Raw genomic sequence first — 60,948 nt, 5'->3', positions numbered from 1 at the left:
ACAAGGATGTTGCATATGGTCATATATAAGTGGTGTAATTTTCCAGCAGGTGGCAGTAATATACAGCATAAAACCTCTAAATATTCAACTTATATTTCTTGAAATGGGTCGGTATGGGTCTGCTTTGATCCATGCACTTGTTCCTCCTTTGAGCTGCCGGTTTGAGTTGACTGCTTTAGAACACAGTGTCCACCTACTGTCTACTGTTCATAGATGTTTTTCTCAGACACTTCTGACTACACTTTCGTTGGCCATATGAGAACATGCGAGGGCATGGAAGGTCAGCCTTGCCACTCCTGTAGGTGAAATTTGAATTAGATAAAACTATTTCTGGCTTTAGTTTTAAGCACATATAAAGGTCCAGAACCGTTATCCATTTCTGGTTTGATTAGCTAACTGTAAAGTGCTTAGCAAGGACTATATAAATTCAGCTCATTCTAATCATTATTTTTACTCCAGTGATTTAAGCCCATAATAAAGTCTCTTATATGTAAAATTGTCACGTACGAATTTTGGAGTATATGCACAAAACTCTGTGAAATACTTAAGCACATCAAGATTACTGTGAGCATGAATAATGAATTTATAAGATACAGTTGACCGCATGTTGACACCACTCCACATTAATGTGCTTATACACGCATCTCAACAACGCGGGGCAGGATCTGTAGGGGTCGCCGCGGTCCAGAACCACTCAGTAGCTGGAATGTGCAGCTCCCAAACTCTGTATCGTCCTGGACTCTGTCACAGTGTTCACAGACAGTCAGTCACTGGAGGAGCTGCAGACTCATGTATTTGTATGACCAACGCTCAGTATTTTGGTCCTGCTAATTCCTTCCTTTTGTAATCACAAGGTTTTGGATTACTCAAGTGTTCTTTTCATTATTTCGCCTTGTGAGGCCTTGTGCTGTAATGTCCTCGGCGAATGTTAATATCAGAACAGTTTAGATTTGTTCCCTGGCAGACCCTAAAAAGGCGATGCAGTCCCTGTTTTCACACTGCTCAAAGTGCCAAGGACGGATAGTAGTTGTGGCACTCTGTACTCTGATGTCTGGACCAGACTAGTGTGTCTGACAGCTTTTCTCCAAAGAAATTATAAAAAGGAAGAGAATGACCTTGGAGGCCATGATTTGTCAAAGCAACAGTCAAAGCCCATTAATAAATTCATGGAATGGGTATAGGACTTTAGGTTCTAATGGAGAAATATCATTTAAATACACAGTTATCCCTAGCTGAAAAAAGATTAGGTTTGGCTGAATCAAGTTGTGCTAACAAACATAATTCTAAAATGGCAAAAAAATGACTCTATGGAAACCCTGAATCTGCCCAAACCCAGAATATATAATATCCTGCTGTTAATGTCAACAATGCTGTAACATGGGACATAATGCTCAATCCCTGTTTTCCCAACACATACAGCACAATAATCATGGGATGTTGACCTTTTCCTGGATGTCATATTAAAACATGAAAGTGGCAGGCTGTCTGTTCACTACAGGTACCTGCAGTATTGCAAACATGGACACACCAGTCAACATGTATTGACATAAATGGATTAGTTGTCAGGAACGGGGATCGGGACACAAACGCGGACCACCGGGTAAACGGAACCAAGCGTTTAATAATAATCAGCGGGCAGTTCGTCGTGCAGGGACAGGCAGGGTTCAAAAACACGGGGAAGCAGTCCGGGGGCAGATCCAGGATCGGAAGTCGGGGCGGGCAGAGTCGGTAACCAAGCGGGCGAAAAGTGTTGGACGGGTTCCAGTCGGCAGGCGAAGGACGAGGTCGGGAGACAGGCAGGATTCGGCAAACAGCAATCAGACTCGGGGAAACTAAAGCGGGGACGAGACAGGAAGAACTCACTGAAACGAACTAGCAATCAGACAGGGACACGCAGGGGAGATATAGGGCAGAAGTAACGAGGCGATGGGATGCAGGTGAGCAGGCAGGCAGCGGGGCGGGGCTGTAACACAGGGGAAACACAGGTAAGGGGAAAAAAAACGAAAACACTGCGACTAAGGGGGCGGAGCCCTGACAGTAGTATTATTTCTTTGTCTGACCCTGACTGGGTCAGTGAGTACAACTCCCCTGTTTTCCCTTCCTTTTACACAAACCCCACACAGCCCTTTTCTCAACAAACACTCCTTTGTCTTACGACAGGACCTGCTGGGTACTGTGGGAGTTTCTATCGTGCTGGAGCTGAGACCTTTTCCCCAGCCTGGGCGCCTAAAGCTTTCTTCCTGTTGAGTCCCAGCTTGTGCTGATTTCTGTCTATTCTCCGGCATACGCTGCAATTTGTTGTGCAGGGCACAGCATCAAATGAGGTATGATTGATTTTGTTTTGCCGGTTTGCAGCATGATGTTGCTAGGTCTGGCTCAGACTGCACTCACTGCGAGGGCCCATTAAGGCAGTGGTACAGAAAGAACTCACGACGGCAAACCGTTGGGAAACAAGACACTCGAAAAGTACTCCAAAGTACTCTGTGTTCTACTTCACCTTTTACCTGTTCAGCAAGGAAACACATCACTTAGGAAAGTAAGAACATTTTCATTGTGTCGTTCCGAAGTGACATCTACTCTGTATGGGTAAGGACAAGGAGAAGTACACATAATTTAGTGCTGGTGGTCAGCTGTATTGTCCTCCACTCTGCACTGAACTAAATTGATGTGTGGGGATTCCTGTTGTAGAAAAAAGATCCTTTTATTGGTCCTTTTACATTGGGACAGAAAAAGAAAAATGCACTTGAAACAGACAACACAATGTCTATAGTTCTTTCACTCTTTGCAGCTCCTTGATTTTGCAGTTTTGTGGAAAAACTGCAAATGCTTCTGACCATCAATGTAGGGATTGCCATACAGCTGCAAGAGGAAAAAGGGGGGAAAAGTTCATCATTATCATGTGACAAGTAAATGACAACTGCTTTGCTGTGGAACAGAAAGCGGGCACTCGGACCACCTGCGTCTGCTTACAGGTGCAGAAGGTCCTGCAGTTTTTCCTCAAAAGCATGAAAGCAGGGTTTGCTTTCTCCTGTGGATTAATCTTTATATTGGCAAGGGAAATATAAAGCAACCACAAGGTGTATCTGGTGGTTGTATGTGACTTCATTAAGTCATGCCTGTCGTAGGGACGTGCATTTCGAGCATGCACTGGTGAACCTCCTCACCCTCACCACCTGCAGCTCACAGAGAACCGCTTGTGAGTGGATCAAACATGCAGCGTTTGGTCTCTCCGGTCAAAGCATATTCCACAGTAATGTACAGATTGTTATCTACTATCTTTGTGTTTCATGCTGAACACTTATGTTGCATGTATTGTTTTTGTATAATTGCACACATCGTTTCACTTACTGTGTAGTTACTTTCTGTAGCAGGTACAAGAGAACAATATCTTTTACCTGACACAGGTCAGTGATTTGGGCTGTTCACAGTTTAGGGATGTGAAAAATGGACACAGGTTTGGGGTTCATATCCCACTGCTCTTTGTTTGTATCCCTGTGTATGTAATTTAACCCGAATTTCTTGAGTCAACATTCAGCCATACAAATGGATGATTTGAGCCATGAAAGTCACTTCAGTTAAGGACACCAACTGGTTAAATTAATAATTAAGTAATGCCACTGCTGCAAAAACAGTTCTTGAAATTTACAGCTGAATTCTCACTTCGCATGTTCCATTTGCAAGTGCTGCCCTTCCCAAATTTAAAGGGATTGTAGCTAGAATGGGACTTCAAACAGCTTCAAAGGAGAAGGGAGAGAGAGATTTTTTCCCCTTAATGAGGCTGATTTTCTGTTTCACTTGAAAGGGCCGATGTGTGAGATGTAAATGTGGAAATCAGGGGAAAATCCTGTGGCAGCACATACAGTATCCTCCACTAAATGCAGACGGATAGGAAACAATAAAAGTTCAATGTGCTATTGCTATGATTTGGGATATTGAAAGTGTGAAATTGGAATATGACATTATTTTGAATAGGCAACTTGTTAACTCAGAAGGACCTGTGTATATATATTGAGTTGGACTCCTGATTTGAACACCTCTATGTTGTGTATTTGATAGTTCAGGTGAATAGTATTTAGAACAGGAACCGGAGCCAGGAAACAGCTTTCTTTGTGTTACTGCACAATATGTGCTCTGTATTTCATCGTTTCTTTGTCTTTTTCAGATGCTCAGACACAGGTTTAAGACTTTCATGTGAGGCTTAAAATCACAAAAAAGGTTTAGCCATAAAGGCTTTTATCCCAGTGAAGACCTACACAACACCTCCATGGCAGTTGTGAAGATAAATTCATCTGAATAAGGAGACCTCTCTCTCTGCATGAAAAAAATGTTATGGCCCTGATTTGAAGCTTCATATATTCTCAGCTCTATTTTAGATGCGGCTGTAGTACAGGTTTCCTAGGCTGTGATTCTTCTATAAGAATATACAGACACTGCCATACATTATAACACACATGTATATAAATATATGTTGAAGTAGCTCCAAAAAAAAAGTAGCACGTCGTTGCCTTAACGACTTTTAGATTTTTTTTACTTGGAATTTATTTGTGACAGACTTTAATCTTATTTCCAGAAGCAAACTCACCCGATTGTCAGTTCAAAGTGCCAGCTTAGGTTGAAGAGGCATCTGTGCTTACAGAAGGACAAATCACTACCCGAACTGCGGTACCCACAATACAGAGGGAAGGCACAGAGCTTAGTCACGTTCTCTCTCTCTCTGTCACTCTCTCTCTCTCTCTCTCTCTCTCTCTCTCTCAAACACTCTAATCAAACAGCCTTCTTGTGCCGTTGCTTATTTTGAGACTCGGATAGATGTCTGGCGGTGCCTCATGTTTTTTAATGCCGGGCGTCTTCCATCGAGCGCGGGATCTGAGAGGCTCATTTGTATTCTGGGGAGGCGCCCCCCGCGTGTCCCGAGCAGCAGTGCTCCTGGTGGATGTGGAACTGCAGCGCTCAGGCAGTCTGCGCGGCAGCTGAGAGCGCAATAACCTAACCTCGTCTGAACCCCCCCCCAGACGCCCCCGGCTCCGCCGCCATTGTCCCCTTCAACACACCAGTGACGAAACCGTGCTAAAAGTTTAACTAACGCACATCTGCCACCTCCTGATAAAAGTGTCCTGCTCTTTAATGCCTGTGTTGCATTGTGCCTGCAAGCAATGCCACAGTAGGATGAAGGAAAAAAAAGAAGAGATGTGCTCTTTATTGGATAGCCAAACACAAATTAAAATGGGAAGCTAGTGTACCTCTCATGTCCAGTTTTTAGGTCACAGGAGTGTGTGCATACCTAATACAAACCAGAATTTTTAGAGCAAATATATATCAGCAGAGCTTATCATGGACACCATGATAAGAACAAAGAATAATTTCAGCTCAAAAAATGTTCAAACAGAGCTACATATATTGCATTGCACTGATTTTCACTTCAGCACTCCTGTGAGAGTCTACAGGATGTTGTGGAGAGGTGAGTTTAATATACAAATGGTCATTCCAAAAAGGGGAAAAGCATTAAGAAAATTGTTTTAAAAATGCAACAAAATAATGTTTCCAAATGATTTCAAGCATACTTATATAGGGGTCAACCCTCTACTGTGTTCCCCCACAGTGAGAGCAAAATCAAGTTTTTCAAGTTTTAGTCTTTTTAAGAATGCTGATCCATGATTAGATATGAGCTTCAAAGATCATTCAAGTTCATTTCAAAGATGAACTTGTAATGTACAGTGTGTATGTCTTTTTCCATGTACTTGAATATTTTGTAGTTGTAAACAGTTAATTATCATTTAACAAACAGAGCCTTGAATGATTACACCAATCACACTGAGTGAACTGGAAGGTACCAATACAGGGGAGATGTCAGTACTCATTGTCTTGGTGAAGATCCTAAGGGATAGAGATATTGTCTGTGTTACCACAATGTACATTAAAATCACTCTGGAGGATTGGAGTGGTGTGTTTTCTTATGTTTTGTCCTGTACCTATAACAGCTTTAAGGACATACTTGTGATTCTTTAATGTGTTTGCATGAAAGGAAGGCACCGTGAGAAGATCTGAGTGCCAAGTTGAAGATACGCTCCGGACAGAAGCAGAAGAGGAATTTATTGAGCTGAGGCAAGGGTATAAAGTTTAATTTGATTCATCCTCAGACGTCTACCACTACGAAGAGTGGAAGCTTGCTAAGAGGCAAATAAAGGCATGAGTTTAACTCAACAGAAACATCTGGTGACTTGGTGTGCGTCATTAGTTATGATAAGTTTTTACTAACCAAACGCAGCACCTCAGGGACCAGTGGGCACACAATTCCAGTTCGCCAACATCAAAACCACAATGTGTGTCAACCCCCAACCCTCCCACTTCTGCAGTTGTCCATTCATGTGTCAGGTTCCCTCACTTGTGGATTTCAAGATTTGTAGTATGTGCACAAGGCTTTAGCTGAACACTGGTCACATCTAATGAAAGAGCCGTGAACATTCGAGCTTTGCAGGACTCAGTTCACCCTGCTCTTCAGCAAACCTCAAAGTCACCTCTACAGAGCTGCTCTCTAAGACAGCAAATCCCAGGGAAGTGTTTAAGATGCACCCGGCATACGATGCAGGCTTGCAGGTGTCATCGGCTGTGCTTCAAGCAAAAACTGATACCGCGCCACCAGCTGTGCACCCTGTGGAGGGATGTCTTTTCGGCTGGCCTTTGTGGATGGCCCCTGCAGATGGGGGCACTAAAAGCTTTCTATTCAGAACACACGTCAGCATCGGCGGTCAGAAAAGGTCACTAGCAGTCAGCGCCAGCTAACGGGCAGTGGAAATACATTTGGATTCAAAAAATGTGTATGTTGGCTATTTATAAACAGCTAAGCACCAATAGACAGCTGAGGATATTCAGTTGTAAAAGTATCAATGGCCAACATAACTGCTTCTGTTGATGAAGTCTGCCATTTTTACTTTCAGATGAAAAAGCCCAATGGAACCTTGGCTAAAAAAAAACCTCCTGGAAAGCATACACGGGGTTGTACACAGGCCCTCGGGAATACGTTATGAAAGTGACCATCCCGAAGCACTTTCAGAACGGAAGGCTCCTTAAGATGGCTGCCTTCTGTTTCTGCAATAGTGGAAGACGGCCATTGACCAGTCTATACACTGTATGTGCCACCAGTCATTTTCCATGGGGTTTATTTTCAAAAATCTTTCAAACAATTTTAGATGTCATATGCTAAGCAACATATGTTAAAGACCATTTTTCAGATCAGCCCGTCTGATATTCCTGGAATTCTTTAAGTAGAGTTAATATTATCTTCATGACAATAGTTCATGCTAATAAGAATGTATGCGTTCTAGAACCTTAAAGACTAACTGGATATCTAATATGAAACATAAATAGGACCCCGTTTCAACATAGCCAACTCTGCACCACCCCACAGGACAACATTAGATTAATACCTGAGACCATTGCATGGCAAGCACTGAGAGATATGGCCTTAGACTGGAGGAGCATGCAGGGGTGACTTATTTACGGCCTATGTTTGAGTGCTGAGCTTTTAATGTTTGAATGCCAAATAATTGGGAGAATTAGTTTCCATAAATAAATCCTTGATTGATTGATGATGATTAGTGTTGATCTACCCCTATGCATTGCACTTACGTGGGAGATCCTCCCCACATTACACCACAAACGAAATAAATGGTCTGTTAGCGCCGGCTCATGATAGACAGTGATGGATAGTATTTAATTTCTTTGGCGAACGGTGCATCCACAATATTAATCCCAGAGAAACTACACCCACAGAATTGTATTATATTGTAGGTAATTAAAGCCCCTTGGTAACTTGTGTCAGTTAATAAGGTTCACGGTATCTCTTCCAGCTCTCTAGCATGATATTCAGAGCTATTTTAACCCAGGTCACCACCCAAAACATAGGAAAACCAACCTCAATAGCAGCACCGTAACAAAAATAGGATTGTGGGACAGATATTTATAAAACTTACCTCACCACTCTACTCAAAGCATTGTGTGGCATGTTTTCTGAAGAAAGTGCACCAGCTGGAAAGTTAGTGGGTGCACAGGCGCACTGAAAATTTTGGCTGAATGCCCAGATATTTACAGCAGTACAGGGTGCAGTGCTCAAAGATAGCTTCAGTGTTGTCAGGACTTCATTTGGCAGGTGATTGGACAAACCAGGTCAAGATCGCAGCTGTTTGAAGGTGTTTTCCCTCTCTCCTCTTTTTTTTTTTAGCCGCACTCCTCACTACAGATGCATGTGCCCTTGTAATTTAATGTGTGGAAGTTGTTGCATTGCCTCACATTTCATTTTCTCAAGGTCTAAAATTGTTGAAGGTGTAATTATTTAATTTACAATTTTATGAAACCTTATAGTGGTTAAAAACAGAGTTTAGAGCTGTTTTTAAAAAAAAAAAAAAAAAAAAAACAGTAGCTCCTGAGTTGTCACGGCCATTACATGAAATAGTGGGACAAATGAGGAACCAGTTGAAATGCATTGCGTCAACTCATATCGAGACTAAATTCAGAAATGTAACTAAGGAAACAGAACACAGGTTCCGATGTACATCATATGGTGGACAAACACTGTCAGCCATGAAATTTGCTGGATTTTTGCCCGGAGCAAGTGTTACGTAGAGGTGCATTCAAGGTCACTCTTAAAATTATTTTTGGGTTATTTTCTTATACAGTGGACCTCCACTTATTCCAGTACACTTATTCCAGAACTTAACACATCAACTGCTTCTTCTTAAGGGTGTGATTATATATAAACCCACACTGGTGTTATTTCTGGGAGCTCTGTATAATTCCTTTGAAATGGGTAATAAGTACAAACACATACCTTACCAAATACCTTCACACTTTCCTCACCTCTTCTAGTACCCTGGGACACTGGTGAAAGCCACCAAAGATACCAATGTCAGATAAATTGCGTTTACAATGACAATAAACAAAATAGTATTAATATGCTCAGATCATGCTCAGAATCACAAGACTTCTAGCAGCCTCAGATCAAATAACACCAAACGTCACTGCGACGCAGGCGTCACCTGAGGCGTGCCAAATGTGGCGGTCTGACCGCCCTCACCCGGTATGCTTGTGCAATGGAGGAAGTGAATCAGCTCTGTGTCCAACCTCTGGCAAGGGGGCATGAGCTCCTTTTGGAGAATTCCACAGCCCCCAGTCACATGGTATGACTCAGGAGTGGAAGTGTTGGGAAACCAGGCTCTGCTGGCTCTCAGGCAATTTGCACCTCACTGCAAGAGCAGCCCAGGTGTGACGACCAAAGGGAACCGGGGGGAAACCGGCAGGCTGGAGAGGAAGTGTTCCAGTCACATGACCACAACCTCACTGCCTGAGAATGAACATACGAATATATTAATATCTGTTAATGTATGTTCATCCTGAGGAAGCGACTAAACAGATATATTAATCTGCTATATTAATATCTGTACAGAATACATTCATTACATTGCAGCAACTTGTCAGGGGTATTAATCTGATATATCAATATCTGTTTAATAATTGTTCGTTATCAGGCAACAAGGTTTTAGTCAGCTCTGTCCACCTGGTTGCCTTCAGTCCTAAACAGGTATAGGTTAAACCTGTTCAGCAGTACCCTAGCTTTGTAAGTGGGTCTGGATAGGACTGTCTGCCAAGTAACTGATGTAAATGTAAATTTAAATATTACAAATGCTAACTGGCTAAATCTTATGCTAAATCTTGCAAGCTAAATCATAAAACAAATCAAGATTTCATGTGCTAGGGAAAGTAATTGAAATAATATATCCTTCCATTATATTATATGTCAATAACTGTATGCTGCACACAAGAGATTTGATCTGTTTTTTTATCATTTGTTTTATTACTTACATTCATAAACAACCATACTAAATGACAGACATTTCTGTGTCTGCCCTTCATCTAGTTCTCTGCCAAGTTACCATAGATACCATTACGGGGGTCAGCTGCCTGAAGCAATTTTAGTACCTGGAGCTTTCTCTCCAGTACACACTCATTTCTGTTCAAATTAAAACCCACATATCCATGACCTGCTCAACCTCCCGAGTTTGAGACACAGCTCCAGGCCTCTGTCTGTCTGCGCTCCCAGGCCGATGTAATTATCTGTGACTTTTCAGCACAGTAATTTATGCAATTTTGGCTTCTTTCGGGTGACAGTGATGTGTTATACTGAATGAATTCAGAACTTTCTGATTGTAATATTTGCTCCCATTCAGTTCTCTTGGCAAAATTGTTCAAGCCTCGTACAAGCCTAGTGGCCAGGCTGCTGTGTAACAGGCTTGAATTAATCGGGAGATGTGCAAGCCTATAATTCCATGTGTGAATGTGATCATGTAGCTGTCCAGGTTCAAAATTGAATTGGCATGAAAAATGCCAATTTTCAACAATTTTCAACAATTTTCAAAATTGTCTAAAAGGTTCTGTGCGGTAGTGGAAGTGTAAGTCTCTACAAGCAGGTCCAGTACCTGTGCTAATTGACATTTGACCATGGCTGCACAAGCTTTACGAGAGGACCTACGAGATGCATTTCACAAGGAAAGAGGATTTAGGGACCAAACTCACCTCTTTCCCCAAGATGATGGCAGGCTTATTGGGCACTATCACATTCCCAGACGCACCTTGATAAGCCTGTGTGATCAATTTGGTATCAGTTTATCAGTTATTTATCAGTGGAAGATTCATTCTTAAGAGCTATGCAGCTCTTCATACTTATAGAAGTGTGATCACTTGTATAAATATCACCCCCTACTTTTCTTTTTGAAGAAAATTTGTAGGACTAAATGTAGGATGGAATCCAAGTGCAGCCCATAAATGAGGCCTGAGGTGTAGTGTGTAAAGTTTTAAGTTTTCTGAACAACCCCCCGACCAGCTCTGACTGATGATTATTAGTGGCTACCAGCCATTCTTCACAGAACAAGGTACACAAGGACACATGGGACTCATAGTCCTTACCTGGATCCGGTCTCAGTCGAAATACAAAATATAGAAGAAGGCAATAGCATGCTTTTTTCTCTCTCTCTCTCAACAAGATGACGACACATGGTCTGATTCCCAGACTTCAAAACCTATGGGGCACACCAGCCCTGACTTCTCCAGTTTCACAGTAGCTCAGTCATTATGCATGTCAAGTTAACTGACAGTACATGGCAGTAAGATCTGTACAATCTCTACCAGGCTTAAGAGTCTGCATGTGGAATCAGGGGGGCATGGCTTTTTCCAACATCCCTTTAGGACTAACCGGAATGGCAGACTGTGCTGATTTTCTGAACCTATCTTGTCCCCTGTTGTTGGGTCAGTCTGTTTTGGTCTTTACCTACTGCATGGACCTATTTATTGGAGCAGACCCCTACCCTGGGATCACAAGGGATATTTCACATTTGGTCTTCAAGCCTTGCCTATCATCCTCTGATGTGTCACACAGGTGCAAACTATGACTGGAGAATTTTGATAGGTTTGATGTTGGTTAAAAGCTATCTATTTTCTGTGCTACAGATAAGTGATGGGCATGTATTGCCACATTGAACTGCAGTTCCAAACATGCAAATGTGACACGTAGAATTGCATTATTCATAGCATTGTCATCGCTCTACTTTCTGATTGAGAAAATCAGCTCACTGAGGGCAGATCAAGCGTTTATTCGAAAAATGAGCCCACCAAGCTGCCCAAAATAGAGAAAATGCAGCCAAAATCACACTCTACCCATGCTCTGCTCCTTCTGGGCCGGAACATTACAATCCATGTGTAGCCATGACACTAATGCTAAATGCTAGGAACTGCCGCGCAGTAGTGAGCGATGATGTGATTAAGACATTAAAGTATCTTTTTATCATTTTTTGAATGCCATAGAAACATTTAAAATATACTGGTGAAGCACTGTAGCCACCATCTACTTTTTTCAAACTGAAACCTGGGTCCTAAAAGGTTGTATGGTTGTTGTAGTTTTGCTAGTAGAAACATACAGATGGCACAGATATGTAGTGTAATCATTTTTTGCTGATCTGGCACAAATCTCTTATTGGTCATTGAAGTTTTCAACTATCTGTGCACAGAAATAGACACATTTGTTTTTGTTGTGGTGTGCAGTTTGTAGTGTTGGGTGTGGAGCTACTGTGCCATGTGTGGAGTCAGATTAGATAACCCTGGGACGCACCCAAGGACATATCTCGTTCCACTTCGGTCACTTTCCATACAAACATCTGCCTCTCCTCTCTGTGTGATAAAGGCTTATAGCCAAGTATTACCCACTACTGCTTTCACTGCTCCACCTACCTCTCTATCTGTCTGTCTCATCCTCTCTCTCTCTCTCTTTCTGCCTCACCATGTCTTACTCTCATTCGCCTCTCTTGTTCTCTCTCACCTCATGCTTGCTCTCTCATTCCTCTCTGTATCTCCCTTTCTCTCTTTCTTCTTTCTCTCTGTCTCCCCCCTCTGTCTATCCTTTTTCTCTGTCTCACTCTCTCCTTCTTTATCTCTATCTCACTCCCTGTCTATCCCCTCTCTCTCTGTATCTCCCTCTCCCCTCTCCCCCGCAGCCCCCCTCCCTCTCGCTCACGTTTCCCCCTCTCTCTCCTTCTTCTCCATCGTCTTTGTTATCTCCTCCATGCACGACGCTCCCGCACAGATGCTGCCTCTCCCGTCACACTTGCACACATGTGAATGGGCCGGCGCCGGGGAGGAGAGCCATCAGATAGAGGCACCGTCTGCTGGAGCGTTACCACGGCGAGCCTCAGCCTCCCACACCCCCCCCTGCCCGGAGGGGGGGGCGGATCGCTCACTTGAGTCGTGCCTGCTGCGGCAGGCGGGGGGGGGGGGGGGGGGGGGGGGCGGTGGGTGCCAGGTGCCGGGGGAGGCACGATCCACAGGGGCTGAATCTCAGCTCAAGATTAAACCGTGTCATCTGTTCCAAATTTTGCATTCACCGCTAGATTAATAAGTGTAGAGTAACCTGGTGAATCCTATCGAAATCGTTCTTAATCCCCAGATGGATTAGTAGAGAGAGGGAAGCTTAGTGAATAATGTACCCATATATGATGCATTAATTTCTGATTTTAGCCTTATTTTTCCGAGGAAGAATAGTAAAACTGCAGCCAATTTGGGGTATTGATTTAGCAGCATTTTTAGAGGGGGAGAGGGTTTTATATAAAAAGTGCACATCTAGGCAGATTATTCAGAAAAAAAAATCTGGGAACAACTGCTCAGGCTTCTCTGTACAGAAAGTCCCTGCACTGTGGTCTGCTTTGTTCTGGTTTTACTTTAGAATGAAGTGCAGGCTGCAGCAACACAATCAATATTTTAAAGCTCAGTTTACAGGGCAAAGAAAAAAAAATCGCATCTGACTTCCTACCGATCTGAAATCATGTTTGAAATGCATGTCAGTCATTTCTCCATCACAGTCTTAATGATTAATATTATTAATCTTTCAGAACTCAGTGGCTCACATGTAGACGTGTCATGCTGCCTGAGACGACCTCTGGTTTGAGCAGGATTGGACTTTTGTAATGTCAAGCAGCTTGAATGAATGTTAGAATGTTAACATTCTTAATTCATGCTATTTTTACTTTGCAAACAAGCCCAGAAGGATCTTTCAATAGAAATATGGTAATATAATATAATGTAAAGGCATCATTAGCAAAGATTAGATCAAGATTAGATCATTGTTCATACAGAAGTAAAGGAAGACACAAAAATAAAATGAACATTTCTGTTGTTTCTGTGGCTCAATGACTGTTACTGTACCTGTTAAGTGCTCTTTTTAGGTGTTCTCACTCTCGCTGTCTTTTGTCTTTTGAAACTCTGTTATCTAATCACATCTCACTAATCTTCACAGATTACATTCAGTCATCCTCCAAGCTCAAAGCATTTGCAATATATCCATTCATCTACACAACAGCTGAAGATATAAACCAGAGAGGGATTTTTGTGTATTTGGGAAAGTTTACTTGGTAAAGTTTAACGTCGTAATATTACATGTTAGTGATGATGAATGTGAAAATGAGTGGCCTCCTATTCCAATCTTAAAGGGTGATCTAGAGGAGAACCCAGATGCGCTGTCTCTTCACACTACAGCCGATATGCAGCTGATGATGCAGTAGCAGCATTTGACTGGTTGAAAATGTGTACAGATTGATTTAACTTGCTTGTGATGTGTGAACAAAGTGATCCACCCAGCTAGACCTCTTTTGCATATCCCCATTTATATGCAATAACATGGTAAAGCAACCGCTTGTGATTCTTAACAGCTGACTGTTTGTATACCTCCATTAATGATGACACATCCTCTTGACTTCACTGTTCTGGTGTTCCAAAGACCAGATGTTCCGACTTCTAAGCATATGGTGATTAATTGAATATCAGTTAAATATGATATATGACAGCGATTCAACCAGGTTGTCATCTGTAGGTGGCCAGGTCCTGCATGTTTTTCCAAAGATGAAAAAAGTATGGAAGGAATGTAACACAAAATGTAATTAATTTCAATCATTTTGAAAGTACTTATGTTGTCCTTTTCTTTTAAATCTATTTTTCAGGAGCACAACTATGTAATTACAGGCTCAGTGGGTGGAGTATCGTGGAGAGGAATTGTGGCATATTTAGTTACTGGAGGATATGTGCTGTATGGGGACAACTGGTGATGCAGTACGGAACTATTCTAACGCCCATTGCATACATAAAATGCTTAAAATCACAAGGGACCATATTGTGAGTGAGCCTGACATGCTTCAAGCAGGCTACTGCAGCAGTCACTTCAGGACTCTGCCACAATTTTGGAACCACCAGTGACCCCACTGGTCACTGATGCTGGAATGTGCCGATATAAAGCACTTACCATACCATTCCAGGGCATATCAAGACCCCAAATGTTTCCATCAAGGCACTTGATTTATTCTTTCAACTTACAGTACTTCTGTTGCTTGCAGATGTAGCTTTTTAGCAGGAAGAGAAACCTGCGCATGAACAAGAACTGATGAACATTTTTAAGACTACTCGATATTCAATTACAGCACACGAGATACTTGAAAGAGAAATCACCCTTGCTCATAGAACCTGACACTCTATGAGATCTAAGGTTTTCAGCGTGAATGTGCTGAGTTCTGTCATAAATCTGGTAAAAATGTAGTGAGCACGCGAGGACAATTGCATTAAATATAAATAACTAAATGCAGGCTAATAAAGAGTGTGCTTGGCAAACGGAGCTGGCATTTTAGCACAACGGGACTGGTACCCACTGGGCTACAGCTATACCTTAAGCTTTACCCCCCTTTCCCAGGAAGAATCACTACCCTTACTGCATGGATCCATGCTCCCGCTCAAACCTCTCAGCTCCACGTCACTGTTTCAAGCTGCTTGCAGAGGTTGGAGAAGCCCTCAATGTGCATTTACTGGTCCTCAGGTGAAGTGGAGTTACGTAACAGGAGAGCGATTGTCCTACTGGGCTGGCTGGTGCTGCACGCCCGCCATATAGACCGTGCTCCAGCCCACTCTGCGTGTGCTGGCCCTTTAGTAACCGGCTCCAGCCTGCCCTCCTCCATCGGGGAACCTGCCTCTTCCCCTCCTCCACTCGGTGGCTCTGTTCGTTCGCACTCATCTTCCGCCTGTGAGCCGGGGGGTGGAGGGGGGGTGGAGGGGGGGGTGACTCAAGCTCCGGCCAGCGGGATGTCGAGCCACACAATGCCCTTGCCAAGCGGGCGGTCCTGGGTTCGGCCGTGAGCACCTCCTGCTCTCCTTGCTGCGCTCCAGCGAAGCCGGCCCCTTTGGCTCGGACTCATCACGATGCCCGAGGGTTACGAGCAGCTGAGAGAGTGGGAGGGGTGGGCGTTCTCTCCCTTCAGAGACTACACAAGGATACGAGGTCTCTGAAACTGAGCTGTCCTTCAGCTCTTAATCTTTCATCCCCATTGGCACTGTGGTGAGCACGGGCAGAGGGGGATGGGAAACTGCTTGGCGGTGCTGGTGTTGAGGTGAACAACATCACAGCCCCTGTGCTGTCGGGCTCCTGCAGATTTCTCTTTCATTTTTCGCACTGTCTCTTAAAAAATGAGCACTTTAGTTGTGTGGTCTAACACATAGCAGGAGACAGGCAGAAGGTTAAATTCTTCTTCAAGTGGCAAGTACAAGTTTCAGAATAATGAATGTAGCATATTGAGGACTATACTATAAATTTCCAAAAGAATCGTGGGAATCTTTATAAGTTAAAAAGATGAAAGCAAAGGGAGTGGCAGGTTAGAATATTTTGGCGGAAGATAAGAGAACTCATCGAATATTTCAAAAGAACTTGGCTCGCATCAATTTTTGGGGGGCACTGTAACAAGAACTTTTTTTTTTTTAAATCACAGGCTTCCTGACAGAAATACTTTTAAAACACCTTGAGGATGCTGAGGAATCTCACTGAAAAGAGAGGCTTATCAAGGCACCCTGATATCTGTGAGCTTTATTCATTTTACATTATTTATTTACTTTTTAGACACCTTTACCCAGGGTGGCTCCTTTACCTTCCATATTCTCAATTTCTAAATCTGGATTTAAACTGAGGCAATTTGGGTTCAGTGCTGTGCTTGTGTGTATAGCAGCAGTTTGAAACCCAGCTTCTTAACTACAAGGCCACATTGCTGGCTTCCTTTGAATCATCACAGGGAGACCTAACATCCAGGAACGCTACTCTGATTATGGCTGCACTATGTCAGTCTTCTTCTTTTGATGGAACAAACATTTATTGGATTTCTTTTGTTTTTAAAAAGAGAACACAGGTATTCTCATCCCAATATTCTCAAAAAGAGAAAGAAACAACAACTGTAAAACATGATTACATGATACATTGTACAAAAACAAACAATAACAGACATATGTCACTGCACTCATACACTAGGTGTATGGTCGAACAAGAAATGACCAGCAGCACAATTCATAACAGGTTTTTGACCCTGGCTATTGCTGAATCCCAAGATTTCAATGTAGAAACACTATTCCTATGGATTCTGGCCATAGAGCTGGTATGAGTACTAGAATGTCCACCTAATACATTACCCCATCTCTCAACTCACGATAAAAATCAGTTTTGTTATACTTATCAGGGGAAGTCAAATATTAATAAATAAAGAACGAGTGTAACACATGATAGGGAGAGATCCTGACCCAGCAGATGGTCCTGTACCAGATGATGAGAGAAGATTGCTGAGGTCCAGGGCCAGAAGGGCTCACGCCTGCCTGTGAGCCAAGATGGCCACCCTTAAAGGATAGGTTTACAGTAATCAGTGTTATTCATCATTTCCTTCAGTTCAATCAAAAACAGTATAAGTCAAACAGTGACATTGTTCGAACAATGTCAAGATAAAGTGGAGCACTTCACGTGCAATTAAGCAGTTGCTCGTCGAGAGCAATTTGTTCGTATTTGAATTTCAAGCTATTTCTTTTCCATGCGAAACAAATGGTCCTTCTGTCGTTCAGAGATCCTATAAATGACCCATTGTTGTTTGTTCATGACCAAATAAAGAACAGAATGTACCAAACCGAAATGTGCTACTTTCTTGGAAAATGTACCATCGCACCGCATCGTAAAAATATCTCCTTTTAAATGTACAGCCGGCATAAAGCAAGCGGATAATGTGCTTAGCGGTAGAAGTGTTAGAGAGAGCCTAGAGGGTGTCTTTCATTGATTACGTAATGTGCATCCTCGAATGCTTTTCTAAACGCTGACAACGAACTGTATAGATGTCTGACATCACAACAAAGAGGGATGTGCTTGCCTTGGGGAGGGGAGGGGGGACCAGAGGAGACAACGCTCAGCTGCAGCGTTAATGGGCTAAGAGCCCGGGTGCTGCTGGGAAGAGGGGCGAGGGGTGCGGAAGCGGGCCAGGGAAATGGGGGCGCAGGTGAGCGGTAAGCGGGGATGGGGAGGACCTCTTCGCCGGATTGGAGAGGAAGTGGTGGGCGTGCGGGGGCGGACGAAATGTAGGGTTATTATGCAGTTAGCGGCGCAGCCTTTCTCTGACTGTGCCCTTACGGTTTCCGCGTCCGCGCAGTGGTGAAACCATTCCTGTAAAACAAGCATCGTTCTCTTCCTCTGTCTCTCTCTCATGCCCAATTCATCTCTCTGAGGCCAAAGGTGTACCAGTATAACATTCTATTTCTGGGCAAACACTGGCTCTGCATCAGACTTCAGGTTTTGGTGGCACACAAGCAGTTCACTACAAGAACATGCTGTTAGAGAACACAAATAAAAAGAGAGCTACCATTGTAATGTTCAATTGGTAATCACGTATTTTTGACTCAAGAGGCCCCAGAGAGTCTAGACGTTTTGTGCCTGTGGAATCTGTAACAAATGCACACCTTTTGTCAATGTGATTGTTGCTCACTTTGACTTTTTGTGTGTGTCATCATTGTGTCATGATGAGTTTTTGAGGATTCATCAGATGAGGCAATATTACATCGTGGCTCTGAGCTGACCAGGGTTTGTCTGGCCCTGGGCCTTCTGGTCTGGGCCTTCTGATCCGGCGTGTTCTCTTCTTTCAGCAGCACAGATTTGCAGTTAGAAGCTGTACTCTTGCCCAGAGGATCATGGATTCAAATCAATGGAGCTCTCTGTTGTTGTAACCCGGAGAAATGCGCGCAGTCGGAATTCCAATTAAAATCCAGCTGTGCACTTGAGTAATGTGAGCAATATAACTTGCCCTGCAATGCAAGTCAATAAAGTTACACCCACTTCTATGTTGCAGATCTCTAAACTGTCCATTGTGCACTACAAAACCATGCCTACTGCTCATAATTATCACCTTCCCCTTTTTACTACCATTTCCTTTTTACTATCATTATTACTATCATTTATGCACTTGTACTTTTGACTTTTTTTTACAAAAGAGGAAGGAAATGGGAAGGATTATATGCATGTATATGTATACGTACTGTATGTGGCTTTTTATGTACAGTCAACTGTTGATAATGATGATAATGGCTCCTCAGAACATCAAACGCAGCACTTAACACTATGCACTAAACAGAGCTATGCACATAACAGGAGTAAGCAGAGTCAGTTGCATTAAAGCGGGACACGCTTCACGCTTTGCATTAAAATAGGGTTATGTAATTACTGAGATTCAGCTGTCTCAAAAGACCACTGACTGGCTGTTATTCCTCTTGGGTCACTGTGGATTTGTTGTTTAGAGAATATAGTGGGGCTCACACATTCAAGACAGGCTTAGGTGTGACACAGAGCATGATTTGGAGAACAGATAGGCCCTGTTTTTCGCCACTCTATAATAAATGCCTTACCACCATGTTCTCATTCAACATGTCTGGTTACACTCTTGTCTATGCTTTTTGAAAATACTGTTGTATGTGTTCTTTTTACCCTGCATGGTTCAGAAAGCACCCACGTAAAGAACATTTCGAGTGCCACATAATGCCTCAGATCAGCAGTTATCATTATCGGGGGCTATTCCATATTGGTTTGCATGCTGTTATTTCTTATATGCTGGAGTCCTAATCTGTCACCTGTTTCAGAATGCAATATTTCATTTGTTGAAACGGCTCCACAAGACAACATACCTTTTCTCACGTATGACAACTGTAACTCAGGCAGAGAGGGCTCTGAAACTCCTGAGAAGCCAGTTGTAATGCGCGCCACCACATGGTGCCGCAATCAAAATGTTAGCTGACAGTTTGATTGGAGTGAGTCACACTTTCCAAAAACATTCCCAAAGTCTAAACTCTAAAATGTCATTCAGCATTAAGTAGATGGGCAGAGGGGGGTTGGCGGGGGAGGTCTGTAGCATTTGAGAATTTGACACTCATCTTCCTGACTGTGGGAGGAATAACAGGACAAACAAGACAGGACCAGAGCATTCACAATATGTTTTAATCTACACAATTCTATTTTCATCTGCAATAAGAAAACCCTGGTTTTATGGGTTTGTATTACAGACTGTATGATCTATCACAGACCTGATAACATCTCAGGTTCGCTGTTTAAACAAAAGGATTCTGATGGCACCTTGAGTGCTGTAATTGGGTCTTGTGAGTGCTGTAATTTCAACACAGAGTAAACAGATGTCACTTGACTCGAGCCTCGGTTCTCGTGTCTAAATACTGATATGCATAACAAACCACAACATGTTACATAAGCCACTGACATACCACTGTAATTACTTTGGTGGTACATCAGTCTCGATCGGTGGTTCTTTTGGGGTTGAGGAATTCAGTGGAATTCACTTATCTCTACCCACATAGATTGCACACAGTTGTTAGTATTACATCCTGATGAGGTAAGTTATAAAATCACGTACATTAAACCCCTGCGGCTCTCAGCAGTGCTCAAAGGAAGTTCCACTTCATACAAAATGTTATGGTAAGCACTGGACAAATGAAATTAACTAACACTTACAAAAGAGAAAACTATAGTTACTATGTAAATCATACCATTAAATTATCCTCAGCCCGCATTTTACAAGTAATGGTTGAATCTCTGTGAATGCTCGGAGTAAATGCTATTATGTTTGAATTGCTTTGAAGACCTGAAAGGAACTCTTACAGACATAAATAAACTCTTGAAGGACAATAAAAGAGTACATGCATGCAGGTAAAAAACAATATATGACATGAGAGAGCAGCAGATAAGTGCTGTTTGAACTAATGGCAGCACAAATGGGGCTGCAATGTGAAGTGAAGGGAAACTTTCATCATAGTGTGTTTGTTCTTTCACAGATAAAAAATAAAGATTTCCACAGAAGAAAGGCTGAATAATTAAACAGTACTGTACGTAGATGTCCCTTGGCTACAGCTGTTAAACTGCCCAAGCCACCCTGTTTTGACCATTCCTCCTGCCACAGTATTTTCCAGCCGCCGCCATGGAGATGTCGCACCGTACCTCCAACTGGCAACGGCTCACGGCTCCCCGTGCCAGAAATCTCTGGAGTACCGCTCCAAAGTTTGTGTACTGAAACTCCCAGCTGATTTCCAGGACTTAGTTGGTGCTGCTGTCCTGCTGGAGGAAGAACGTGGAGACCAAATGATTGGGTCTGAACAAACAGCATTGTTTTAATCACACTGTTGAGGACAATCACCAGCAGTCGAGGCAATGCATATGAAGACAATGACACCAGTGGGAGGAATAAGGTCAGATAAGCACTGCTTGTAGTAACATGGATACACATGTGTGCAAAAGAAACGACTGTGAAGAGATCAAGTTGAAAGACCCCCTAACGTTAGGGATTAATTGTTCAGTACTACTATTAAAAATATTAAAAAATGAAAAACTATAAAAATAAATTTAAAAAAACTCTGTTTTTCACCTGTTTCTTATCCTGAAAGGTACACTCCATGTCATGTTTTCCAAGCCAGTAAAGACAGAACTGGGGAAATATACTTTAATTTTATTAAGTAAAAATATGACATATTTTCAAACATCATGCCAAACAGAATAACACCACATATTTCATGTTTTTTTCCATGTTAAATTGTTTTAGAATCATTTGGTGTGGTTAAGGATGTTGTATTGTATTCAGATGGCATTGTATGGGCAGTAACCATAGTGAATCGAGGGGACTGTCAGTACTGCTCTCATTAAAACTTTAGAATATTTTAATAGCATTACTTTGAGGCACATGCAGAGGACTTTCAGTATTGTGAACAACATCTGCCACTTTCTGTCAGGAGCTTTTTGACATTTTCCAGGAAAATGAATTGGTTGAACCACTTGAAAAACTTTGGAGAGCTGTGTGAACATCAAAGTAATGACATTTTCCTAATTTACCTGCAAAGACTCATTGAGACTCCATTTCACATTGAAACAAAATGAAATTCATTCCTAAAACAATAACCACAAGTGCACTAGTAATTCATGATTTGGATGGTATGTTTGGCACTCAACTTTCACCATAAATCAAAATGAGCCCGCTTCATTTTAAAGAACTTAGTGTCCAAAGCTTATATTGAATGACATTGTCCCTCCACAATAATTTGAGTAATTACTACGGATCACCAACAGATGGCACACAGCCAATGGATGCATTTGTACTGATAAATGATCTCTCATACCATGACCCAACACAGGAATGTGGCTGTCTGATCGCCAGAACATTTGCTTCAAAACATCAAATTTTGAGGATACATAAAATACAGGCTGAAGACACGTTTTACCCCAGACAGACAACAACAGGGGTATCCCACGGTTAACAGCAATGTGGAGAACTGGGGAGTGAGAGGTGAAGAGGAATCAGAGCATTGCCTTCTCTGGAACAAAACCACAGTTACCAATGCCACAAGAAAAGGGCAGCCATGCCTCTCCTTAGGGGACCCTTTAACAAGGCCACAGTGTACTGCTAGCGAGCTCAGTCCCAGCAGTGTCACTCTGTCTGACAGGCACGATTGCTGCGCTATCATTAAGCAGGCTGAGAACGGAACATGTCAATCAACACAGTGTTCTGCACGTGAGCTACCCCACACTCCAGTCATCGGCACGGCCCACACAACCCAGAAACTCCTATTTTAAGGAGAGATGATTAACCATCATTACTGTGATCATTTCCACAGCATGCCATGATTTTATTAGTGCCATTTAGTTCTTCCTGTGAGCAAGAATAAGAGCTGTGGCACATTTGTACTTGTAAAATGTCACCTCTCCAATGATTCATATTCTAGATGTCTTGTATTTCAAATTGTGGAATCACAGGGATCTCTCTGACTGTGTTAGAATATGCCATACCAAATTTGTCTCTATTTCCTCTTTCTTTGGAAAATCCTTGTCTACAACTCTCATCTCATTGGTTGCACCGTGGAACAGGAAGTATAGCCTTGTATGTCCTCTACAGACCCAATAGCGGGCTGCATCACATATCGTAGGTCTTCCTACTTCCTACCTTCCTCTGAGCCATTAATAAATATGAGAATTTCCAACATGTAGGAGGTAAGAGTTTAAGTTTATGCAGGAAATGAATGAATCAATCATTCAGATACATCATCTTACAATTTGAAGTTAGCCAATCAAATCGAACTATTTATATATTGTATATATGATCAATGTATATGAACTGTGTGTGTGTGTGTGTGTGTGTGTGTATATATATATATATATATATATATATATATAGATTATTATTATTATTGTTATTATTATTATTATTCACAGGAGTACCTGCTTGCTGACTTTTTGCTAAGTACACGAGAGGATATGACTTTGAAGCCGTTCAGTAATTCCATATGTAGTTGTTCGTGAACAGTAGATAGCATTACACATGTCGTGACTTTTTTTTCTAGAAGATTCCCAGTGGTAAATCATAGCTTCGCATCTGCTTGCGAAACACGAAAAAGGCGAACTCGGAAAGTCTGGGAGGACACGACACAAGCCAATAAAATACGGATCTCCAGAATTAAATTGTGTTAGAATGACCAATTAATGAGCCATTCAACTAAAACGCCGCAAAGCCCAAACAGCGACTGACAAAGCCTCGAACCAATACGCAGTCAGGCTTGTGTTTAACGGTCCAATCATAAAGCAACATTTTAAAACAGTAACTCCAAACACAAGGAGGTGGAGACTGACAAGGAAGAAGGTAAATGCGCCAATGGGCGTAGAGGGCTGCGGAGTGACACGGTATCCCCTGCCTGCGTATGAGGGGGCGGTCGCGGGGATGCACTGTGTGGGCGGAGTTCACGGGATACAGTAGGTTGACAGCCGGAGCGGAGCTGACAGTCAGCAAAGCGGTACGCGTACACGGTAAGGTCCTAGGGTTTTATATAAAATTCGGCTGCACACACAGATTTGCTTAACTTTGCAACATGGTTTTGATTTGGACTCAGTTTGGTTTAAAACACAAAAACCTTAAGTGTAAGGTTCGTGTTATACACAGAAATGACAGCTGGATACTGGGGGTAAGATTTAAAACTACTTTTTCCCATGTGGTTTCTTTTACAGTTTATCACTTATAATTCCATTTGTATGAATGCATTTAGCCTTGTATTTTGTTACCTCCAGTTTTGTATGTCATTATCCTCATTTCACCATGTCTCACAAGAGAGTTTCAACGAACTTTTATAGCCGGCTGCATCATTCCGACGGCATTTCACGTTTGGACAAGTGAAGCAAAGTTGAAACGTTTGTGTTCAGGCTGTAGGGTCTCTGATATTACTGTATCTTCTTCTTCCTCGAAAATCGTATGCCATTATAGACCTACATGTGCAGTTATAATTCTACTACCTTTGTGACTTGTGGATTTTTTTTTATCCGCATGATTCTGTATTACCGCGTTTTATTGTGAAGTCCAACTTTAACGCTAGATTGTAAGTGTAAAGTAAGTACCGCGAATCACTACCCGGGTTGGTTTAATTACACCTTTACGTACTTTTTGTTTTCAGAATTATAATCATCATTTTCGTTAAAGAAAATAAGCATATATCTAGATCCAAAAATATTAATATTGTAGATTGCGGATGCGTGTGGACTGTGTTTTTTAAATTAAATTACCCGTTTATTTGGTTAAATATGAAGTCAATTTAGGTGCCTCGGATTTGAGTTTGCTTTATTCCCGGTAATCCGGGGTTCTGATAAACTAGGGAAACACTGACGTCAGCCTAATGTAATGTCATGGACTATTACAGACTGTGACAGCGTTGTAGCAAAATGTTTAAAAGGACACTGTGAGACGATTGGGAGCCGTAAGGTTAGGGTTAAAGGTATGTGGGTCCTCCACCAGTTCTGCATGTCTATTGTCTCCCTTAGGAGTCCCCTAAGGTGGGAGTGCATCGATAGCCTTGTCTCATTCTTTTTCTTTTACTGCTACTGTAGCTGTTCTTCACAATGTCTAGACTTACACGAGATGCCGCATTTGTGCCGTTCGTTAATATTTTGTCCGCTGACTTCTCCAAGCGATGTTGGTGCTTCTTTATCATTTCACTGATTTATTTCATATACCTCATTGGTTTAGTTCGCAGTTTGTCTGCTTTATGGTCTGTTACATCCCGAATACTGCGGTTTACAATCAGTTTGAAGAGGGGTTTCTTTGTTTCATACATTGCCATGTAGGCTACTTACACGTAGCTACAGATGTTAGTGAAATGGCAGTCATAGTATTTTAACGAACTAGCAAATATGAAAAATACATTTGCTTTTGGCAAGCCTTTATTTCCAACAGCATGGTACACTGAATGATCGTTTTCAGTCAATTTATTTGTTCTCAATGAGTATCTTGCGTCTTTTGCCAGAGAGCTTTCATGAAACGATTCGGATTGGCATCCTTTTATTCTAGTAAAGAACCATTCGGCACATAGCCGTATATTATTACTATATAAAGTTGTTGTAGCCTAGTATATGCTGTTGGAATATCAAAGGAATGCTTAAAACGCCGGCTATGCAGGGGTATGAAGCCAAATTGTACCGCCTTTCTTGAACGTGTTCATCAGCTGTCGTACTTCATTGTGTTTTGTGGTAGGAGTGCGTGAGGTAGTATGTAGCCGAAGCGCTATAAACCCGGCGTCTGACAGTAATGAATAAGTTCCTTTGAGAGACAAAAGTACCAGGTGCTTAAACCCTTCCTTGTACTCTGCAGTACGAATTCACTGGCATCGCTGTCAGCGTGTTCAAAAGTGAAATACTCCGTATGAACGCCCACACAATTAGTTGCAGTCTGCAGCTCGACGGTGTCTGCCAATTGAGGATTTTCTCACACAGTGCATCTAAGGCATTTTGTCCACTATTAGTGTAATGTGATCAAGGTGCAGACTGTTTCTTGAACCATGTTGCAAATTATGAGAAGATCTACAGCTGTAAAGGCGACACTACATGTTATGCTTCTGGCAAAGTGTGAAATTATGTGTCCTTATTAGCAGAGCTTGGCTTAAAAACAATCCACATCTCTTTCCATGCTATGGCTGCCAGCACACCACTCAATTTGAAATTCTCCGTCTGACTTGTTCAGATGTCTTCATACAGACTTTGCACCAAACATACCAGCACTATCAGCTTGTATTTTCTCATTTTTCCTTCTTATTGTCACATTGACAGTTACAAGGGGGTCCAGTCTCAAGTCAAGACCATCAGATGGCACTGTAAATGCAATAAAAATATTGAATGAATTTCCAGATTTCCAAAAAACAGCCCTGTGCTACTGTAATCAAATTTAGGTGAGACTGGCCCCCCTTCTTCCCCGTCGTACCCTTCATGTTCTCTGTACTGTATAATCATGCTTGTGATTGGCTACTAATGGAACCATGGTTTGGTAGCAAGCGCGGGTGGTCCCGGAAGTGCACTGTCTGTCCATCAAGGCCATGGGGAAGGATTACTACAAGATCCTGGGGATCCAGTCGGGTGCCAATGAAGATGAGATCAAAAAGGCCTACAGGAAAATGGCCCTCAAGTTCCACCCTGACAAGAACAAGGACGCCAACGCAGAGGAGAAGTTCAAGGAGATCGCGGAGGCCTATGAGGTGCTGAGTGACCCGAAGAAAAGGGTGATCTACGACCAGTATGGAGAGGAAGGTGGGTATCTGACTGGTTTGTGTCTGTGTGGAGCAGTGCTGCCGGAGGTTAGCCTGTGATCGGCAGGCTGCAAGCTTAGCCTAAATCTCAGAAAAGGCATTGCTATTGTATACTTAAGCCAGGTGCATTTCCTAAACTGTTCAATAAAGAATATTTAGCTATATAAGTGGATGATATATAAGTAACCCAGGATAAGACAGTCTGCTAAGCAGTAAGTAATGTGCTGTGAGATGACGCCTTGCCCTGTTAGATAATGGAATTTTATAGTTACTTTGCATTGACTAGACAGCATGGAGTTTGGGAGCTGCATGACCAGCTTTTCTCAGCTAACAGCTAACAAACACAGACAGGTGTTTTATGCTAAGCACTCTGTTTACATAACATGGTATTCAATGTTAACAGCTCCTCACTAAACAGCTAAACACTCCATGTGTTTCAACAATGCCAGACATCATCAGGATGCACTCGCTGACAGTGAAGCTTCATGGCGGGTTTTTTTTCTCCTTTAAAAAGATCCAAACCATATCCTCGTTTGTACAAAAGCCTGCCAGTTTACAACACCTGTTTTAAAGGGCATATGACGGATGTGTGAGGGCCCAGTTGTTTGCTTCTCCAGAGCCAGAGGAGTGACAGAAGCTGGCTGTGAGTAGTGCAAAACCCAAAAATAAGAGTGAGATGGCAGGGGAGTGCGATTTCAGCTGATGCCGCGCTCTCTCTCTCTCTCTCTCTCTCTCTCTCTCTGTGATTCAGTGTTCCAGGGCTAGCCGGCCCTCTGTGCCAGGCCATGTGCCAGGGTGATTTATCTATCTTTAGAAAGAATGTGGCTTGGTATTATGGCTTTATAGCCGCGAGCGCTGGGGAGCGAGGCACCGAGGATGGCTTTGATGTCCCATAGAATGTGTCACCCCGCGCTTTGCCAATGCCCGTCCGCCATAGTGCAGGTTTTCAGGCAGGAGCCAACACTGCAGTGTGCACTCAGTAACCCTGCAGCACACTGAGCACCCCCCCCCCCCCCACTCCCCCCAGTCCGTACAATGCCAGATACTCAATGGGCATGACCAGTTCAATATCTGAATGAATTAAGGAGGTGAGGGAATTAAAGTGCTCTTGGCAATATTCTTGCTTGTTGTACATATTCTCTGGATTTCTTATTTTTGGTTTTGTAAATTACAGCTGTAATAAATGTCTCCTGAAATATGCTAATAGGTAATTACTGCATGGGTGCTAAAATGAGAACATACCATACCAGAATCGAAGCGTTCCTCCTCACCTGCCTATTTTAGTCTGTCCCGTACAGAAATTGCCAGTTTTAATTGCTTTCTGACCTACTTCTTAAGTCACCATTTTCTTTGTTTTGGCCTTAGGACTAGATATCTATTTTTAGAGACAGAGTCTTATTTTTAAAAGGTCTCTCCTAAATTGATGCTGATATTGTCTCGTTTTTCCAGAGTGCAAGTTTAGCCTGTCATCGTGCTGTAAACCCATCATGACACATGCCCTTTCACTTTATTTATTTATTTAATAACTTTATTACTTACTGTTCTTTTTTCCAGTCAGATGGTTGGACAGTGCTTATGTGCAAATTTGAGAGCTTCTGTATACATTCTTCGAATAGTATGGGTCTGGTAACCTATTTCATGGGGCATATGTCTACACAAAATATGAATGATAGTGTGATTAGCGCAGTTCTTTTCAACAAGTTATATGTGTCTGTGTTAGTAAAAGCTAATTGAAAACACAGAGGGTTCACTGATAGAAGCAGCCATGAACTACAGAGCAATATGAGCTGACTAAACCCCACAGTAACGTATCGTGATTTGATATGGTGTCACTAATTCATTGGGGAAAAAATCTGAGTTTGCGCTTGCCCCTTAAGCAGATATTATCAATCGATTTGTTTCATGAAGCACTTGCATAGAATTTCTAAATGTTTTTTCCTACAACCTTTTCAATGCTGTTTTGCCATTGGGAAAGCTTGCAGGCCAACCTATATCACTGTACCGATCTGTCTGATCCAAGGTTTTAATGCTAATCAGTGACATTTCAAGGGGGACCCAGTTCAGAATATTAACATCACTCCGGGAATGAGATTGTCTGCAATTCTCCCTTAATTGAATGACAGGTCCGTTCAAACAGGGGACGTGTACTTTCCGAATGCCAGTCCACACTAAATCCAGCCACTGTGGGATAAGAATAGCGAGTGTCGTGGGCGGTTTATGAAAGAGCCCACTCCTTCAGAGCTGAGCTCAATGGTGTGAATTTACGGAGTCTTGAATATTCCAGTCAAACCGAAATAGAGGACCTCTCAGCCATTTCAAGACCTGGTTATATGAACGTGTTTGTTTGGAAACAAGAAGGCCCGACCGAAAAGGATCGAGTTGCCTCCAAACACTTTTCTTCCCAGAGCTGGTGTGAGGGAATTCCACCCACCAGTCAGGGAAAATGGGAGCACAGCAGGACTGTAGTCCTCTGCCTTGATTCCTGATCTCTGCTGGCACGCGGATCCTCATTTGTGTGCGCGGCGTGGCGTGCGCAGTGGGGTCGGGGTGATGGTGATCCACTGTGAGCCGCCTTTGTTCCGCACATTCTGAATTCCTCCTGGCAACCAGTGATCACCATCGCTGCTTCTGGCAGAATGAGATCTGGCAGGCCAAATGCTCCCGCCGTGGGCCACTCCTAATGAACCGTAGCCCATCAGTCCCTCCACAAATTCATATAAAACAGGGAATCTAGAGGTGAAGTCAGATTCATGAAAAATGCATAACCTGTCTGCTGAACTGCTGCAGTATTTAATAATGGATCAGGATTTCCTCTGAACTCCACTTTGTATATGAATGAACTTAGTAGGCACAAACGTTCCCCGTCTGTAATCGTCTTCAAATGAACTCATATACCTTACAGTAAAGCTGTACTCTCCAGTATCACTGCAGTGCCCAACCCCCCACTCCTCACTGCCCTGCTTACATAAGTGCAGTCTTCTCATCTTCTCACTCTTGACCATAGAGGAATCCACTAGAAGTCCTCCTCTTGTGGTATGTGCTTGCTAAATACTTAGCTGAAAAAATCGCTTTTCCTCGCTGCTGTGTTCTTATTAAACTCCTGCAGCAGTGTGCAGAAAGAGCAGCTATTATTACAGCTAGCACTCTTAGCATCCATAAAAGGCAGACCTGCTTTCCCAAGACACAGTGTAGGAAAGTGGAGAAAGGTTGTCTATTTCTCTCCGCAATGCCACAGGCGGTAAATCTGACACTGACTTTTATTGGTCGCATTTCAACACCAGCGATTCTTTCAGATTCATCCAGGTTTAGACTGTGCGCTGGAAACAGGATACGGCTTGATTTGTAAAAGGGACTCGTCAGCAGCAGGCGAGTTAACCTCATTATCACAGCGTATTCTTCAGATGTCAAGATGCATTACCCATTAGCTCACGTCTTGGGGGCCGTTCACAATATGGGAACTGCAAGCTAGATAAATGGTTCGTTCCGCAAAACAGAACCCAAAAAAGGGAAAGACACAGTCAGGAATCAGAAGAGGAGGCTCCAAACTATTTCCCTGACTGTAAGTTAGGAACTAAAGATATGACTGCACATGACCTGTAATTGTAAGTATTGAGGGGCTTTGTTTGAAACTAGGGGAATGCTGAGGTTATAAATGTCTTCACCTCATGTCTTACAGGTCTGAAAGCGGGTGGAGGGGGATCGACCGGAGGGCAGGGGAACACCTATCACTACACCTTCCATGGGGACCCCCACGCCACCTTCGCCTCCTTCTTCGGGGGCTCCAACCCCTTCGACATCTTCTTCGGCCATGGCCGCTCGAGGGGCACCACCAACGGCTTCGGCGACCACGACATGGACATCGACATGGAGACCGACGACGACCCCTTCAGCTCCTTCAGCCGCTTCGGCTTCAACGGCCTCAACGGCTTCCACCACGGCAGCGGCGGCGGCGGGCGGCGGCTGCACTCAGAGCCCCTGCGCGGCCGGCGCAAGGTGCAGGACCCGCCGGTGGTGCACGAGCTGCGCGTCTCCCTGGAGGAGGTCTTCCACGGCTGCACCAAGCGCATGAAGATCACCCGCCGCCGCCTCAACCCCGACGGCCGCACCCTGCGCACCGAGGACAAGATCCTCAACATCGTCATCAAGAGGGGCTGGAAGGAGGGCACCAAGATCACCTTCCCCAAGGAGGGCGACGAGACCCCCGAGAACATCCCCGCCGACATCGCCTTCGTCCTCAAGGACAAGGGACACCCGCACTTCAAGAGGGACGGCGCCAACATCATCTACACTGCTAGGATCAGTCTTAAAGAGGTATGTTTGCCCAAAGGCAGTGGGAGGAGAGGGGAGGTAATCTGGCAAAGATGGTATTTGCTCTGACACAGATGAATGAGATGAAAAACTTGTCATCCATAGTGCAGACAAAGCTAATAACAATAATGCAAAATGACAGCTATAGCAGGTCCTGCTATCACTTGAGCAGCATAGCTTCATGACATACATAGTTTGCTTCTAGCAAGCTTCTGTATAAAAATTATGCTTACATTGTCCATCTTCAGGGAATGTATTCTTTCCTCTTGACCAAGTTCCAAGCTTGCTTTCCATCACTGTCAGAGTCAGGGGCATATTATGGGATGAATGGCCATTATTGTGAGAGCCAAATGACAAGACCCATTCTGAGGTATCTGATTGAATAGGAAGCTTAATGCGAAATTACAGCTGAGAGAAACATTTAGAATGAGTAATTGCATGCTCGCAGAGGTCAGTATGGTGTAATTAGGCGCACTGTCTGATGGGGGTAGAGAATTACACTTGTGTGCCAGTTCTCAGTTCAGACAGACTAAGCTGACATTCAAACACGGGCCCATGAACCACTGCAGTAAGACGCCCACTCAGTGTTCAATTCACAAATTACCTCTCTAAAAAACTACCATCTACTGATTTTCGCTTGGCCAGGAAGCTGCTGTTTGATCCGCTGTCTGTTAGATGGAGAAAGCCCAGCCAGGCAGTAACCTTGGTTATCATTACCTTACCACCAAACTACAACAAAATCACTTCCACATTGCAGAGGTGCAGTGTCTTTTTTCACCACACTCCCTCCTCTGCTACTGAGGAATTAATGAGGATTACAGCGAACTCTGTGACTCCGCTCAATGTATAATGTATTTCTCTCTCTCCTTGCAAGCAATGAAAACAAAAGAACTGCAGAGCAAACATTGTCAGATGGGTTGTTTCACCTCACCTGTGTGATGAAACAAGACACATCATTCCCTAATGGTGAAATAATGGTGAACTTTCACCATGTTCCACTGAAGCATTGAAGCAGGGGCAGGTATCAGTCAGTCATACTAATGCGTTATAGTTGGTACCAGTAACAGTTCTGGGTTGAACTCTTAGTCAGAGAGCGGTTTCCTGTCTTGCAGTGATCCCCCCCCCCCCAAACCTCTGTGGTGTCATGTGCTCTGACAAGCTCCCAGCGTGTGGAAACCTCAGTGGATGGGTTCACACAGTGCATATGCCACAGCGGTTTAGCGCTCAGCCACAGCATTTCTGCTCAGATAAAGTCATTTCTGCCATCCCCTCGTAATCCCTCTTAGCACCCCTGTATGAAGGCTCTTCACAATGCACAGTGCGGGTAAGGGCCACATGTGATGGCGCAACATCGTTCTGCACTGTTAGCTGCTGCCTTCATCTTAGCCCAGATCTGAAGGGGTAGTCATGGAAATGTTGTCTAATTAGTTGTCCAGAGGCGCTGGGGTTTCTCGAGGGGTGATTTATTTCCTGAATAATCTACCACCACAGCACTGTGGAGCTATGAAATTTCCAGCGCTGTGTTTCTGTGTGAAATAATTGCAGCGCAAGGTTACAGTACTGAAAGAAAAATGCATATAGGGAAGACCAAGGGCAGGCTTAGGAAGGCCAATTCACTGCTCTGAGCATTACAATAATGTCTGTAGTTTGGTATAACTGTTATATTATGGCCTTCAGAAATTCTGTGCTTGCTTCAAAAACTACATTCAGGGGGTTCACATTAAGTATGTTTTTTTTTTTTCATTCTAGCATTTCCTTTGTTATTTGCAGTCCTCCCAGTGCAGCTTGATGGACTTGCTCAGTATTTTGTAGATGGATGGTTGAAAATGCAGTTTTAAAACCCAGGTCTCAAGATCCCAACCATAATACAACTTGGTACAATCATTTGTCAACTTCTACAACTTTTTAACGAATCCTGGGTGCTGTTTGCAATCCTCGCATGGTGAGAGCTGAGATATTGTCAGATAAACTTAGTCATGATGTGGTCAGTCAGAATTACACTGCAGCCGATTCATTGGTTGAGGGAGAGACTGACGCGTAGCTGCAATTGAAGTCACTTGCACCGAGGGTCACTCACCGCAACTGGGAGGATGTGAAATCTAATCATCTCCCTTTTTTTGAAGTTGAGTAAATGAAACCTCCAGCCGCTGGCACTCACTTCACTTACGGTGTGACGCTTCCCGGATAGAGGCCTTCCTGCAGGAGCCAAATGGCTGAATCACCATTTGCAAACGACAGGGGCCTGCTGATGGGTCCTGCTCTCCGACTGCCTAAACAGCCTCAGTGCTTATCAGGGCCGGGGACGAGGGCGTCGGGAGTAATTGACCCTTTCCCATGGGTGTGTGAGTGCCCAGGAATCTCATGCCCATATGTCATGTGCTCATTTGCAGAGACTTCGCTCTGAAAAGGCTTTGCCAGCAGTATGGAGCTGCACAGGCAAAATTTTCAAGCCAGGGCGGTAACACTCAAGGGCATTAAGGTTTAGCTTACCAGTTTAACCAGGACCTACAGGTTTTGAAGGGCTGTTAAACTATGGCTTTAGAAATAAATACACCAATGTCCAGTCTGCATTGAGATGTGTTATTTCAGTCTTGAAAATCATAACATCTATTCAGGACAGTCTGGCACTGTGTCAGTGACGCTTAATGAATGTCAAACACATCAGCATAATTTATCATTACAGCATCAGCATCTTGAGATTTGAAAAACTTTACAGTGGACGTCTGCATTACATTCATTGTTACTCACAATTACCTTTATTAGGCAGCAGTTCGAATGTATGATTAGCTATTATAACTTCATAAGTCACAACTGAAATGTACTTTCATTTCAGAAGTTTTATCTTGTTATACTTATGTTGTCTTATGTTTATTACATAATATGTATTATGTTATATATTTAGTGGTTAATGTGTCTAACAGACCTACATTCCTTCAGCTGATTAAATTGCAGTCATTTTATCTGTGCATTTGCTTCTGTTAGGACACATGACAGACTTCAGTTGGACCCCTACCAACTGCCAGAAGTTTCTGTTTCCCCGGTCGAAACAGGGTCCCTCTTTAGAGAAAGTCAAACTTCGGAGCGTTGACCATGCGTTTAATTCACAGCATGCCGTCTAAACCTCAGCATGAGCCAGACGTTCTCTGCGTAACTGACACGAGCCAGACTCACGGCAACGATGTCGCACCCACTCCAGTTTCATAGGAGGCGATCCCAGTCCTTCCAGGACTGTCCACGGTACTGAGAGTTCACAGCCTGTGTCTGATGCTGCTGCTGCAGTGTATCTCTGCATTTTTTTTTTCTGCAGTGTTAACACTGCGGCCAAAGCTCAGGTACTTACTAACTGCAATGCTATTTCAGTGAGCTCATGCTAATGGCAGAGGAGGCCACCGCAGGGTCTTTGCCTCTAAAGGAGGCTGTGAGCTGGTGATTTGTATCAGCAGGAATGGAATGATGGGGGCTTTTGGGTATCAAAACAAGAAGGGATGTGGCGATGGGCCAGAAAGCCCAGAGCTCTGAAAGGACATAGTTTCAGTGTTTTTTTTTTCCTGTTTGAAGAAATGTTTAAAATGCTCCTTTTGATCCTTGTCTTTGAAGTTGTTTACTTCAGCAACTTCCAGAAAGGAAGTTGACACTTTCAAATGCTGAATTCATAAAACACAACAAATTATATTCTGAGCCATTATCCAAAGGATAATGCTGTATCCGAAGGCAGGATAGCTGTAGTGCACCAAAATAGTGTTTGAAACCTACAATGTCTCAAAACAAAAGTGGCAACTAGGTCCACATTCCACAAGTAAGACATGGCTACTCAGTTCATTGTTTAAGTTTGCCCTAATTTGAACACTGATGGACTCACCTTCATTAATCCAGTCACATGGCTTCTCATTCCTAATTTCACATATCCCAGCTGTCATCTTATTTTATTATTATCTTACTAGGCTAATGCATTTCAGTAAAGATCTTCTTTCCATGCTTAAAACACACTTACTGCAAATACATGGCTTTCACCTAATGCAAATACATGGCTTTCTTTATTGAATTGAAGACCTAGGCATAAGCGTCCAGACATCCCCTCTAAAGCATATGTCCCAAACAGTAATAACCTAATATAGTCACACATCAATCCGCGTTGACCTAGGGCATGTTTCTGGAGTGTTACCGTCTTACATGAGACTAACAAAATTAGATGCTTGTCAGCCTTGGACTACGTTATAAGCAACTGGCTGTTTCTGACCGGCCGTCAGTGTTTTGCACCTTAGTAACTAGACTGTGAAGTCAGCTCCTCTTTATTTAGCCACCAAATGGCAAGATTCCCTCTCCTAAGCTGCTGTTTAATTAATCTCACATCAGATAGGCCACGATTCCCAGAGAACCGTTGGAGTAATAAAGTATGTATTAGTTCATTTTGAATGTTTAATCGCATCCATAGCAAGCAATCACTGTAGTAACGAGGGACATGGATATCACTGTGCTTCATCCAACCAATTAAGTGTGTTTGCAATAGAACTAGACACTTGCAAGTTATTGCCATGGCAATAAAGAGCTTGAGGGACTGACCCCTCCTTCGGAGTTGGAGTCGTTCCTCTCATGAATCTCAGTCTTCCAGTGTGTTGTAAACATATTCACAGATTGAATACTTTTTTGGACTCCCTCCAGACTCACTCCCTCCAAGACTGTTGTGCTTGGCAACCAGGGGGGTGCGGCCTGAGGGCCTCATTTTGATCAAACCACGGCCCTTCTTCAGTTAGCCTGAACTCTATGCCATCAAGATTGTGCCTGTGGGTGATTTTTGTAGCATGAACAAAATTTTCCCCACTGCTGGCTGTGGTTGGAGAGAACCGAAACTCTTGATAGGGAACATTTTGGTCAGAGGATATAATGCATTTTTGAATTAGATGTTAATCCAATGTCCTGACTCACCATGGTCATTAAAGACCCCTTGATACTTTTGTTGAAGAGGGGGGGGACTTCCAGGGGGGTCCTGGCAAAAGTGCCTAAATTTCAGCAATGGACAGCGTGGCCCTTTTCGCAATAACACATTCAACTTTTCCAGATTTCAGTGGTCATTGACCAGAGTCCTTCCACTGTAGAGACTCACGCCTGACCGCACATTGTTTAACCCTCGGAAAGCATTGGTCATTGGCTATTGTGCTAGATTAGCCGGGCAGAGGAGGAGCCACTCTCTTTGGCAAGCTCATATGTCTGTGAGTCTGAGCCACCCCTGTCTTTCCATGAATCCTCCAATGGCAGGACTTTGGGAAGAGGCTGATGTCAGTGGCAGTGCATTCCCCAGTCCCCCGGGGCAGCTGCTCAGCAGTCTGGGCTGAGGGTATTTATATTGCGCTTCAGGAGAAAATCCCTCCACAGATGGGAAGTTAAGGGGAGCATTGTTGCAGGGGGAGTCTGGACAGCAGGAAAATTACATTTTCTATGTGTGCTGCAGCAGAAATTCAGCCAAGTAGCAGGGTGTACAGCTGCAACTGAAATGTTCACAAAAAACATCAGACAATTGAATTGTAATTATTCCTGTGTTTTTTAGATTTTTTTTCTAGAATTTAAAGCTTTTTTAACATAGCTTTGTTCTTTCCTACATTTGTATACATTGGGAGCTTTGGAGAGTATAAGGATTTGGGTGAATAGAGCAGGAATAGCATAGAGGCTGAGACCTGAGACTGTGCCCCCTGTCTGAGGCCCATCTCCTTCCACCCTCTGAACTTTTCCCACTCGGGCCCTTTCCCCGACTGCTCGGCCTTCCCACAGAGTATCCCTCACTGGCCAAGCTCAGTCCCAGCCTGCCTGACAGACCCGCAAACAATCCACCGTCTCAGCTGATTCTTCGGTTACTTTGTCAGCTCTACGAAATGAGAGCAGTGGCTAAAATTAGGTCTTACCCCCCCCCCAGCTGCCTGCCTCCCCACGCCACATTCACTCGCACTCCCACACAGCGATCTGCGCCAAAAGTACATTCGCGTTCACACAGACGTTCACACACACTCCCACGCAGCCAGCGACGCAGAGTGTGCATTCACAGAGACGGATATCCACTGGCATACTCCCACTCTCGCATACGCAAACGTGTTCACGTGCGCCGGTGAGGTCCGAGACACCTTCCGCTGCACCGCACACGCTCACATGGCGACTGTTCCTGTGCACTTCGGGCACTCAGACGGTCAGTGAGAGAGGCCGGATCAGAGGCCTCTCATGGAGCTGAGGACTTGGAATTACAGACCATTACAGGACTGATGTCATGCTTCCTGCTGCGCAAACTCGCCAAGTCCGGTTCCCTAGTGGAAAAAATGCTCCACATACTCTTGTAATGTAACAAATAGGAGCGTTTTCCGTCATCTCCCACCAGCCAGCTGTAACGGCTGTGAATTCCCCTGAATCAGATCATTCTGGTTATGACCGAGAACTCTAGGCGCATCCATCTTAAGGCATATTTTAGGTGCACTTTATGGGAACAGAAAGCAAGTGAGTCAGGGGCCTCCTACGAGGCTGTAAATTCACGCTTCTGCCTCATATACATGCTGCACCGCTGCAGTGCGGGGTGGTGGTTGAAGGTACTTGTTTCACAACTTAGGGATTCTTATATTAGGATCCAATGTGGGAATTAATCCTTCTAAAGTGTTTTTGTCACCCTGGACACATTTTTGCAGCGCAAATTTAACATGTTGATTGTTTTTTTCAGAGCGAGATATGTTTTCGAGCAGTAGGCATTTTAACCAGAGTTCCTCCCTGTCTCCCTTTGTTTCTTCAGGCTCTGTGTGGTTGCACGGTGAGCATTCCCACCATGGACAACCGAGTGATTCCCCTGCCCTGTGCCGACGTTATCAAACCCGGGACAGTCAAGAGACTGAGGGGGGAGGGGCTCCCCTTCCCAAAAAACCCCTCCCAGCGTGGGGACTTGATAGTGGAGTTTGTGGTGCGCTTTCCTGACAGGATACCCCCACAATCCAGAGAAATCATCAAACAGCACCTACCTGTGTCCTAGGACAGCAGTGGACTGAACCTCTGGGATTTCTCTCTGTCTCTCTCTCTCTATCTCTCTCTCTCTCTCTCTCTCTTTTTTATCATACTTATTTCATGGACACTAATATTTAATCGGAATGATACAAGGAAAATAAAGTGCCACAAGGAACTTAATCGGAGTTTGTTTTATTATCTTTTTACGTGAAGATGTTACTTTTTTTACACGCGAGTGGAAGTGGCCATGTGGACTGATCTCTGTGGAAGGACTGCAGGGTTCAACAGGGCTCTGTGCTAGAGCCCTCTGCTTTTTCACCTAGGATGTGTTTTCTTAAATGCTCTGTTTTATAAAGACTGTTTTATCCCTCTCCCATTCTTGTATTCAAGGAATGGGTCAAAGGCAAACTCCTTATTAGCAGAAAAAACAAAGTAATTTAGGCTTCGTTTGAATTTTCCAAAGGGAGCTTGAAATTGGATTGTAAACTCTATCTAGAGGAAGCTAGAGGACTGCTGTGATGTCCTTTGTTGCCTTCATTTGTCCCAGATAAACAATATCAACTGTTTCCAATGTTCTGAATGTTCAATAAAAAAAAACATGTGAAACCTTGGGGTCATTTACATTAAAAGGCTATTTTCTCTCATATTAATAGTTCTAGCCATCCCAACAGTTATGACTACCTTCTGCCATATAATGCAGGCAAGTCTTAGATTCAAATGGTGCTCGTCCCCTGTGGTTTTGGTACATTGCAGAATGATAAACCAGTGTATAAAACTGCCTTACAGCTTTGGTGTATACACCGGTTTTCCAAACCACAGATTCTGGGTGCCTTAACCTGGCTCGAACCAGCAACCCTCTCTCTAGCAGCCACCAGGTTTGCTTTACGTTTTAACATCCATGTTTAATGAAGTCCAGGGATGCACTCAGTGACACAAAGGACACATGTTAAAGAAGCTGTGTTAATACACTATTATAGCATGGTGGCATGTTAATGTATACTGACCCTGGGACTCCAGCTGTATGGATTATGTTTTGTGTAAGTGCAGGCAAAGGAAAGTTAATGCTGTTCCTCACTTCAACTTGCCTAAAAAACTAATGCAGTCAGCACTTGCCTGCTTGTTTTTTTTGTTATAGGCTTTTGACAGTTAGAATAACCCAATGCATACCTCTGTGAGAGAAATTTACATGGAGTAACCAAAGGCATTGATCTGAATAGGAGTGCATTTCTGTCATTTTCCTCTCTGTAAAAAAATGTAGTTTTATGGCTAAATGAAGTAATGCTGTTCTCTGTAAAGTACAGTTCAACTGTGAGTCTGAATCCGCTTTTAAATTTGCTATTTGACAGGACAAAGCATATGCATACATCTGCATATGATTAAAAGAGAAACAGGTTTGAAAAATGACATGGGGTTTTATTTAATTATTACACAATGAACCCTTGAAACACCCATCTGTTCAGACTCCACTTGAGACACCGGAGCACATTAGCAGCTATTTGACAAAATTCAAACGCTGTCGTTTCGAGAGGCACTCTAAAGAGCTGCATTATCTGTTTTTTTTTTTTTTTTTTGGAAAGCCTTTCTCTGTGCATTCTGGTTTTATTGTATTTTGCTTTGCTTTTTTGCCAATGAGTGATGATGACATTATGAAAGTCTAAAGCCTGTAATTCCCTCCTCCCCTTTGTGTAACTCTTCAGTTGAGGAAATGTACCCTCTTTGTTGAATACAGGGCATCGCGTGCTGTTGTGGTTATTGCATTGGGCTCTGGTCTCTGGGGTCGAAGGTGCAAACACTGCGTAGGACATCGCTCTTGCACCCCTGAGTAAGACACTTTACCTCAGTTGCTCCACGTGTGTAACTGGGTGATAGAATGTGTACAAAAAAAATAAAACTAAACTGAGATGCCACAGGAATAAAATAATGTACTGAGTACAGACTCTGCGGTCAGCCTTTTTCTCGCTGACGAAGCGAGGCTGGACTTGTCACTCTTAGCGGTCTTTCAATCCACTGTGATCCACTCCCTTGCAGTCAGAATAGAACTGACAGCCTCTTCAGAAAAGGCCCCGGAGGCGCCGCTTTGGCCAGGCGGGGGCCTTGCTCCCTGTCAGTCAGAGTGATTGTTGGGACTGTGCATCGTTTCACTTCACTGCAGTTTTTCATGTAAACCCGTTTGTGACAACCACGGAAAATAAATCAAATGTACCTGACTGTACTTCTCATTGACTGGTTATTTACCTGCAGGAAATAACCATCATGCACACACTTGATGGAATATTGAAATGGGGGCGCTTTCCTATCGCTCGCTCATCTCAAGAGGTGGCCTGATGCAGCGGGATCTATTTAAGAGGGAACGCTGCAAGTGTGATATGCCCCCAGCTCAATCAATAGCTTTCATAATGCACTCTCAGGGGGCGCCTCCCACCACAAGCTGTGAATGTCTTCTCTACACTTGCATATGCAGAAACAGGCCCTTACTGTTCTCCTACAAACACCACAAAACGTATACACAGTGAAATGAAATAACTGCGCTTTATGGCATTTCTCTCTTCACTTTAGGAGTCAAATGATGCGGATGAGTGCAATAGCCTTCATATGGCTTTGCTTTAAGTTGAACTAGACCAGCCCTGACGGTTAAATGTACTAAAGAACAAGAAACCCGTCTGGATTGTCTTAGTTTCTCCACAGTTTTCTGATTGAATCATTTGTTTGCATTTAAAAACAATATTCTATTGTTTTGTATCTACATAACTGCAATGTGATTACGTAATGAGTTACACAATCACTTCTGCCAGTATGCCTTGATGCACAGTATGCGGAATGCTGGTCTATGTTTCTTTAATTACATGCTATCTAATAAATTCCTAACCCTGACGTTTTCGCCAACCCTCCCCTTCACCCCAATCCTACCCTAATCCTTTATGTAATAACATGAGTGTGCTCATGTAGCAATTACACAGAACCTGTTTCCAGTTATGCCACAGTTACTAATTACTGCATATTTATCTATATAAAGCATGAGACACTTGTCTATATGCGGCCAGGGCTTGGTTTGGACAAAGGATAGGATTTTTAGTATTTTTCATCAAGTCTGGCAAAAAGACCTTTCCAATTAACAATGAACCCAGAACAATTCCACTGTTTCATTGCACAAAACAAAAGACCGGAAAGATATTGTGAGAGAAAATGGTTCCATTATTGTGAATATTGGTCAGGGATCATGAATAAGCACAGACCTGTCAGGAGCAGAGTCCAATGCTCCATTGTTTACAGGTATTACTGACAATGTATTGTCAGGCTCCTCTTAGGCAGTCATTGTTGTGTGTTGAAAATAACTGACTGTGAGAGGGATGTTTAGCAGACATGGCCGTACAAGGCCACATCATAAACGCAGGCTGTTCGCCAGCTGAAGGAAACTTTTGAAACTTGTGTAAAATGTGCAAAAAATAAAGGATTACACTTGTTATCGTAGTTATAAAGTTAATCATTAGGCCATCAAGCTGTCGCTGCAAAATACAAGTGAGCAGTATCCATCACCTGGAAACACCTTTGAATGAAACGCCTGCCCTTCCGTCTTCTGTTCTCATACACTTCCAAAAAACAGTGCTACCTGATTCTGAACAACGGATCCTGAACACCACAAGACCATGTTCACTATATACCCTTTTGTATAATGGATTTCCCTACCAACATCATCACTCACACCTTGAATGATAGACCTATAATCCCATTATCATAGACACTCCCCATAAACAGAGAGGAAGTGGAAAAGTGGGTAGGCCACAAACTTAGGAGCTAGGAAGTAAACTGAGACAGGCTGAACTCTGCAACCCCCTGTCTTGTGACAGATCTATATATTGACCAGTCAGTCAGCTTAATGTGTTTATCAGTGAAAGTTTTGTCTCTGTCCTCACCCAAGCTGTAAGTGTTCTGATCTGGTGGCTCACTGTGAACATCCTTGAGGATGTGTGGCCCAAATCAAAACCTCCAGAGTTAGCACAGGGATGCAGACAGAGCTGCAACCTCCTATTACCAACCATAATCAGAGATGGGAGACGGACAGAATGCAGGAGCTGAATATCTGATCACAAAGTAGAATATCTGTGGTCTCATTATTCCCAAAACACTAGACTTCATTCGCTGGAGAATTAAGTCTAGTTTTATGAAACACTGGCTATGTTATTACACAGACCACTGCACATGAAAACACTTCACCAGCTCACCACAGCAGTGTGTTTAACCATTGGTCACTCAAGGGTGTTAGAAAGAGATAATGCTGCAATTGTTTTCCCTGCAACTGCAGCGGAACATCTCATTAACTTCCAATTATTCCCTCATATTAACTTGTTTTCAATGGTGGTGAAACATTATACACATTTAAAGCTGGGGCATATTAAAATTTAGTTGAGAATGTTGCGGCTATTAAAAAAAAATCAATTTGCCAGTTGCCTCCACACTTCCAACTTCTCATCATTACCATAACACGAAGTGTGTTTGAGCTGGCAGGACTCCAGAAAGTAACACAAAACGTTTTATATTGAATTGAAGTAGTCCATAGCAATGTCTTGATAAGATGCACACATTGTTCTGTTCATACGGTGTGCGACATCACAACAATGTTAAGAGGTATGTAAATAAAATGCTTCATTTTGTGCCAGTAGTAAGGAATAGGCAATAATGTATTTCCGCTTCTTACTTCACTTTTGAGGCGAAGAAGACTTGAGTGAGAAATTAATCTGCAATATTTTTGAGGCATTACCACTCTGGATCTGTCTTCATCTTGACAGAGCACTTCTTAATGTATGCTTGCTCATTAACTTTTAATTACATTCGATTTTGTTCAAAACATTTTTTCAGTTGACAATTCAGTGTATGGTAAAACTACAGTAACGCTACTCCCCTGAGTTAAAGCGATCTATCTTGCAAATAAGCATTCTTATTAGAAAAACATGTCTAACTGTGAGAATGGCATGCATGATGTCACTGTATCTGCTCCAAACAGTGAAGTATATTGGTCTCCTGGGACACCCTAACAGCAAATCTCTTGTGTTTTCTCTTCAGGGAAAATGAGTCAGAAACAGCAGACTGTTGTTTCCACAGCGGACCTGGTCAGAGCAGTCCAATCCTAAGGGGATGCACAGTAAAGTACCGCAGAATTGTTTTGCTCACTGCTGACATCTGCTGACATTGCTGTGTGATGCTAAGAGAGTTCATAGGGTTCAGGAAACTTGCGGTTTCTATTTATTTATTTGTGGGCATGCAAAACTTAAAAATGAAAAAAAAAAAACATTTATAATTCAAGTGTATAATTCACTTCCTATCCCAATCTAACCTTACCCATTAAATGTTTCAACAAATATATAATTAGTTATATAATTTGCCCAGACATTTTTTTTTGACATGGAATTTATTCCAGAAAGATCTTTACTGCAGTCTCATGATAATTAGACGAGGTAAACATGTGTTTTCATGACTAGGCCATTTAACGTAAATAGTTCATTCAGGCTACAGCTGGCTAAAATTGTAAGCTGTCGCCATACAAGGTAAAACACTTTCGTCACACAAAGTGAAAATTGCATGTCATGGCATGCAGTGATGAGACCACCTATTTTAATCTATCACACGTTCTGTTGAGCAAACATATTCCCTGCTGCTTTCATTTTCTGTTAGTCATTAATAAGTGTTAAGACATCAAATAAGCCTCGGGTTGCTAAAAGCTCCTAATGTTCCTGAGATATTCCCACTCGTTGTTGCCGGAAATAACCTATCGCACAATTGGGAGGTGCGGGACACAGTCCTCCGCCTCCATCCCAAAGCCGTGTGTAACACAATCTGTGCTCTTCTTGATCTCCCTTGGCGATGGCAGCGGTAATTCATGGGGATTTTGTCAGTTGATGATGTAGCCAGTCAGCAGTGCTTCTTGTGTTTATCTCTGAATTCAAACCCAAATTTGAATGAGGAGTAACTTGAATCAGTATTGCTGACTCTATAGGGTCATAAGGAAATTCCCCTACAGCAAATGGATACTAGAGTAAATAGATAAATAATACAGACAGTACCGTTATTGACTGATTTTGAAATTGGTTTGTCCAATAAGCAACCTTGTCCACGTGAGATGCGTCTCTGATAAGTTACTGGTCCCCTGCCCCTAAGGACCGGCAGCAGACAACGAAACACAGAGACCTGTTCCCCGTTCCTAAGGTCTGAGGCAGCGTCAGCGCTGACAAAAAACAGCTGTCTCTCTTGGCCTCGGCAGTACTGGCCTCTGAAATGCTTCTCCGGTGTTGTAAAGTGTTTAATGGGATGACTAATACATTGTTCCTGACCACATAAGGGAAGCGAGCTTAAACCTCTGTGACACAGCACTTTAAGAAGCCCAGCAGCACGTTCATCTCGGCGATATGCAGGGTCTATATTTGTCCGACAGGCAAATGAAGAACAATAAAACAGCGGCTTGCTCCTGTTCGGCACCATGACACAACTGTGTGCATTTTACAGCTGCAAAACAGTCAAGTGTTGTGTACTGACAAGGGAATAGGAATGGGTTAGTAAGTCGTGACATGTAGGTCTGTCCAAAGTAATATCTGCTTTCATATATGAACTGCCATATATCTCACGTTAGTTGTCAGTTGTCAGATTGTTTTGGAAAGCACTCTGTTATTTGAACCAGCTAGCACAGATTTTTGTGTGGCATTGGGGTAAGTGCAGGGCCTGTAACACAGAAGTTGCTGGTTCAAATCGCAGGTGGGCAAAACTTCTGGGCAAGGTGCCTAATCTGAATTGTCTCAATAAATATTCAGCTGTTTAAATTAAGTCACTGTAAAACATAAGGTCTGGGTAAGAGGTCTGGCAAGCGTGTGTAATGCAATGAAAGAAAGTCACTGTCAGCCACTCAGAAATCAATGATATAATCAATAGACATTAGCGCCCTGCAACCCACTGTGAACCCACAACAGTACAAGAGGAAACATATTGGGTTTGGGCCTATAATTGCGTTATAGCTCTTGGGTTTGGGTTGGGTCAGGTTCAGTGTTTCTAGATGTCAGATTATGTCTAAATTCTCTTTTTGAGTGAATGAATGACACACACAAAGGGAATGAACATTTTTAAAGCTATTTTTAAGGTCAAGCTGCATCAGTGAATCTATGACTGATTATATCAATGCACTCTGTATTACAAAAAAGGAGAGGTCATTTTGCTTAGTATACCCTGCTGGATGTGAGTTGGATTTGATTTCATTCTTACTAGTAACCAGTTAACCAAACTGTTATAATTTAGCATTACAACAGTTTCACACAAGCACAAAACCCAGGTTGTTTGTTTTCTTGTTTTTGTTTTGATGACTTATTTTGCTTCCATTTTACACTTCACTAAATTTATAGTGATGGAGCTAATGGTGTCAGTACTCCCTAGCTGTGGTGTTTTTTTTTTTTTTCCCTGTCCATGTGCTTTTGTTTGTTTCTCCTTGTGTTCCAGCCCTGCCCTGCTCTCCGCCCTGTCTCCACCCTCCTGATCAGTTCCACCTGCCTGCCCACACACCTGTTTCCAGTTCCCTCATCAGCCCAGCCCTATTTCTACCCTGCTTATTCCTGTCTTGTTTGCCAGTTTGTCTCAGTGTATTTTTGCTTGTTTCATCCCCGCCATTTTCTCTATCTGTATATTACTGTTTTCAACCCTGCCTGTGCCTTGACTTCGTTTCTACCTGCCGCCTTGTCCTGTTGCCTGATCGCCTGCCTACCTGGTTCCTGACCCTGCCTGTTCCTGTTCTCTGCCCCTGATTCTGCCCTTGGACTGCCTTCCTGGTATCGACCCTGTCTGTTTTTGATTTCGCTTGTGTTTTTGCGTTTTTCAATAAACCCGCCTGGAACCTGAAGCTCCCGTGGTCTGCGCCTGAGTCCTTACCTGAGTCGTTACAAATGGCTTGACCCCTGACCCCAGAGTAGGGTTACTTCAGCTGACGACAATGTCGTACACAGGCAGACCACAGGACAATGCTGCTTCCCTAGAGGACACGGCTAAAGTTGGTGATTTGCTGGTTCCATTTTGGAGTTTTTCCATTCACTTGGGTAATAGATAAGCCAAGACTTTGCCCTCTGTCTGTTTAATGTTACTGTAGCTGCAGGAAGGATTGGTGTCGGCTGCCTGAAATAAAAAAGCGCTCAGGACGGTAAGAAAATGTGCTTTATTTCTTTGCCATTAAATTCAAGAGGGGCTTCATATCACACACAATAAGCTTTCAGCACAGCTATTTAAAAAGCAGATCTCCTGTATTATGTTTGCATATAATTTAGGCTCAGCCATTCAGAGGATATACTGTCTACACACACAACACAAAGCTATTTTCTAAAGTATGACCTCTTTTGGATACAGAAGTGGGGGGCTTGCTTCCCTTTTTCTGAGAAAAATCCGGTTCCCAATGGAAACATACTGAAACTGTTCCACCATTTCATTTAAGACCAACTGTATGTTTTATCCTTATACATGGTTTATGATTGTGGTATTACTGTCGCTATTATGTGTGACATTTTCACTATTATCATTATAATGTATTTTGCTGTTGCCCTCCACCTCACAGAGCATTAATATAGATTGCTGCTTTTGTATAAACACAAACGAATGATGGTCTATTTTGCCGGAATGCTCAGGGGGGTACTGAAAGACCATAAGCAACCAATGTAGCAGTTAATTCCTAACTGTGCTTTGCTGCATCCGGCCTCTCGCACGTGAGGGTATGACTAATACAATCTAACGCATTAGATTCAGGGTAGTTCAGATGGAGTTCAGATCACCTCTGATGTGAACTTTTTAAACGTCGCAGAGGAAAGAGCAGTAGCACAGCTTCCTCCCTGGCAGCTGACAGCAGTGTTATGAACCAGACAATCACACTTTTATTACTCATGAGTATTGACAGAGGCAGCCTTGGTCATGTGATTTGTTTAGCAAACGGCCTTACTAGGGCAACTTGCACATCTCACATTTAATAAATTGAATTTTTTTTTTTTTTTACTGTAGCAAGTACTTTTCAGTACCTTGCTGAAAGCTGAGACGGAAGTCACACTCCTTAATCACCATGTCATACTGCTTCCCAGGTGTCTAGAGAAAAGCATTTCTTTATTCAGTTTATATTATACTTAATATAGCACTCTATATGAGGCTGCTGTCTTCTGTCCTGTTGAAACGTCGTTCCTTCTGACAGTGTCTTGGGTCTTTGAACCAACATCCATAACTTCACAGGTTGCATACTGGTGCAATTTGAGATTGCTGCCATAGCATTGGCTTGTTTTATCTAACTCCCTTCTCACAATGAGCAACCATGTATATTGTAGTACTGCTTTATTAGGTACTTTATTAGGACGGCATTACAGAAGATGTCCATCTAGCTGTATAATATGCAATGTTCTGTTACTCAGTCTGGCTGAGAGGGCTCTAAATGAATAAATGTAAATGCATATGTCAAAGCTGGGTGTCTGCCCCCTCTATCACCCTGGATTTAACATTATGCTGGGTTAATGAATCCTCCCGTTTACATAGAAACCTGCTGGGGATAAATGAATTGCCTAACAATCAGTTACATTTTAATATGTCCTTGCTAGTCAAGATGAATAGTCACTTTCCTTATGCCTGGATTATCTCATAGTATATTAGTGTTAGTGCAAAGCCCATTCCTAAAGGTGTTTCATGAAGTATTCCTTTTCCTCTACGAGAGAAACTTGTGCTTTAAGAATTATATAACAAGGCCTCTGGGTAAACCCAACCACACCTGACAACTGACCTCAACCTTGAATATTACGTTAAGCATATTTTAGCAATTGTCAGTTCTTTCGCAAAATAACTGAAACGTAATGAACCTAAAAGCAATAGTTGTTTAAATAGTTGTCTCTTAGAGTTAAGAAAAAAAAATACTAGGCCGAAACCTCCCTAACATCTCTTCTCCTGAGACGTTTTTTAGTTGTTGGTTATTTCTCCCTCACCTCAGGGTGACTCAGCTGCCTACCTCCAGTGGAATGATGAGCTGCACCTATGTCACCCTCTCCACAGGGCAGAAGATGCCCATTGTGGGACTTGGGACCTGGAAAAGTGCCCCAGGACAGGTCAGAGGTCAAACCAAGTTCAAAACCTATGTATCCGCATCTACATATGGCAATCTGCACTCACTGAATGTTATGTCTGTTTCTGAATATATAATTAAAACACCAAGTCAGAGTTTGAGTATGAACAAGTCATGTTGCTTCACAATGATGCCAGTGATGGATTGAATGTCCTTCGCTGTAACCAGTCTGATCTCGCAGGTTAAGCAGGCAGTTCTGAGTGCTGTGGACTGCGGTTACAGACACATTGACTGCGCAGCCGCATATGGCAACGAGCACGAGGTTGGAGAGGCCTTGAAAGAGAGAGTGGGGCCTGACAAGGTGGGTCAGCTTTCACACACAGCAGAGGTCAGGACTGGTCAACAAACCAGTGCTTTACGACAATTATAAATCCCATGTTACCATCCTCCATACTAACTCTACGAACCCCACAATCACATCTCACATCCATGATTACAGTAGTGAAGTATTAGCTTCATTTCCCTCGACGGCATCCGATACAGGCCTTTGCCAGTGGCAGTTAGAGGTCTGGATATCTACGACTAAAAATATTTTTATTAACACAAATAGCTTAACCAAAACTAGGTAGGCAAGTTCAAAATTTCATGTAAATTCAGCTTGAAGTCAACACTGATATATACATTAGAAATATACAAGAAATATTTCACAAGGTTTCCTCTGCACAAAATTTGCACAAAGCAAGTTTATTTTGAATGACGTTTTTTATATGCAATGTTTATGCCTATGTATATTGAGTAGAAAAACATATCCTCAAATGCAGTTCCAAGGAGTCAAATGTTAAAAAAAGACCAAAAAATGAGCACAATATCCCTTAGGCACATATTAATATCTTTATAATCTTACCATTATAATTTACAGAATCTATTTTAAGGCAGAAGTCTTAAAGAAGACTTTTTCCAGGTGAGATAAACAGTATTCCTTACTAATACAGTTAATGTAACAGGAGTCAAATGTTACTGGTTGCTGTTATCCTTGTTCGGGCCACTCCAGGCCCTCCGACGAGAGGATGTGTTTGTGACATCCAAGCTGTGGAACACTCAGCACCACCCTGACGATGTGGAACCTGCCTGCAAGAAGAGCCTCACTGACCTGGGCCTCAGCTACCTGGATCTCTACCTCATGCACTGGCCCATGGCCTTCCAGTAAGCACCAACCACACGTTACATTACATTATTGTCATTTAGCAGACACTCTTATCCAGAGTGACTTACACAGGTCACAATTTTATCCATTTATACAGTGGGATATTAGCTGAGGCAATTCTGGATTAAGTGCCTTGCCAAAGGGTAAAGCAGCAGTGCCCTAGCAGGGAATCGAACCTGCAACCTAGCGGGTGCAAGCCCTGCTCCTCACCACTACGCAGCACATTACACATATGTGTAATGTGCACCCTTCCATGTCACATGTCCTGAAGGCTATGCATTGCAGTTTCAGCTGGGATATACCCGTCGGATGTGTGCTTTCAGGAGGGGGGCCGAGGTGATGCCACGCAACGCAGACGGAACCATCCGCTATGGGTACACCCACTACAGGGACACGTGGAAGGCCATGGAAATGCTGGTGGAGCAGGGTCTGGTGAAGGCCATCGGACTCTCCAACTTCAACGCCAGGCAGGTCGACGACATCCTCAGCATCGCCAAACACAAACCCGTGGTAAACCAGGTATGGAACAGGCTGGACAAGTCTTTTTTTGTTTGTTTTGCTTCCACCTGATTAATACAAGACTGCCACTTTCAAAGACAAGCGTGCTTCATATTTGTGCTGCTAAACTGTCTCACTCACTTTGACTCTGTCCCCGCAGGTGGAGTGCCACCCGTACCTGATCCAGGCCCAGCTGCTGGCTCACTGTTGGGACCGAGGGGTGATGATGACAGCGTACAGCCCCCTCGGCTCCCCTGACCGACCCTGGGCTGCCCCTGGCGAGCCACAGCTCTTGGAGGACCCCCGCGTGGTCAGCATTGCCAGCCGATATGGCAAGACTCCTGCCCAGGTCATCATCAGGTGAGTGGGCCAACACCAGCAGCTCGCCAGCGCCTCAATGAATATGGTACAAACACTCCAATAAATGACTGTAATGCAAAGCATATCACATACACTTCGCTGTTCAAAATGTCAGGTACGACAGCAATCTGTGACTATAGTCCAGTGCATGCAACAGCGTCATTAGCCATAGTTTTTGCATAATTTTCCCAAAGTGGGGGCATGATTTTGCAGTGTCAGTGAGTTTTGTAAATGGTACAATTCAAGTTTTAACACATTCATAGAGCAGAGGCACTATTAGAATTGATATTTAGCAGGAAATTACTTGATCTCTACACAGACCTGTGTAACTGGCAGATTGTTATTGCTAAACAGGTGGCAAGTGCAAAGAGGAGTCATCTGTATCCCTAAAAGCGTCACTCCCTCCAGAATTCAACAAAACATTCAGGTATAATTTCTGTATTATCCACTAGAGGGGTCTGCTGAGTTAACTATGTGATATTTACGAGGATGAAATTAGTGTTCCCCACCGGTCTTCCCCACTTCCTTTCTCTTATATTTTCAATTGATACCAATGTTTCCTAATCAAAAGAGGCATCATGAAAGTTGCAGACCAATGAGGCTTTAAGTACTATGTTGTAATCCAGGAAGGTGTTGGCATCAAAGAGTTATTTAAACTACTAAAAGGCTCTAAATGCCAATATAGGTGTCCTGGCCAGAAATTTTCTAATTAACACACCATTGGGAAGAAGGTGATTATTGATTTCTTTAATACACAATTGTTTGTAAATCAATGTATGAAAGCATGGACTGTATTTTTATATGATAAACAGGTATTTGACTTCAACCTATCAAATGAAGATATGAAGCAGATTGAATCCTTTAACAGAAACGAGAGGCTTATAATTCCAACAATAGAAGTGAGTATTATAACCTTGAAACTTTTTACAGTGTCACATAGCGTTCACATACAATACTGAAGCCTTGAGAAAAGTTTCATATTTTAAACCTTGAACAGAGAAACTTCAAATGCATATACTGCATATTCATCTTTTGTTGTCCGACGCTTAAAAAGTTCTCTGAAGCTACTCCCTCTGTTTTCTTCACAGAAAGATGGAAAGAAGGTGTGGAGAGATGCAGCCCACCCTCATTTCCCCTTCCATGACCCACACTGACCACCGCTCTCTAAAGGCTTTTTCACATGCTATGATTTCTGGTCCAAATGCAGCTCTTCTTATTTGCCCTTTTGAGTTGACATGAACTTGCCATCATTCTTGGAGAAATCTGGGCACGCTGAATTGATACCTCAACCTAGAACCTACAATTGTGTCATGTGTCAGGTCGAATGAGTGACAAATGATTGTTTTTTTCTGTGCACCCTGATTGCTGTAATATAAATCAATCAATTTGTGCTGATCTCCACATTGAGCAGGGTTTCATGAGAAGTGATGGACTGCCAACAACAAATGAATGCCTCTATTGCTGCTTTTCACTGTGGTTTGTACAGAACACCAACAACTTTTTAAAATTTTTTATTTTTGGCACATTATTTTATAATTGCACAGTTAGTTTTTATTGGCTATTGACAGTCCTTCAATGCTCAAAAGACTGCTTCATAACCAGTCCTTACGACAGAAGGAAGAGCAATCACTGTAGGACCTAATAGAATACAGGTCTCAGGTTTAAGGCTGAGGTACAACTTCAGTATGCAAGTACTGAATTTCCCCAAGAATCGTGGCAACATCAAAGGGTCAATTAAAAGCACTAAACATGGACTAAAATCATTGCACATGCCCTACACTCAACTGAGAAACCACATTCTCTATGCCTTTCTCCCCATCACTCATCAAGGACCACAAGGTCACTCTCTGAGGATCTGCCAAAGCTTGAAGGATTCAAAGTGTGTTAGTGTTGCTTCACAAATGCCAAAGTGAATAATGGTGTTTCTTTTTACCATAGTGACCATAAACCCATTTACTGAATAGTTTCCTTCTAAGATAATTTTGTGCTTCTTTCCTGCACATTCCATACAAGAGTAATGAAACACATCATGTATGCTTCTTTAAAGAAGTAGGCCTTCTTCAGCATTGTTACCTTTCACCCAATGAAAAAAACATATTTGCTATTTTTACAATTATTCTACATGGGATGTTGTCAAGGCTGTGTTATATGAAGCCCAGAATGCCAAGTGAAATCACAGCATGTGCGCTCAAGAGATTTTCGGTCAAATATTTCAGCACTGCTGCCACTTGATCATGCAGTCATTATGCAGTATATATGTGCTGAACGTTAATGAGCTGATGACAAAAAATGCATCTGTCAGTAGACCATTAGGGCTCATCAGTGCACTGTGTCTTAGGTATACTGCAGTTGGAGTAGTACCATTCTGGCTTGTACAGAGACAACAAATTGTTTGATACTGAAAATCAGGAGACATGATAAAATAAGAATGATTGATTCAACCTGATTTGATTAAAGTATACAAATGAAGTGCTAGCAAGAGAAATGTATCCATAAACATATATACACAATTTAATAACATTGTGAAAAAACTACCTTGCCACTCTGATTTGTTATTGTTACATTTCACTTGAATGCTACCACACAGTGAAGTTGGGATGCCATTCATGTAGAAATTCAGTAAGAGCAGATACTGAGGGTTACACATACTAATACTTAAAAAGACTGATTATGTAAAACGAATGAGCACATGACATTATCATTGATCAAATAAAATACTTTAAATACTTTTATTTGTGCAGCACTTATTCTCTTAACAAAATGAGGACATACCTGGAGCTGTTGAGCGAGGACAGCTAATGTTCTTGTTGCTAGACAAAACTGTGGTCCACTCATTGAAATACAACACAATGATACAGCGCTGTTAGAGAGGCCAACAGGAAATTATTAAAGAACATTATAAATTAATAAAATATATGTGTAATTATATCACTTCCAAGCAGGAACGTGCACACCTTCGTGCTGTTGTTGCCCGGGCAACAGCCCTCTTTTGGCCAAGCTGCTCCTCTCAAGGATTTTGATAGCTGGGATTAGCCATTAGTAGCACTAGTACATCATTGCTGAAGTTAGATCAAATTAAACCGCCATATTATTTTAGTTAAAGCTATTAGTCAGGCACACACAGGACCAGCAGCACATAAGTGTGAGTTTCATCATAGTTGTTGTCGACAAGAGTGATATTAGTAAAATAGTTCCTGATTGGTTGGGAGGGACCAACCAAGGGATAGTTATAGAGCCTATTGTTCAGTGTATTGGCAGTACATGGCAGCCACGCTTCTCACCGTGTCATCATTGTCATGTGTGGGGAAAATCATACTCAATTAGTAAGACAATTAGCCTGTAGCACGGTGTGTTCTGTATTCTACTTGCTTGGTTGTGTGCTGTGTTTCCTCCCCCCCCTTTGTTCACGTGTGATTATATATTTGTACTTTTCTTAAGGGTTTCACTGTTTCCTCTCTGTGCAGTGTTAAGCCAATCGTGTAGTAATGGATAATGAGGTCATGATAATGTGCCACACCCCTCCCTTGATAGTAAACGCATTGTTTAATGTGCCAGTGGTTCCTGTGAACAGGTGTGGCGATTTGCCCGATTAGGCTATCGCCTTTTTATGACGAAGGAAAGCTGGCGTCTTCCCAAGTCCTCACCCCCCCCCCCCACCCACTTCCACTTGTTCAACCGGAGAAGCTGTATGACCACTCTGTTTCTCGCCCTTCCAACCGCCAGAGAAGTTGTCTCGGAGCTGACCCCCAACGTGGTAGGCCTACCTCGAAAGCACTGGTAGTTAGGTGTGTCCACTCCCAGTTTTTGGGTGAGTGCTCGGTATGCTCGCAGTATTTTGTATTTCCCCCTGCTAGATAATGAGATGCCCTGGCTGAAGCTGCACTATACTTGTGAATGACAGAGCGGTGACACCTCTGGCTGTTGACACCACCTACTGGCGGACTGAATATAAGATTTTCATTTGTTTGTACTTGTGTTCTATAACAGATGAATTGACCCCTTTTGTTGTTGCTTTTAATTGCTACCTGTGTTTATCCATTGTAATAAAAAGGAATCATTCTGAATGAAAAGTGGTCTGTTTGAATGTTCTTGGTTGTCTTGCTCCCACCATTTTTACGAACTTTTATTTTTTTTTCCCCAATAAATTTTAATCGTTATTGATAAAGCGAGCCCCAACTCTTTAACTGGGTGTCGTAGTCAAATTTTTATTACTGGCCACATCAATTGCAGTGCACTTAGTGCAGTGAAGTAAGTCATTATAGTAAATGTGTGCATGCTGAGTCATTAAGACTGTGTAAGTAATATCTTTAGGATGTGCAACCATGTATATTTATGTTATAAGTTTCGACTATATATCCTAATATTTCGTTGGAACTTGGAGTCGTTAAAAAAAAAAAAGGGGGGGGGGGGGGGGGGGGGGGGGGGTAGACAATGTCCTTAACATTGTCTACCCATAGAGCTTCAATGCAGTTTTAGTACTGCATAATAATCCAGTCTTCCGTTGGCAGTACTGAATGTTTTGCGTAAAGCGCGTGTGCACTCTCAAGACCGCTTGATTGTCATTTCATGATTACCGCAGGAATTTTACTAAATTCAGGTATGTAAAGAAAAGCCTACCGTAGTTGAGTTACTGACTCGCATTTTCATAAATCATAATCTTCTTGACTAAATCACATGTGTGTATGAATAATCTCATTCATTTTTTTTTAAGATATCCGTTTATTAGAATCATTGTGTCTACTATAGCCTTCTGTCACTTGAGAAAGTATGATGTTAGCCTGCTGGTAACATTAGCTAACTACCTAGCAACAGAGTGGACACCTCAGATGGCGTAATCTGTGTATTGAAACTAAGTTAAACAGTTGTCTGTCCTTGCTACCCTCAGCAGCCACTGGCTTTGCGCCCCATTGACGCAGTCACGGGCTCCATCAAATGTGAATATGTTAGCCAGCTAGTCAGAAGAAAATGCTTTGAGCTACAGTGATCGCAATGGCTGTCAGCAGATTGGCATCGACTGGCTTTGCAGGCTGGATACATAACGAGCGAGCTATCGCTCGCTAACTAGTTTGATGTCTATGTAACATATGCAGTTGGTCACCGTTTTTGTGCGAGCCAGCTAGTTAGCTAGGTAATAGTTAAGTTTGGTGTTAACAGTTAACGTAAGCTTCAAGCAAGCTACATATCTTTAGTTAGCTTAGCTAGTTAATTAGCTACTGAGAAGAGGCTTTAAGGCCGCCCTCAGGCCACAAACGTTCTACTGAACGTCATTTTTTCTAGCTAACTCACCAACTGTGTATAACTCATAGTAGTTAACGTTATGTGTAGGCAACTGTAGCAACATAATGGTAGAAGTATGTCCTAATCATCTAAAGATAACTTACTATTTTTCTTTTATCTCCAAAGGCTGCAAAGGCTAAAGAGGCCTAAAAAAGAACTGTGAAATATTCAGACAGCTCTGTTTTTATCTCTCTCTCCCTCTGTATTCTCTTCAATACAGTTTATTCAATGTTTTTTTTTTCCAAATTAATTATATGAAATGTAACGCATTACACATTTCAATTGTCAACAAAGTCTCCCAACTCAATTTCGTTTTAACCAGGTTATACAGTCAACTCAGCTTATGAATATGTCAGTGAACAGAGTGTCTTGTGACAGCACATTTTACTTTTTGTGTGCATATGAAGCAACATTTCTGTGACGGGTAAAGGCAATGTTAAGGTGTGCTAACTTCCGTATATGAGATCAGTCTTTTGGACAAAAAAAATGTTTTACTGTTGGCAGGTTACATTGTGACTCATTTGCATAAGAAATTAAATGTCTAAAATAGATTTTTGCTGGGGGCTGGGGTGCGTGGGCGAAAGGTATCTTCCTGTTTTTGTCCTTTACCAATCGCATGCCTGAGTAGTTTTTGATATACTAGGCGAAAAGTCCACACTTTGTGCCAACTTCACTCGGGCCTTAAAGTAAATACACCAACTGCCACTTAATCTGAAGACAGGCCAAAGTGTTGTTACTTGTTACTTGTGTATACGAAGTGTACATACACTAAAGCAGCTAAATAACCCGTCGCTAAGCTGCATGCTAACCCTACGTGTAGCCTATGCGAGTGAGGCCATAGGCCTTTGCCACATTGCTTAAATTCACACATGTGATGCTCTTAAATGGATTGAGTGAAACACTTCCTGTGTGGGAAAACTCGGCTCAGCCTAAAACAGAAACACAACAGCGGGAAAGACGCAGCTATTGAGCTCCCAAGTTCAATGTGCTGTTCGTTGAAAACCAGCATGGCGTCTTAATTGAACCATCCTCGTATGACATAGCAACACCAGCTAGCCTTTTAGTGACAGCCATTATTTCATTTTCAGGGCGAACATACTTGCTAAAAAAAAACAACTGCGTGACAAAAGTGGGACTAACCAGCTAAACATCTAGGTAATGTTATGGTCTCCTTACAAAAAGTAAAAGATGCCAAAAATGTGTATGGACTTCTTCCATTATGGGTATTCTTGAGTTTATCCATTAACTGGCTAACAGCACGTTTTATCATTAAAAAAAAAACCTAGTTCAGTTGTTTCTCAGAAAAGCAAAGGCAATTATTTATATACAGTGATATGTCAGCACTTTTGAAATGAAATGTTCCCATTTTAATTTTAATATTAAAAAGAACAGTATATGTATACATATTCATTTTTAATTATGGATTATGAAATATGATATACACAATAGAATTTTTGAAACGCTTCCAGGATCAAAAAGGTCCAGGCCCACCCTCCCCTTTAACCTATTTTTGTGCCTAAACCTATTTGCAACACACCTATCTAACTAACCTATTGATGGCACAAACACACCCTCCCAGGAGTCCGTGCTGGGAATCGAACCGCGGTCCCCAGCGCGGTAAGTAAGCTAAGCTACTTTACTTACCGCACTACACTATTGGGCCTGGAACAAATACAACTTGTATTAAGCATCTATTATCATTCATATTCAAACATAGATTGTGACGTCATCATAGTCGTTTGTAGCTCAGCGGCTGGCAAGTCTGCCATCTGTGCGTTGGCTTCTAAATTGAGAAAGTGGCCGATTGCAGCCCCCAACTCCAGTGATTTTTCAAAGTAGTTCATGGACTAAAATGCAGTACCTGCTATGGTAACGTTATCTTAAAAAATAAGAAGGACTACGGTTAATTTCTTTAGGCTACTCACCTGAACGATCTAGCTGCCAAACTTGATATTCCGTATTGGGTCACGGAGAAACAACCAAAATTTAAACCCGAAAAATTGCAGTGACACATATTAACCAACCGGAGTCTTGTCATCTCTTGCAGTATTATGCGCTCGACATCCATAATCCTACTTAAAACAACCTGCAACACGCCTGTACGTGTGTGGTTGGGTATACATATGGATTGTTATATCACTCCATGGTGTGACAGGCAACCTCATCTTTTCGATGAATTTACAGGCTACGTGTCGGTTGTGTACAGGAAGTGTACACTAAAGCAGCTAAATTACCTGTCGCTAGGCTGTATGCTAACCCTATGTGTAACGAGGTCACACGCTTTTTTCACATCTCTGAAATTCACGCACCTGATGCTCTCGAACAAATTGAATGAAACACTTCCTGCGTGGGACAATTCAACCCAACATAAAACAAAAACACAACAGCGGGAAAGACGCAGTTATTGACCTAGCATGTTCAAAGTCCTTTTCTATGAAAGCCAGCATGGTGTGTCTAATGAAGCATGCTCGTATTGACGCAGCACCGCCAGCCAGTCATCTACAGTGACAGTCATTTCAGTTTCAGGGCCAGATTAGTTGCTAACAAAAAACTGCGCGACAGAAGTGTAAATTTGGGCTAACTAAATAACTCGGTAATGTTAAGGTTTCACTCACAAAAAGTAGAACATGCCGTATGTGTATGGACTGCTTGGATTAAGGGTATGCTTGAGTTCACCCATTAATTGGCTGACTGCACTTTTTATTATAGGCTAAAAGCCTAGTTCAGTTGTTTCTCAGAAAAGCAAAGGCAATTATTTATATACAGTGATATAATGTCAGCACTTTTGAAATGAAGAAAATGTTCCCATTTTAATTTTAATATTAAAAAGAACAGTATATGTATACATATTCATTTTTAATTATGGATTATGAAATATGATATACACAATAGAATTTTTGAAACGCTTCCAGGATCAAAAAGGTCCAGGCCCACCCTCCCCTTTAACCTATTTTTGTGCCTAAACCTATTTGCAACACACCTATCTAACTAACCTATTGATGGCACAAACACACCCTCCCAGGAGTCCGTGCTGGGAATCGAACCGCGGTCCCCAGCGCGGTAAGTAAGCTAAACTACCTTACTTACCGCACTATGCTATTAGGCCTGGACAGAACACAAACGCTAATTCGCATCTATTAAAATTCATATTCCAACATAAATTGTGACGTCAGCATAATCGTCTGTAGTGGACCAGTTACAAATTCTACCATTTGTTACAATGTGCATTAGTTTCTAATACTGAGAACATGGTCAGATGTAGCCAGAACTTGTGATTTTTAAAAATATGAGATAGACAAACTGCAGTACATGTTATGGTGTGCTTATGTTAATAAAAACAGGGTGGGCTCTCGTTATTTTCTTTCCGTTACTCACACGATCTGGCTGCCTATTTTACGATTCCTTCCAATCTGGTCAACGAGTAATCGATAACGGAAAAAATGCAGTGAAACATAGGCTATTAACCAACCAGAGTTTTGGCGTATCCATTGAAAAATTCCCTTATAACACAGCGACGCTAACTAGCCATGTATCAGAACATTTTGGTGTCTTTTTGTATAAATGTCGATATTTGTCATGCATTAAAATTTAAAATTGCGTCTTACGTATGATTTTTCGATGGAAAAAGTTTTTCTGCTAACATATCTATGCCTGGTCTTGTTTTAGCACGTTCTAATCTAGACCTACTCTGACACTAACCTACCTTATTCTGTACTAAAATAGGTAAGTATTCACCACAGTCTTCAAATTAAGTTATTAAAGATATGCAAATCGGATAACTCCAATGTTAAATTTAGATGGTGATTCTAAAGAAAACTATTTAAAATGGTTTATATTTACAAACCCATTCTTTTAAATTCAGAAATGGAAACCATACTATATTTTCAAATTAGTGTAGTGTGTAAGGTGAAAAATGTCCATTCCACTTATCAATAATCATAGCAATTAATACACGCAGTCACTTTAAGTTCATGTTACATGATGGCATCTTAGCTTTTATTCATTTATTTTTACCAAGATGGTGTTTATTCACACCCCCCCCCCCCCCCCCCCCCCCCCATTACCGTTTTTTTTTTTTTGCCACAGCCACCAGTTTACCCCTTGTCAAAAGTGATTACTGTCAGTTCATTATCCCAATACACACATGGACATAATTGTAATACGAGATATGAAACAAGTTATCACATTTGAGATTTGACCTTTTCTTAAAATAACTACCATGGTAGACATTTTAACTCCATTAAATGAACATGTCAGCAATTAACACTTTCAACAAGCCTGCATGCTGTCGCATCTCATAGTAGCTACAGCCTTGGAAACTGTAGATTTGTTGACAAAGTGCCAATTGAACAAAATATGGTTTTAAAAAATAACTTTGCTTTTATTCTGATGTGTGTATTGATGAACAAGTGTGTAATATGTGCTTAGGTGCTTCCAAGTGTAACTTGGCTCTGGAATATTCACTCTTTTCTTTTGTAACAATTTAACACACTACAAAATCCAGTGAGAAAACACTGCTGTAAGAAAACGCCGTTATCTCCAAGAAAGACATTCTCTAACACACAGTCACCAGTTAATTTCTTTCATTTCGTGTGGTTTTATTTTTAACAACATTTTCAAACTTGTAATACATTATATGCTACTTTCATACTTTCATAAAAAAAATGAAGTCAGCAATTTTTTTTCTTCCATAAATGCTAGCACTGTATCCATCACTAAAGCTGCTCACAAAGGTTGTGAATTATAAAGTTTTTGAGAGGGAAGCCACTCTACTGTGCATTTATTCACTGAAATCCCCCACCCTCACTGGCTTATGACCAATATGCTCTGGAATAATTACCCTCTCACAAACCACAGCAAAGACAAGCAACTACATGCTTCTCCAACATTTGTGGGGAGAGAAAGAAAGGGGGCATTTTGAAAAAACACATTTAAGAAGCATAGAGTCCTGGAAATGTGGAATTTTGTTGGTTTTGTACATTGTGGCCTGGTTGGATGGATTGTTTTGGTCCACCACGTGGGTCAGATTTAACCGTAGAGGTCGTCATCATTGTCCTCGTTGAACACGTTGCCTCCGCTGCCTCCTGCCGAACCCTGGCTTGGTCCACTGCCACCCTGGTTACTGGAGGGGAATCTGAGAGAGATGGGGACAAGGTGTTGTAATTCAATGCAGTTTAGTCAGGACATGCCACAGACTAAAGGAGGTGTTTTCTAGAAATGCAGATGAGATGGGGAGAAAGCACATTTCTTGAACACCTACAGTAATGCTCAAATGCACTACAGTTACAGAACTTTCAATATGCACATTAATCACAGAACTGGTTTTATAAAGAAACATTTTTCCTTTACCTGAAGCTGCCAAATCCTCTGCTCTGTTGCAGAGTCTGTGCAAACATCTCATATTTGCGAATGTCGTTATCACTGACAGAGCGGCGAGCAAAGCGCATGGCCTCCTCAAAGTGGTCTTTACGGATCTCAGGAACAGGGTCGTCCTCCTCAACCTCCTGCAGGTGAGGAGCAAGAAGTAGTAATGTTGTCAATGACATATGGATATTACCCTTACAACTCAAAGAAAGTGGGTGAGAAAAGCAAAACTGTCCAACCAGTCTCCTCATATAATGTGAGAAAACTGAGGTATCTTTTATGTAAACATTTATCTCAATTGTCAGTTGAATAGAAGTAGAGAGGACAGTTGTGCTCAAACAATACGCTAATATGCAAGGAAAGCATTTCAACTAGGGATGCACTGATTGTGAAATTCTGGGCCGATACAGATGCCGATGTTTAAAATAATTTGGCCAATAGCCGATACCAATGTTTTTTTTCT

At 42.4% G+C, this 60,948-nt stretch overlaps 3 protein-coding genes across 5 annotated transcripts in view; 2 read left to right on the top strand and 1 right to left on the bottom strand.

Moving 5' to 3' along the window:
* Positions 1-23,634: 23,634 nt before the first annotated feature.
* On the top strand, positions 23,635-38,347 carry dnajb5 (DnaJ heat shock protein family (Hsp40) member B5). 3 transcript variants are annotated; one of them, XM_036527987.1, is made up of 4 exons: positions 23,635-23,707; positions 26,209-26,464; positions 30,140-30,774; positions 37,532-38,347. In XM_036527987.1, the coding sequence occupies exons 2-4, from the start codon at positions 26,254-26,256 to the stop codon at positions 37,763-37,765; spliced, it is 1,080 nt and encodes a 359-aa protein (XP_036383880.1). In that variant the 5' UTR covers positions 23,635-23,707; positions 26,209-26,253; the 3' UTR covers positions 37,766-38,347. The 3 variants fall into 3 exon arrangements, with proteins under 3 accessions (XP_036383880.1, XP_036383878.1, XP_036383881.1); XM_036527985.1 differs by lacking the exon at positions 23,635-23,707 and adding an exon at positions 23,761-23,862; XM_036527988.1 differs by lacking the exon at positions 23,635-23,707 and adding an exon at positions 24,596-24,663.
* Positions 38,348-47,741: 9,394 nt separating this feature from the next.
* akr1a1a (aldo-keto reductase family 1, member A1a (aldehyde reductase)) lies at positions 47,742-51,359 on the top strand. Its single transcript, XM_036526798.1, has 8 exons — positions 47,742-47,825; positions 48,024-48,143; positions 48,834-48,985; positions 49,310-49,505; positions 49,645-49,844; positions 50,199-50,271; positions 50,657-50,743; positions 50,933-51,359. The coding sequence occupies exons 1-8, from the start codon at positions 47,742-47,744 to the stop codon at positions 50,996-50,998; spliced, it is 978 nt and encodes a 325-aa protein (XP_036382691.1). The 3' UTR covers positions 50,999-51,359.
* A 7,846-nt stretch (positions 51,360-59,205) lies between these two features.
* Positions 59,206-60,948, bottom strand: part of LOC118776414 (valosin containing protein) — an 11,843-nt gene continuing 10,100 nt past the window's right edge. Inside the window, exons 16-17 of the mRNA XM_036526754.1 lie at positions 60,471-60,625; positions 59,206-60,255 (exon numbers count right to left, since the gene is read on the bottom strand). Of these exons, the coding sequence (XP_036382647.1) occupies positions 60,150-60,255; positions 60,471-60,625 (261 nt within the window). The 3' untranslated portion in view covers positions 59,206-60,149. The remainder of the gene's footprint in view (positions 60,256-60,470; positions 60,626-60,948) is intronic.

The sequence above is a fragment of the Megalops cyprinoides genome, chromosome 4 (genome assembly GCF_013368585.1).
Source record: "Megalops cyprinoides isolate fMegCyp1 chromosome 4, fMegCyp1.pri, whole genome shotgun sequence".
Lineage (NCBI taxonomy): Eukaryota > Metazoa > Chordata > Actinopteri > Elopiformes > Megalopidae > Megalops > Megalops cyprinoides.
Note: the sequence above shows the minus strand (reverse complement) of the source record. Positions and strands in the feature narration are given on the sequence as shown.

Coding starts and splice junctions, on each gene's coding strand:
- akr1a1a (XM_036526798.1), top strand. CDS start 47,742: ATGAGCTGCACCTATGTCACCCTCTCCACAGGGCAGAAGATGCCCATT. Junction 49,506..49,644: donor ACAAACCCGTGGTAAACCAG/GTATGGAACAGG, acceptor CTGTCCCCGCAG/GTGGAGTGCCACCCGTACCT. Junction 49,845..50,198: donor CCTGCCCAGGTCATCATCAG/GTGAGTGGGCCA, acceptor ATTGCTAAACAG/GTGGCAAGTGCAAAGAGGAG.
- dnajb5 (XM_036527985.1), top strand. CDS start 23,770: ATGGTTTTGATTTGGACTCAGTTTGGTTTAAAACACAAAAACCTTAAG. Junction 23,863..26,208: donor ATGACAGCTGGATACTGGGG/GTAAGATTTAAA, acceptor ATGGTTTGGTAG/CAAGCGCGGGTGGTCCCGGA. Junction 26,465..30,139: donor CGACCAGTATGGAGAGGAAG/GTGGGTATCTGA, acceptor CATGTCTTACAG/GTCTGAAAGCGGGTGGAGGG.